At 35.9% G+C, this 72,089-nt stretch overlaps 2 protein-coding genes across 3 annotated transcripts in view; both read left to right on the forward strand.

The window, feature by feature from the left end:
- The first annotated feature begins 7,400 nt into the window (after nt 1–7,400).
- LOC117031190 (Putative N-acetylated-alpha-linked acidic dipeptidase) lies at nt 7,401–54,079 on the forward strand. 2 transcript variants are annotated; one of them, XM_033121605.1, is made up of 19 exons: nt 7,401–7,630; nt 9,881–9,989; nt 14,077–14,263; nt 17,549–17,650; nt 24,559–24,684; nt 25,507–25,693; nt 28,095–28,188; nt 30,974–31,069; nt 31,366–31,451; nt 32,776–32,895; nt 35,103–35,185; nt 36,604–36,667; nt 39,650–39,717; nt 42,235–42,326; nt 45,151–45,241; nt 48,178–48,442; nt 48,716–48,797; nt 51,662–51,754; nt 53,087–54,079. In XM_033121605.1, exons 1-19 carry the CDS (start codon nt 7,513–7,515, stop codon nt 53,274–53,276), a joined length of 2,253 nt encoding a protein of 750 aa, XP_032977496.1. In that variant the 5' UTR covers nt 7,401–7,512; the 3' UTR covers nt 53,277–54,079. The 2 variants fall into 2 exon arrangements, with proteins under 2 accessions (XP_032977496.1, XP_032977497.1); XM_033121606.1 differs by lacking the exons at nt 7,401–7,630; nt 14,077–14,263.
- A 14,015-nt stretch (nt 54,080–68,094) lies between these two features.
- LOC117030906 (putative tripartite motif-containing protein 64B) overlaps nt 68,095–72,089 on the forward strand; it is a 5,767-nt gene continuing 1,772 nt past the window's right edge. The window contains 6 exon segments of the mRNA XM_033121154.1: nt 68,095–68,140; nt 68,143–68,196; nt 68,199–68,245; nt 68,247–68,504; nt 69,075–69,170; nt 70,255–70,535. Coding sequence (XP_032977045.1) covers nt 68,095–68,140; nt 68,143–68,196; nt 68,199–68,245; nt 68,247–68,504; nt 69,075–69,170; nt 70,255–70,535 — 782 coding nt within the window.

Here is a 72,089-nt window from a genome sequence, read left to right on the forward strand (position 1 = left end):
CTGAGTACCATTTGCTTGGAGTGTCAATTTCTACGCTTTCATTTTGAGTCTATGCTTGTCCTTGTAGCTGAGATGTGTCTCTTGGAGACAGCATGTGGTTGGGTTTAGTTTTTTGATCCAATCTGCTACTCTTTGCCCTTTTATTGGTGAGTTCAGTCCATTTACATTTAGGGTGATTATTGATATGTGAGGATTTCCTGTCATTCTATCTTTAGTTTTCTGGTAAGGCTGTCTCCATTGTTTCTTTGCCTTTTTGTTGTTGTCTATTACTTCTGTGTGGTGGTATTCTATGATTTCCCCCTCTGTTTCTTCTTTAATTATGTTGTATATTTCAGTTCTGGATTTTTTTTTTTTTTTGAGTTTTTACCATTAAGTTTTTGTAAAAGAAAGTTTGATATTTAGAATATTCCATTTTCTTCAGTATGCTTACTTTCTCCATTCCCATATTCTGGTTCAGGTCTTTACTCTCCCTCCTTTTATGTTTTGGTGGCCACAAATTATCCCTACTGATGCTGGCTGAATAGCCTCCTTCAGTATTTCTTGTAGTGCATGTCGTGTGTTAGAAAATTCCCTCAGCTTCTGTATGTCTGGAAAAGTCTTTATTCCTCCTTCATATCTAAAGGATATCTTTGCTGGATGTATTATTCTTGGCTCATAATTTCTCTCTTTCAATAGTTTGAATATTTGATTCCACTCCCTCCTGGCTTGTAGAGTTTCTGCTGAAAAATCTGCTGATATTCTAATGGGCTTTCCATTGTAGGTTACCATCTACTTTTCCCTGGGTGCCTTGAGGATTCTTTCTTTGTCATTGATTTTTGACAGCTTCAATACAATGTGCCTTGGAGAAGGCCTTTTGGGGTTGAGGTAATTAGGTGTTCTATTTGCTTCTTGGATTTGAGGATACAGTTCTTTCCACAAGTATGGGAAGTTCTCATCGACTATTTGTTTGAATATACTCTCTGTCCCCTTCTCTCTTTCTCTCCTTTTGGTATACCCATTATTCTTATATTGTTCTTTCTGGTGGAGTCAGAAAGTTCTTGTAGAGTTCTTTCATTTCTTTTAAGTCTCAAGTCTCTCTCTTCTTCCATTCGTGTCATTTCCAGATTTCTATCTTCGATGTCACTGATTCTTTCCTCTGGCCAACTCTACTACCTAAGCTGGCTATTTCATTCTTCATTTCTTTTATTGAGTTCTGAATGTCCAGAAATTCCATTTGGTTCTTTTCTAAAATTTCAATCTCTTTGGCAAAGTGTTCATTTTTTTTCTGTGATTGTCTTTCTGAGTTCATTAAATCGCCTGTCTGTGTTTTCTTGCATCTCATTGAATATTTTTCAGAACTGCAATCTTGAATTCTCTGTCATTTAAGTTACACATTTCCATATCTTTAAGTTCATTTTCTGGAGACTTTTCATTTTCTTTCTGAGCTGTCTTTTTGTCTTGGTTATTCATGGAAATTAATGATTTATTATTTCTCTTCCTAGACATTTATAGGAGTGGGTTCTGCAACAGGTTGATAGAAAGAAGTCTTTCTTTTGTTTTCCAGTAGGTGTTGGTAGAATGTTTTATTTTCTCTCTGACTGCAGCCTTTTATTTTCTCTCACACTATAGTGTTATGTTTTCTCTGCACTATTCTGGCTTCTCACACAATGGGGATATTCCATGGAAGGCAGGCTTCTCCTCTGTGAACAGTTCACCTTGGTCATATGGTACCTCCTCTGTGTGGGGATGCAGAGAGCTTCTGAAGTTCCAAAGCTCTTCCTCTACCAGATTCAGAGCCCGTGAGTCTTAGCAGCTCTATTTACTCCTGCAGGGATCCACCCACATAGCTGGGGACAGGGCCAGGGTGGGTTGTGAGAGGTGGCCCAGAATAATGGTGGTGACCACCACCACAGCCAGTCCTGATTCCACGGCTCCCTCCCCTTTGTGGGAACTAGTTGGGCTGTGAGTTCATGTCTGCGGACCACAGTACTCAGGACTGGAAATATTCTGTTCTTTTGATCTGACACTGCTACTGTTATGCTTAGAGCACTGGGCAAGTGGGAGTGGGGCGAGCTCTGGGAGGGGGCAGCTAGGGTCAGTGCCTAAGGTTTCCATTCTCTGCAGCAGTGAGGGCTTAAACCATCATTTTCAGCTTTTTTCCCTCAGTCTTTGCTCCGTGGTCTCTACCGTGAGTGTTAGGCTCAGCCATGTTATTTACTGTCCCCTCAGCCCTGTGTGCCATAAGCGGAGCCCTAGCAGTTTGAGTTCTTCCCTCTCCCACAGGTACGGTAGTTCCGGGATGCAGCGAGCTTGGAGCACCAAGCTAGGTCTCCGTCCTGCGTCGGAGTGGCCCTGTCTCCGCACTTCTCCCTCCCCCCCTCCCCTGCTCACGCAATTTGCCCACCATTAGATGATTTCAGTAGTGTGCCTCTTAGTCTTGCCTGTCTGCTGAGCAGGGAGTCCTTTGTGGAGTTATAGTTGTTCAATTTGTTGTAAATTCCAGGAGAGATTTCAAGAGGGTCACCTCACGCCGCCATTTTTATGACATTCGAAAGAGTAGAATTTAATGAATCATTAAGAAATATTCTCTATGCCCCTATCTTATTGTTTAAATCAATTATCTTGATTTATAATTTATATACAATAAAATGAACAGATTTTAAATGTGTAGTCCAAAGAGTTTGAAAGATGTATGCTCATACAACCACCCTCCAACTTAAAAAATATATATAAAATCACTTGGAGAAGTTAGAATTCTTGTCTTCCTGAGTTGTACCCTTTAGTGTTTAATTGATAGTTCAAGAATGCTGTATTTATACTTTAAGTAGATGTCAAGGAATATTATTTTTTTCTTGAGGAAGTTAAAAAACAATTGAAAATTAAATATGTATTAGAGGCTGGGGATAAAAAATAACTAAAATACGACCGGCCCGGTGGCTCAGGTGGTTGGAGCGCTGTGCTCTTAACTCTGAGGTTGCCAGTTCAATTCCCACATGGACCAGTGAGCTGTGCCCTTTACAGCTAAGATTGTGAGCAATGGCTCTCCCTGGAGCTGGGCTGCCGTGAGCAGCTGGAGGTCAGAGGGGGCTGCTGAGTGCTGCCACCGGCTACCGTGTGCTTCCAGGAGTGGCCAGTGGCTAGTATGAGTGGCCGGCAGCCACAAGCGCTGGCATGAGCTACTGTGAATGGCTGAATGACGACTGGTGACCGACTGCCTCAGCTGGGCAGCTCAAGGCTCATAATACCAGCATGGGCCAGGGAGATGTGTCCTACACAACTAGACTAAGAAACAATGGCTTGAACCAGAGTGGCAGGGAGGGGAGGCGGAAGAAGGGGAAAAAAAATAACTAAAATAAATGTAATTGTTTTCTTTTGAGCAAATCCCAGGGATGAGTGTAACACTCTCTGATTTAGTTCATGTCTGTACAAAGAAAGATTCATCTTGTCCCCATTGTTATTTTGAGTGACATAATCTCTTTCAATTTGTGAAAGAAATCTTAGTATTGTGCATAGAATATCTCATTTTACTCTTTGGAATGTATTTACTTACTGTTTTTATAAGAGTGGGTTTCCCTTAATTTTAGGTTTCCATAATGATAATGTATCAGTTTTAAAACAGGAGATTGCTGAGTATATATATGTGGTTCTACTTAAAATGATCTGATCAACTATGATAGAGATTTTATATCATTTTTTTTTGAAATTTGTAATGACTTCATTTGTCACTCATTCACAATTATCTAAGTGCCAGATTTCATTGCTAACACTTTTTAACCACTATGAGCAAAAGGAACTTTTATTATTTCTATTTTATGGATGAGTAAAATGAGGAATAGGAAGATTAAATAAATTACATAAAAGTGTATGACAAGGAAATTAATGAAGGATGCTGGTAGAAAAAGTTGAAAATGTAGACGGCCTACAGTGCTTTGTTAAAGAATTTAGAATCATTATATAGTTCATTGGAATCAATGTATAGTTTAAGTTGGGAAATTAAAAACAGAATGGAGACCTTGGAAAATTAATCTGACAAGTGTCTGTTTGAGCTCTCAAGCTTTCTTCCATCTGAATTCACAGGAAAATTTCAAGATTTGTTGGTCAAGACTGTTTTAAATCATTTCAGCCTAGCAAGGATAGATTATACACACTCTCTCCAAAGCTGTTTAGCCAATACTATCATTTTCTGATTTATATATATAGTAGCTCCCCTTATCTGCAGGGTATACCTTCCAATATCCCTCAGTGGGTGCCTGAAACTGCAATTAATACCAAACCCTGTATATACTGTTTTTCCTATATATACATACCTATAATAAAGTTTAATTTCTAAATTAGGCACAGTAAAGGAGTAACACCTAATAATAAAAGAGAACAATTATAACAATATACCATAATAAAAGTTATGTGAATATGTATGTCTCTCTCTCAAAATATCTTATTGTAATATACTCACATTTCTTGTGATGATGTAAGATGATACAACTCTGACGTAGGCATTGTGACATAGCGTTAGGCGACTATTGGCTGTCTGAAGATTCGTCAGAAGGAAAATCATTGAGCCATGACAATGTCATGTCTTCTACCCACAAATTTAATGTGTTTTCTATCTTAACTAAGTACTTATCATGTACCGTGGCTGTTAGTTTTGCAGTTTGAGGTGCGACAGCTAGCATGAATTTCTTTTTCCTTCTTCACAATTTCACAGGTAGAAGATCTGTTCTTTCTGCATATCTTAGCAACCTCAGCATAGGATTGTTTTTCTTTCCTTATTCAGTCAAGAACTATCACATTTTTTTTCTTAAAGGAAGCACTTTATAGCTTCTCTTTGGCATACTTGAATTCCCAGCATCACTATACATAGCCGGCTACAGTGTGGATACACTGAATAAAGGGATGATTCATGTCCCAGGAGGGATGGAACAGGATGTCATGAGATTTCATCACTACTCAAAATGGCACTCAATTTAAATTTATAAATTATTTATTTCTGGAATTTTCCATTTAATATTTTCAGACTGTGGTCGACCTCTGGTAACTGAAACTGCAGAAAGCAAAACATAGAAAGCCAAATCATGAATAAGGGGGAGGGAGCTACTGTACTCAATTCTAGTCAGGAATAAGTGGGGATCATAATGGCTACTACCTATTGAACATCTTCTCACCAAGTGAATGTTTCTCACCAAACATTACAGTTCCAAAAGTCAGAAATGCCAGCTTAAGCAGAAAAAGATACTTTTTTTGGTGTTTCTGTGATGCAGCCCACTTCTTGGCCATAGTGATAATTAAGAAATGCTTTTCAGACTGGATGAAATATTTTCATGAATACATATTTGTAAAGGACAACAATACTTTCTCTCATTACTGAACTAAAGTTAAATATTTTTGTTTTGTACCATACTATTGTTTAAAAGAGTTTTGTAACTAGGTAATAATTTTTCATCATCTAATAGTTGCTATACAATTCATTCATTCATTTAAAAGTATTTATTGTATAGCTATTATGGGTCAAGTGCTGTACAAGGCACAATCCTTCTTCTATGGGACCTTTCAATCTAGAGATTCTATAAGAGCTGATGGCTAGTAACAGATGCAAGTATATTACCTTTCTTTTATTTAATATTTCTATTCTGAATCTACAATTTCCTGCACTCAAAGAGGAAGAGGATGGTCAGGTCATATTTTAACTTATTCACCTACCCACAAAGTCGTGTCACACTTTTTTGTGTATGAATCTGCATATGGCACTATGAAATATTTCAGGTTGTTCTTCCAGCAAGAGCTATTGAGGTTATTAAGAATCATTAGGTATATGTAAGGAGCCCATAATGCTCTCCTGAACACAAGCTGTTGCTGTTCTTTTTGGCTCATAATCTCTGCTTTCTGGTATTGTTAATTATCTTTTTATTTAGGCCCTGTCTTCCCACTTTGACTAAAGTTCTTAAGAAACAGTAATCATTTCTTAAACCTCATAACTGCTTCATCGCTTAGCATGATATAATCTACTTGTTCAAAAGGATGTTTCTACATGCTAAGAATTATGTAACTCTGGAAAAACAGAAACAAGATATGGTCCCTTGTGACAAGGAGCTTAAAATCTGAAAGGAAATAAAACAATAAAAATTGTAACAAAAGGTTAACAACTAAAATGAAAGAAAAAGAGAGATCAGTGTAATAGTATCAGAGAATGAATGAACATTTTCAGATGTTATAGAAAGGATTCCTCTTCGCCTCATGGAGCTTACAGTCTAGTGGCGAAGACATACCTTTTATAACTAATATTATAAACACATTCCACATGGTAGGCACTGTGTTATGTGCTTTACATGAATTATTTCATATACTTTTCAGGACTTTCCTCCAAAGAATTTAAAATCTCTAGGTGGTTATGCAAGCCACACTAGGTTTTTCTGTTGTCACTTTTATTATGATTTCGCTTTTACAGATGAGGAAACTCAGATTCAGTGTAGTTGTTTAACTGCCCCTCAAAAAACTGGCACATATTTGCTTTGAAAACCATTAGATCACATTATATGTCCTTCTTCAACTACGGAGGAAAGATGGGAGATGACTTGTCATATAAGGACTCGTGGAAGAAGAATAATGCCGAACATAGTTGGATACTGTTTCTCTTGATTATAATATTTATTATACTACACTGTAACTGCATTCACTTATATATCTTCCCAGATATTGTGATCTTGTTTGACGTCAGGGACTCTATTTTACATACATTTGTACTCATAATTCCTGGAACAGAATATCTATTTAATAAATACACTTTCAATGAATGAATGATTGAACTGAAGAACTGGCCTTCAGAAAGTTCCAGCATTACTTCTTTCGTAATGGTTTTGGTATGTAAAGGGGGAATGATTCCCTGAAAGTTTATTAATGTCAGTGACATTCGTTAGGAGAAAGGGCACAGTGGTAATTCACACTGACACCATCTTGACTATCCGACACAATGCCAGAACTGAACACCACCTTTTTCTACTTGACCTTACAGATTATAGTGCTATAAGGTATTTAATAGGAATTCAGAGCTGAAAAACAGTTCTTGAGGGATAATTTAGTCTAGTCTAGCAACTAGCCCAGAGCCAGGTCCGTAGGTATTTTCCTAGGCAGACAAAAGAGGATCATTCTATTGTGTTACAGGGGCAATCCTTAACTCTCTCTTTGCGAAATCAGATTTTGGTCTGGGAGTGAAGAAGGCAGAACAGCTTCTAGCTCCCTCCCTCCTTTTTTTTCTTTCTTTCTCCTTTCATTTTTAAATAAACAAGATCTCCTAGAACGTTTCGAGATAAACTTTTCTTGAGCGCCCCTCCAAAGGGGCCGGGTTTTCTTCTTAGGGGACTGCTATTGCCTCCCTCTCGCTGGGATTGGTTGAGAGAAAACTAGAAACAGTTTTAGGGCGGAGAAAGTAGGCGTCGGAGCTGTGAGCGGATTCTAGCTCTCTGGGCAGAAGCATCTAGCCCGCAGCAGGACCGCAGCCTAGGCACAGGTCCCGGGAGGGCCCCGCCGCCCGGAGCCGAGATGTGGAATCCCCTTCACGAAACCGACTCGATCTTTGTCGCTTGGCGTCGCCCACGCTGGCTCTGCGCTGGGGCTCTGGGGCTGGCCACCGGCCTCTTCTTCGTCGGCTTCCTTCTCGGTAGGGGCGCGCTGGCCACACACACACCCGCAACCTCCCGGGCAGTTCCGCGCTTGGCAGGACTCGCGGGCCCACTGCCACGTGGGGTCCCGGGAGCGGTGGTTTGTGTAGGGGGTAGGTAGGGATCCGGCGAGGTAGGTGAGGGTTGCTGGGGGGCAGTGCACGGCAAGGTTCTGGACAAGCCATTGCAGGACAGTCACCCAGGATAAGGGGTAGAAAGAAGGGACCTTGAAACTGGACTTTGGAAGGTCCACCCGCTTGAACCCTTGGAAAAAGTCGTAGGTTTTAGGGCGAGCGGTGGGTCCCCGGTGCAATTAAACCAGGTCGTGCAGGGTGCTTTGCAGGAAAAGACGATTCCGTATTTGGGGCTGTATCTGGTCCTGTGCTTGGGCTGCTTCACGTATGCACTCAAGGTAGACTTCTGGGCATTTACTACTGCAAGGGAGCCCTTTTCTCTCCTCCTCCTTTCGACCTTGGGAGTCAATAATAGACGAACACTTGGGACTTGTCTGATATTGTCAGCCCTCTGAACAGATCTTTATCAGCAGTTCTTTTCCATTGTCTCCTGTGTACTGATTTGCAGACTTCACCTAACTCTTTAAGAAAACCAGGGGTGGCACAGACAAACTTAGACTCTTACATTCTAATTTTGACTCTGCCATTTCGTGACCTTCGACAAGTTACCCAGTCTCTCTTAGCCTCAGTTTGCCAATCTTTATGATGGCGATAATATCTGCAATTTATTGGGACTAGTAAGTGAAGTAGCATCTAAAGTTCCTAGCGCACTATTGGGGGTATTGGCACTTTTCTTTGTTTCTTCTTGATGAGGAGATGCTTCTATTTATAACCTAAGGTACTGCCAGGTAGTTTGCCAGTGCTTTGAATTCTAGATTGCCTTTCTGGGATTTAGAAGACCAGGGCATAGACCTCTCTCCTCTTGCTTGCTGTGTGATCTTGGAGTCAGTAAAAAAAAACTTCTGAGCCACACTCTGCTCATAACGAACATGTGGGTATTAGTTACTACTTAGAGTTGTTGTGGGGCTGACATGATAAGTGCTCAATAAGGACACACTTCAAATTGGTTTTCAATTTTATCAACTGTAAGAATGGGAACTAGCTGGCATGGGGATTAAAATGTTATGTGTCTCTTAAAAGGGCGTTTTGTTATTCCTAATATTGCCCTCAGCCCCATCCTTCTATTCACTGCTCAGGGGCTGACACAGAATTGGTTCTTTATTAGTGTTTATTTTTCACTAGGATCTTTGCTCTCCCTTCCCCCATATGCCTCCCGTCTCTTCATTCTGTTCCTTCTCTTGATCTCAGTTCAAGCATTTCATCTTCAATGTGTTCTTCCTGGACCCACAGGCTAATCCTTAGTTTTATGTACACGTCAAACTGTATTACCATTTGCTGCCAAACGTTTATTTCAATATGCCTATGTGTATGTATGCATGTGATTAATAACTAGAAGGCTCCATGAAAGCTGGCTGGGTGCTGATTTTGGTAACCATTTTATGCCCAGATTATATTTCTTTAAATAAACCCTGTAATGATGCCCTCCTTGCCTCCGTGTAAAAGCCTAACCTCTCTGAGTCATCTGGCTACCCCTTGCTCCTGGCCTGTGTGCACTGTGTGTCGTCCAGAGATGTTGGGCCGATTGTACTTTCATAGTAGTTTTCTTAAGTTGAACGTCTCAAGCCTACCTGAAATGGAAACGTAAAATCTCAGCATATTTTGTTTTAGTTTCAGAACCAGAACAAATTATAAATCTGAGTTTCCTTCAACTCTTTGAAATAATTTATGTACTTGAAATGTATTCATAATTAATTCATTATAAAAATTGACTACAAATGCTTATTCAGCAGAGAGCAGTCACTGGGGATGGAAGCTTTCAGGAGAAAGATGGTGGATCTCCTTTTGCCTTAATTTTCAAGAGATCTTGTTCATCCCCATTAGTTGAAACATGTTTTAGTGCTGATTTCCTCATAAAACATTTCTTAGAATCACAACAATTTTATCATTGAAGTTGGAGAAGAATATATTGTGATTGATTCGTAATTTAAAACTCTGTGTGTAAGATTTTTTTTTCCCGGTGGAAGTATGCAAGATAAATTAAATTTCAGAAAATTTCAGTTAATGCCAGAGGCCATTGGAAATGTATGTTTTTTATATGATAGATACAGCACAATGGAAAAATAGATCCTGTCTACGAGCTCACTTCTGATTCGTATATTTGTATGTATTCTACAGGATGGTTTATAAAATCCTCCAACGAAGCTACTAACATTGTGCCACAGCATAAGATGAAGAAGGCATTTTTGGATGAATTGAAAGCTGAGAACATCAGGAAGTTCTTATAGTAAGCATAAACTTGAAAGCTTATATGGACAATTGGTTGGAAACTCATTACTCTGTTCAGAAGTTTTGATTCAATATTTTATATACAGGAACTGACTTTGATTTATTTTTTAATTTTATTTGTTGAAGATTTTGTATTACATTTCATCTGGAGAGATTATGTATTTCAGCTGAACTTTGTTGTTCTAGATGTTTTAAAGCAGGAGTCAGGAAGCTTTCTGAAAAGGGTTTGCCTTTTTGATCAGGCTGATCACTGTCACAACTACACGGCTCTGCTATTATAGTAGAAAAGAAGCCATAGAAAATACATAAATGAAGAAGCGTGGCAGTTCTGGTAAAACTTTATTTATGGGCACTAAAAGTTGAATTTCATGTAACTGATATGTCACAAAATATTATTCCTCTATATTTTTTTCACCTATTGAAAATGTAATAACCATTCTTAGCGGTGGGATGTACAAAACCAGGAAGTGAGCTGGATTTGGTCAGTGGAACATTGTTTGCTGACTCCTGTTTTAGAGGAAGATAGTATATTCTAGTCAAAAGAGTAAACCTGGACTTCAGAGTCAGACATACTTGAGTTTAAATTCTATCATCTTTGCCTATTGAGAGCAAAGTGTGAATACTTAACTTTCTTGAGCCCTCCTTTCCACATCTGTAAAATAGAGATAATTACATGTTTGTGTTGAGGATGAAATTAGCATATATCTGGACATAGTTTAAAATCTAGCTCTTTGTTATCACTTTGTGAGGCATGTTAATGTCTAACGAGTATGTTGCTTTGTACACCTGAAGCTAATAATAAAATAAAATAAAAATCTAGCTCCCTATTTCCTGAAATAGTTAATTCTAGTGTAGAGCTAAAGAGGTAAATGAGTCAATTTAAAAGTTATTTGCAAAGCAACTAAAAATAGAACACTTGTATAGAATGATTATATATAATTGATTAGACTTTTTAGCTTTTCAAAGCATAAAGTCCTTTTTTTTTAACTAATTGGCTTAATGTATGTGTCCAAATATACTTGAAATCCCATATAGTGATTGAAGGATTCTTTAGTGAATACAGGTGTAACTGTATATAAAAGACAGTTTTACATAAACATAAATATATATGCATAGATGTGCACACACATCATCACATAAACATGTCTATTAATTATGATATAATTAAAATTATGAATAAACATGTGCTAGTGCTCCTCCCACGTCTTTGGAAGAGCCATTTCAAGTGAGAGACTCTTAAGGTTAAACTTTGTGGAAATCCTTCCTCTGCCTCTTGCACTTATTATTTCACTATAATTATGTATAATCGAAATAATGAAAAGGGAGATCTGGCAAGATTTTATATTTACTCCTAGACAGAGCTGCCATCTCTACTTCCTTCTTCCTTTCCTAACCTGTGGCATGGACTAACCAGCAAAGAAGAAAAAGGAATGCCTTTATTTCTCTTTTTGGACGCTTGAGCAAGATCAAAGCAGTCAGCTTCTTGCTCATTCTCCATGGCCCTGACCAAATTCCTCTTAACTCTTCAGAATCCCAGGATGTTCATCATTAACACACAAAAGAAAGAGATTAAGAGAACCCATATTCATTCCTCCAAGGACCGCAGAATCTCCAGGAGCCTTCTGGACTCTCCAGATTTCCACTTTGCCATTTGTCCATCAGAAAGCTTTCAAGTTAATTATACCCATAGGTCGGGAATCATTAAAGACTTGGATCTCATCTTTTATAACCCTTTGGTCTGCTACTAACGATCGCCACTACTTCTAAATTACCTGCTTCTCAGTTGTACCTAGGAGGATTAAGTAGTGGCTGTCTTTTCAGTTTCCCTTAGGGTACAGTGTTCTGTTTCCCTTCAGTTTTGTAAACACCTGGTTGGTCCTCAGATCTGTTTACTATTTGGCATCTCTTTATGAGAGCTGCCCTTTTCCATTCTGTTCTGGAGAACAAGATTATTTTAGGAGAGTGATCTGTATTTGAATACCAGTTCCACCTTTTATTAGCTCCCTTTAATTCATCTAACTTTTAAGATCTGGTCCATCATTTGTAGACCAGATTAAATGTATTAAAGTAGGAATACCAACAGCTCCCTTTATTAATTGAGATAATGTGATGATACGTGGACAATATTGAAACTTCTCTAACCAGGCAGAGATATATAAGCCAATTGTTTTTAATACAACTTGTTGGCTATTTTGGACAAGTTCTAAATTATTACTACTTTTTTTTAAAAAACTTGGTATTCTAGTAGGATCAACAAATCACTGATATATTTCTCAATTGATTAAAACAACAAATGATTTCAGAAATACTGTTTAATATCAGTTATCTAATTGAGCCTCAAATTGTAAAGTAGTGAGATAGCAATAGTCTCCCCATGTACAGATGAGAAATTTGAGACATGGCCAGGATCACACAACAAATTAGTGACCTTATATCATTTTATGCCTATTAATTTATTTATCCTTGGAAACAGATTTATTTATCTTTTTCAGGATCACCTTCGCTCCAAATGAGTGGTGAGTGGGTTCAACCTTGATAGCACATGCGTGTATCCTAGCTGGTAATAACACAACTGTTATAGGGAATCACTCATAATAACAAAGTCCGACAATGAATTTATTTATTTATTTATTTATTTATTTATTTGAGCAGATTCAAGACTCCCCATAGCAATCCTTCAGGAAATACCAATAATCTGCGTCCCCTTTAGTAATGTCACAGTTTGTGATCTGTATAATAGAATAGCAACACATTAGCTAGTTCTCTGCTTCCTTTGCAGGTATACATTGATGAAGGGATAGACTTCTCAGCTACCTTTTAAAAATTGTGTTCTTTTGTTACTATATTTTGCAAATACATATTATAAAACCTATGTAAGGTTTTAATCCCTTAAAAATTTACTGAATGAGGCTTTTAATACTATTTTTGTAAATGCAATTTAAATTACTTTATAAATATAAAAATCAATCATAGAAATTGTGGGTTTTCTCTTTTTTTCTTCTTTTTTCAAATTGAGAGTCATTTTCCTTGGCAGTTGATTCTCCAAATCAAAAATTCAATACACAGAATAAAACATTTGAAATTGGGATCATCATAGCCTTGTTGCCTATTAGTTTTTGTTTGTTTGTTTTTTTGTTTTAATCGCTATAAAGCTGGAAGTGTGTTAATTTTAGTAAAACTTACATATTTAGAACCAGAAATTCATGAAGTTCAAGAAGTTCATGGGCTAGAAATAAAGGTCTTTACATGGTATGTGATGCTTTGTCATTTGGAATTTTCTTCCCCTCCTCCTCCCCCTTAAGAGGTTTAAGTTGAAAATACCAATGAGCTGAATCTTCTGGGAAATAACAAATTTCCAGGAGGAAAAAGTTTTTTAAAAGCACCAATATTTAGACATATTAAATGAAAAATTAGTCTACTCATGAAAATATTTCTAGCAGCCAAAATTTTGGCCTAATTTATTTGTTAAAGATATTTCTGATCAAACTAATTCTCATCATTGATTTTTATGTGTATTACAATGCATGATAGATGGAGTTCAAAACATTCCATCTGAGCTTGTATAAATATGTTCAGATTTCTTCCTTAATGAAGACACTTTATAAATGGTTGCTAATCAAAAAGTTTCTTACTTGATAACTTTCACTATTTAAAAATAAATTATCAGTAACTCTTGGCATGTCACAGCTTGGTATTTTGTGTGAAAATATTTTTTTATATCTTAAATATTTTATATAGTGAAGTAAACAGTAATTCCATAAAAGTTCTAAGAGGCATGGGTCTTAAGGAAAGAATACGACACATCCCTCATATTCTATCCAGAGATACGTCCGTAGGGTTGCATATAACAATTCTCTATAAAGATCCATTTCTCCAGTTTTTCTCTTGAATGAGTACAACTGAGAACATGAAAACTTCAAAATATACTTTGAAAATCTATTTGATGCAACAATCCTACCATGTTGCTTTTTCCACGTATCACATTTCAAAGTATTTTTATGTTAATATGTCTTATTTGGTTGTTGATTTGGGATAAAGGCTGACTAAACATTAATTTCTAACCACTTTCAATTTTTGTTCGCCAGTAATTTTACACGGATTCCACATTTAGCAGGAACAGAAGAAAACTTTCAGCTTGCAAAACAAATTCAATCCCAGTGGAAAGAATTTGGCCTGGATTCTGTTGAGTTAGCCCATTATGATGTCCTGTTGTCCTATCCAAATAAGACTCATCCCAACTACATTTCAATAATTGATGAAGATGGAAATGAGGTAAAAAAAAAAAAAATAGAAAAGAAACTCACCCCTCTATAGTTTTCAGATACCTTTTTATGAAAGAATGTCTGATATATCTCCAATTATTGATATAAATTAGTATTATTGAATCTCATTATCAGTATCAATTTTCTTAGAATGGCTTTAATGTGATGTTGGAAAGAGTCTGAGAAATTAATGCTTGAAACAGTTGCTATTTTTTATTTTTATTATTGTATACTAAACTAAAACATATTAGAGACTTCCAAGCAACTGAAATGGATACATTTTTGATAGGTTCAGACTCTAAAAGATACTGCATAGCTTTGGAGTTGCTAAGAAATTCAGAGATCCAGTGTGCTGTTTGAGCCAGAAGTTTTTTATTGGTACTTAATGATTATATCTCATATGATCACGTGTTCAGCTCTATGCCCAGAACTTGGATATGGGCATTTGCAGAGGAAGAGAATTTGGGAAGAAAGTCTATAGAAATGATACCAACTCTAAAGAATTGACAATCTTGTTTGCAAGTTAGGGCACATGAGAAAGAGAAGACAATACAAGTAATTGAGGTATTTCTTACCATGAAATATATTCAGTATGAAAGCTCATAAAATATAACATATATTTAGTCCTGGTTAGCATACCTTTGTTTTAGAGCTACCATACCTAACTAACATATCCCCTTTCAATCTAGATAGCTTCTATCAGTCCTTTTCTTAGCTGGGGCTTCTAAATTATATATAGCTTCAAATATATCCATCTTGATCAGTGACCAAGCTTGATCAATATTGATAATGTTAAAAATGTACATATACTTAAACATCTATCTTGAGCTATCAGATTTGGAGATTATCTATGTACAATGAGGAAAATAGCAAACTTTTATGTCTGTTTTCCTATTTCACCTCCAAATTTTGACTGTACTTTTGCTTTTATTATTTCATTTCATTATTTTTGCCATTACAAGCATTTATGCAATTCCTAAAGGCTGTCACATAATATAAGCATATCATGTAGAGTGTCATTTTGGAGATTTTCCTGAATGGTGTTAGCTGCCTAAAGCTTCTTAATATTTATAAGTTGTATCATTAGTTCACTTTCATTTTTGTTTTTATCCAAATTATACCTGTACATAATCACAATTCTCCACAAGGTGACTTGTTTCCCCCTATTTCCTTCTTCCCTGAGACACACACACTATTTAACCATGAGTTGATTCTTTTGCTATTTACCTCTATTTCCTTAAATCTCGTGCTTACATTAGTCGTGTTTCAGATTCAGGCATTATCTTTTGACATTGTGATAGTTCAGCTCTATTTTCATTTTTCTATCCCAACTACAAGCACTCTCTTACTCTGTCCTCATCTTCCAGTGCAGTTTAATTATTGTGACTATTCACAGCTGACGTATGTTGTAAACTAAACTGCTGCTCTCCTGCACAACACACACAAGCTCTCCCTGGCACAGACAACAGGTATGATTAGGGTTTTGTAGCTTCTACCAGAAATATTTTAAATATATCCAGACACATTATTTTACCTTTGTTGATGTAGAGATAACATACCATAGAGATTGAACTGTAAATTGTCTTTTTTGTCATAACAAGGAAATAAAAATTTGCAAGCCGGAATTGTTTTAGCTGTGCTCAGAATACCTAATTTGAGGCTATATTAGTGAATTTTGGAAAGGAAACAATGCTCACTCGTATAATAGTCTACCTTTGATAAAGCCGCCCCCCAAAGAGTTATTTCCTTGACCTTGAAAAACTTTTGCTAGTTCTTAGAATAACTCATAAATTTGCTTTAAAATCCACTTGCTCGGTAGTGCTGTAAAATTGAAGATTATTGTAAAGGCAAACCAAGTGAGACAAACTTGAATACTCCTTTTGCTGAAAGACTTGCTGATATAATGACTTTGTTTCTAGATGGATTTTTATTGCAATTTCGTATAGTTTCTCTCATAATCTTTCCCAGTGATTTAGATAAGTTTGTACTCTATGTGGATCAGAGAAAAATGGGAAATATGGGATATGTGAGTGTTTTTGGAGGGTAGTAGTTGATTTGGTTTTATTGTAGGTTCTGTCAGCCTCAGGAGAGGTAGCAAACTAGTGCTCTTGTTAGGACAATAACATGCCAGCCCATATTCACTCCTCAACTTCCAATAATCTTTGTACTACTGCACTGGCCAGCACCTATAGCATAATGTTGAAAAGAAGTGGCAATAGCAGATATCTTTGACTTGATGGGAATGTTTTTAATGTTTCACCATTCATTTTGATATTTGCTCTAACTATATTAGTCAGGAATTGGATCTTTCAATTTCCAAACTACTAAAAGAAATAAAACATTTAAAATTAACCATCCCTCAAAAAAGGGGGACAGGGACGGAGCAAACGAAGCATTAGGGAAAGAAAAGGAAGAGTAAAAATCATATAATAAGAAGGTAGAAATGATCTGAGTACTGTGTATCAGTAGTTACATAATTATAGAATTATGAATTCCCTGGGGCAATTTTTTCCCTCTCCCACTAGCCATCACTTTCTGTGGGACAGGTTTACTTCTAGCTTATCCTTAACCCTAAGGGAGGTTGGTCTTTGAAGACCCCACTTTGATGCAGGTGTCTCCTGTCAGACTCCATCATTTGGACCAGGTCTGCACTTGTCTTTTAACTCCTGGGCCCCTCCCAGGGAGTCCTAGGCTTTGAAAGACCCAGCTAAGGCAAAAGCACACCTTAGTGCTAATCTCAGAATTCCTGCTTTCATGTCATTTTCTTTTCTTTTTTTTTTTTTTTTGGCTCCTGATTTCCTTGCTTTTTCCCTCCCCACCCCCAATTCAGTGATGCACTTAAAAATATAACATTTTATATTTGGCTCAGTGTTTTTAGTTCTTTTCAGAGTGAATGTTGTTCAGTGTGTCTAGGTACTATCAGTTGTGGATCCCCCTAAAATGTAATTTTTATTGAAGTGAATTTAATATTTAATTTGTCCCGAAGGAATTATCTTAGCATTGTTATAAGTGGGTAAGATTACTATACAATGTTACTTTTCATTTGGGGAATAAAATTTTCATCCTAAATCAAAAGCTGGTGCTTATAGATCCCCTCAGGGTCTGTAGTTTATTCATCTCACGGAAGCCTCAAAGCTTCTAGTGAAGTGCTAGGTATTTGATATGTATTCTCGAAATACTGAAGGATTGCTTAACCTTCTACTGACAAAAAAGGTCATACACACTTTTTTTTATTTGATGGTAGTAATCAAACTTTACCTGATTTACTTCTGATTATTGCATTTTGTTTCTCTAGATTTCAAATTCATCATTATTTGAACCACCTCCTCCAGGATATGAAAATGTTTCAGATGTTGTGCCACCTTTTAGTGCTTTCTCTCCACAAGGAATGCCAGAGGTAAAAATCCAATACAATAAAATAAGAATAACAATCAGAACTGCCTCATACATACAGGCAAAAATGAAATGGATATTGATATAAGCCAAATTCACCTTTTTTCCACACTTATGAAATTACGATTTATTAGTAAGAAAAAAATGTATTATTTTGTGTTCATAACATTTTAAAGACAAAATTTATTACAATGAGATGCAGAAATCCAAAATGTACATTTATTGACTTTTGAGAAATGTATGTACCTGTGTAATCCAAACCCCATCAACATATACAATGTTACCATCACTTCAGAAGGAACATTTATGCCCCTTCTCAATTAATTCCACACTCCCCAAGACAACAATTCTCCTGATTCTTTTTTTTTTTTGCCACCATTGATTAGTTTTGTCTATTCTAGAAATTCATATAAATGGAATTGTATATCATGTATCATTTGTGTCTGGTTCCTTTCACTAAGTGTAGAGACTGTGAAATTCACGTTTTAGCGTTTGTTTCTTTTCACTTTACTAAGTAATTTCCATTTTACAAAAATACTATATATCTTACTGTTGTTGTAGAGCACTGATTTGTTTTCAAAGTATTTGAATAAGAAGTGCATTATTGCCATTTTCAGATGAAGAACATGAATGTCCAGCCTAGAAAATGTTATGTGGTTTACTCAGTAAAGCACTATGCATCACTGTCCCTAGATTCTTACACAACACTTCAGTTTTTTAATAAGAAAGCTAAATTTGAAATAGTTGAATATAATTTATTAATGTCTTTTTAAAAAATTATCTCTCCTACTGTAATATTTCACATTGAGTAAATTGAATTTCAGATGTATTGAATGTAGGTGTCTAGGATATAGTCACAACAAATTGCTATTTGACAGTTGGGTATATTGAAGTATCACTTAAAAGAGAGGTAAGGGCTTGGGCGATCATTGAAAACATCCTAAGTAAAAAATTTGCATTTAAATTTGAACTGATATTTAAAAATCTATCTTCACCAATCAAGATGTATAAGGATGTTGTAAAATCAGGCAATATCACATATTTTAATAAGTAAGGTAAAAAATCATGTTATTTTTACTATTTTTCAAAAGTATTTGATTTATTTATTTATAATTTAAAAACTTCACAAATTTAGAATAGAAGAATATTTTCTGTTGGTTGTATGAAATTTACTCCAAATGAATAACATTATACTTGACATAATATTAGAAAAAATCTCCCTAAAAATTAGCACATAAACAGAATGCTTGCAATTATTTAATAATTTCATAATTGACATGAGATAGAAATAAGGAGTATAACAATTGGAAATGAAGAGATAGTATATTTTAGATCTCAGGTGCTCAGGCACATAACCATCATGGGTCCATGTAAAATCCCTAATTTAATTTCTTTCCTTTCCTTTTATCTCTCATCCTTCTCTCAGTCTCATTCCTCTTTTCCCACTCTTTCTCAACCCTTCCCCCATTTATGTCCTCAGCAATGTATGAGGTATGACAATTAAATTCGCGAACTTGTTGCAGCGCTGTTGCTAACCTTTTTAGATATCAGAAGGATTACTCATTATGAATTTGTACCAACTGGACAAACAGTTAACCAAGTTTACTATTTGGAAGTGCTGAAAAGACTGCGTGAAAAAGTTAGACGACCTGAACTATTCGCCAACAATTCATGGCTCTTGCATCACGACAATGCACCAGCTCACAGGGCACTGTCTGTGAGGGAGTTTTTAGCCAGTAAACAAATAACTGTATTGGAACACCCTCCCTACTCACCTGATCTGGCCCCCAATGACTTCTGTCTTCACCCGAAGATAAAGGAAATATGAAAAGGAAGACATTTTGATGACATTCAGGATATCAAGGGTAATACGACAACAGCTCTGATGGCCATTCCAGAAAGAGTTCCAAAATTGCTTTGAAGGGCGGACTAGGTGTTTGTGCTGGTGCATAGCTTCCCAAGGAGAGTCCTTGGAAGGTGACTGTAGTGACATTCAGCAATGAGGTATGTACTACTTCTTCTAGGATGAGTTCGCGAACTTAATTGTCATACCTTATATGTATTCTTGAAAATACATGGCTTTATTTTGTGTTTGATGTATTTTAGACTTACATAAATAGTATTGTATTTTAGCTCTTATTTGATCTCTTACTCTTTTTAATCAAAAGTCTTTTAAAAATCTATCCGTATTTCTTTAGGTCAAGGTAGTTCATTACTTTTCACATCGTCCAATGTTATGTGCTCACCGCATGTAACTTAACCTTTCTCTCAGTGACAAACACATGGTTTGCCTCCAAATCTGAATTACCACAGTGTTGGAGTGAATATGCTCTTACATGTTTCCATATAGACTTACAAGGGTTTCTCTGTGTACAATAAGCCAGGCGTGGGACTGCTGGTTTGTAGGGAATACTTAATTTCACAATGTCCAGACTGTAGCTGTTTATCACTCCCACTGACACTATATGTGTTACTTTTTCCTCATATTTTTATAAACAGTGCAAATTATATAACTTTATAATTTTTGCCCATCTATATGTTTCATCGTTGTTTCAATTATTTAATTTAATTTTTTTATAACAAACAAGGTGCTCATCTCTAAACATATTTATTAGCTTTCTGTTTCTTTTCCATCTGTGAAATGATTAATTACAGCTTTTTCTTTTTCCTGTTGAATGTCCAGCCTTTTTCTTATTAACTTTAGGGTTTTCTTAAATATTTTATTCATCCTATGTAGGTTTAAATATTGAAAATACCTTCTCCTAATTTTCACCTATTTATTTACATTACCTATGTTGTCCTTTATTGAAAATAAATCTTTAATTTTGATACTGTCTAATTGATCTCTATGTTGTTATACTTTGGATCTTCTTGATTAATTCCTTCCTTCATTATTTAAAGTGATATGTCTGTATAACCAGAATATACAAAAATACTAACTAATCCATCTTTATTTTTAAAATAGCATTGATATTACCAGATGAAAGTTAGATATATATGTGGACACATAGTATATAATAGCAGAAAATATAACAAATAAATTTAAATTTAAATAGCCATAAAATATAAAATACACTTTAAAAATCTTAAATTTAAATAAGTATGGACTAATTAAAGAACACTGAAACTTATTGATCAGTGAAAATATTATGTACAAAGAAACAAATTATATTTCTGGATGGGAAGACAGAATGTTATAAGGAGAAACTTTTACCCACATTAGTTTGTGGGTTTACTATATAATTTGTTAAATCCCTAAAATAATTTTTGAACTTTGACAGAATTTTTCCACTCATAAGAGAGTCGTAGAGATTATTAACTCACATCTTTCAAGTAGGCTTACACTATTCCAGATTCGTGGGAAGATAGCAGGGGCATGTGATTCTGCAAGGGATTGTTGTTTGTGTTCAAATATTAGATGAGATTTTCTGGCTGGTGTGCTTCATTTGATTACCTGTAACCCAGCCAGTGGAGTGTTAATTCTTTTTAAAATTATGTATTTCTGTATGTATCTTTAAGATATTTCGGTGTAAATTATCTTTGGATCTACATCTGAATCCTCTGGAGTGTGAAATACTGGGTTTTGCTTTAGCCTATTTGAAATTACTGATTTGACAATGTCCATAAAATATAGACTGATCTAGGGGTCTCAAATTTCAACATGTATCATAATAATCCAGAGGGTTTGTAAACCTCAGATTCGGTTCCTACTCCCTGAGTATCAGTAGGTCCTGGGTAAAGCCTTAGAGTTTGTTCCAACAAGGTCCGAAGTGATGTTGATTCTGAGGGTGTAAGAACCAGTTCTTTGAGAACCACGGGTCTTGCTTCTCATTCTGTCTATTAAAAAGATCAGGAAAAGAGAAGCTTGAAAGAAACAGAAAATTCTAGGCTAACAGTATAAGATTGTATTTATTCCCAGTCATGGAACAATGATACAGTGTAAATTTTACAAGAAGGTCATTGTCTGAAAACAAAGCTTTTTTCTAACTCACAGTGACAACTTGCATATCTATCACACTTGTTTTAATTTTCAAAGTCTATTGCCATTTTTAAACTAATGTTTTCTCCAATCCCTTCTCTGCCGTAATTTGTTTTGTATGGATTGCAGATTATTTAAAAGATAACTATAATTTACAGATATTTGAAAAAGGAGTCTTCCCATAGTTGGTGATATTAAGTAGGGATAAATTTCCAGTAGAACACTCTCCCTAAAATAAAATTCACTGAAATCAAATTGGTTAATTACTCTGTATTCACAGTTAGAATAAGAGTGAACTCCAGAGGGTACTAACAGTGATAAATCAGACATACAGTGCTGTTATTAATAGTGCATTAATATTGATTGGTTTTTGGAAGAAATACAAGAACTAAAAGTAATCCTTTTACTGAAGCAAAGATTCAAATGTCACCTTCTCAACAGACTTCCTCTTTTTATTTAAAATCGCACCCACCTGAGCACCAGTTCCCTGCCTACTCTATTTAACCTTTTTTGAATTTTTCTACAGCACTTATTAATTTAGTTATTAACTTTACTCTTTATTATCTTCATGTGAATCTAAGTTCCATGAAGGACAGGGATATCCCTAATTCATAAAACACTGCTGGACACATAATGATATATCTTCAGTAAATTTGTCAAATGAATCCTAGAATCAGCTTGGAAACAACTTTATTTTAGTATCTGTTATAAATTTGTCGTGCACATGCTATGAGAAATGTAGTAAAAGAGGAAAACAATAAAAAAAATAAAATTGTAGGATATTAGAAATTGTCCAGAGAAGGGGCTTCAAACTAGGGTGTATGAAGACTTTCCAAAGGCAGGCGTGGGATTATTTTAAGGATATGAGTTGCACCATCAATTTCTCAGTGTACTCTTTCATGAAATTGAGAACTAACTTGTGGTGAGGTCCTGCTGGTACTCTGTCCCCACCTTCCTATTTATAGGGATTTTTCTCCTGTTTTACGAATGGAAGACATCATCCACCCATCCTAACACAATATAAAGGGCACCTCTGAGTTGTAAAATATCTCTGGGGCTCTAAACAAATACGAATAGCTGGGTAACAAATGATTTGGAAAGTCAAATGGTTTGCAGTTGAACAAAGTTAAAGATGAGCCTAATTAAGTTTCCAGCCAATATCATTACAATTAACTTGGATAATAGATCAGCATATGATTTTGGGGTTCTAACTTTGAAAGAATTTAAATAATTTAGTGAAGATTTCATAACAAAACTTTTCATTCTTATCCCAAGATTTCTCAGAATTTATGTCTAAAAACAAGAAATGTGAATCAAACTAATGCTGAGTGCTGTCTCATTCTAAAAATAGTCTATTCATTTATAGATCCAAGACCTAATATTTTAACATCCCATAGCATTAAGAGGTATATTTTAAGTAAAATTGTATGCTAAAGTATTCTTTATAAAAGTTTGTACTGATGTTATTAGATTCAATTTGATACTACTAATAATAACAATAACTTACTCCTGAAAATTTTTCTTAACACATACAGCCATATTAAAAACATAAGTATTTATAAAAATTTAATGTATATATGAGATCAGACAATTAAATTCACGAACTTGTTGCAACGAAGTTGCAAATCTTTTTTAATATCAGAGGGATTATTTATTATGAATTTGTATCAACTGGACAAACAGTTAACCAAATTTACTATTTGGAAGTGCTGAAAAGACTTCGTGAAAAAGTTAGATAAAAACAATGTGAACTTTTCACCAACAATTCATGGCTCTTGCATCACGACAATGTACCAGCTCACACAGCACTGTCTGTGAGGGAGTTTTCACCCAGTAAACAAAGAACTATTGCAATACTCCCCCCCACCACCACTCACCTGATCTGGCCCCCAATGACTTCTTTCTTTACCCAAAGATAAAGGAAATACTGAAAGGAAGACATTTTGATGACATTCAGGACATCAAGGGTAATAAGACGACAGCTCTGATGGCCATTCCAGAAAAAGAGTTCCAAAGTTGCTTTGAAGGGTAGACTAGGTGCTGGCGTCAGTGCATAGCTTTCCAAGGGGAGTACTTCGAAGGTGACCATAGTGATATATTCAGCAATGAGGTATGTAGCACTTTTTCTAGGATGAGTACACGAACTTAATTGTCAGACCTTATATATGTGTTCTTAATTAAGGGATGTCTAATAGTCATTAATAAAAGATTTTCAAGCATACTCAGATCCTAGATAACAGAAACTGAAATGGAATTTAGAGGGCTAGAGGTTAATTAAGGAGTGTTCTCTTCGGATCAATGTTTGTGGCAAGGAGAGGAAGGAAGCTGGATTAAGCAGAAGGAGAAGTTTCACCTCACTGCCAGCTCAAGGACACCCTCAGCTGACCCAGTGGGTTGTTATGCGGCTATGACTGTATTGAAACTTGGAGATATTATAAGACTTGCATATAGTCATAGTAATGATATAAAACTAGACCTGTAAACTAGTGATGTTATCTGACCTTTTTTCCTTACCTCGTGGTTGTAAAGACCTACTAAGATACTATTTCTGAATGTACTTCAAAGAGAATAACACTCTCAGCAAGGGCTTCTTAACCTAGGGGACCTGGACAATTTCAATTGCATGCAGCAATGTGGATATTCATATACTTCCTCCCCGCCCCCGGGGAACGCTTCTATAGCTTTATAGCAACTGTAGAGGAGACAGATATAAACAAAACTTACTCTTAAATTCCTATGTCTCTAACCCGGCTAATTGCCTTCTCAATTCAAGTCCATGTGTCCTTCGAATCTCTTATCTGAGGTTAATGCTTTTTCTGACCCTCTTGCATGCTCTTGTCTCTTCCCTCTTTCAAAGATGTAAAATAGTCATCCTGCAGAAAAACCTCTTGTATTTCATCTTACTTGTACTAAATCATTTATGATCTCAACAGGGTGATCTAGTGTATGCTAACTATGCACGGACTGAAGACTTCTTTAAACTAGAGCGGGACATGAAAATCAATTGCTCTGGCAAGATTGTGATTGCCAGATATGGGAAAATTTTCAGAGGAAATAAGGTAAAAATCGTTTTTTATCATTCTCCACAAATATAAAGTTATATTGTATCTTATTTGTGTAGAACCATATCCTTGAAACTTTCTGAGGACCGGTGATCCTCTCATATTTTGTAACATTCTCACCTTACAGGGAGGACACATCTACCAGGCTAGAAACTGGGGTTCCAAATTGGCTCATTGGACTATGGCCAGGCAGAAGTTCAGGGAGAATAGAGCAGATGTCTTTCCATACCTACAAATTATGCCTATGGTCTAAAAAGAAGCATGCATTGGATTTGTAGTTAACCTTCAGTAGCTTTGTTTTAAATATTATCTTTGAAAATCCTTGTGTAGCTAAATTTTAATATAAATTGTTATTATAGGCAATAAAAGAAACCAATTTATACCTACATTGCAGTTTTTAAAGTTAGTATCCCTTGATTTGTTTATATATATATATTTCTTTTTTTTTTTCCCTTGTGAAATTAAATTTCAAAAATATTCCCTTTCAACCACAGAAGAAATTGGAGTCTGGCCTGTGGAGTCTGCTTGCTTATTGTGCTTCTAGACTAGTGGAAGGAACCAGCAAGTGAGCGCTACAACCAATGTGTACATTCTCTAAATACCGCTGCTCTGAGGGCTGAACCAGCCCTGGAAATTCTTTAGAGCTTATAGTAGGAAAAAGAAAAAGCCAGTTCTCTGTGAGATGTCCTTTGTTGTAGGTCTAATAATAAAAGATTGAAGATACAAAGTTTGGTTATTTATTTAAGTGCAATTTTGAAAATTGACATGTACAAATTTGGAACAAGCAACCTAAAATAAGAAAGACACTGTGTTTTTCAGGTTAAAAACGCCCAGCTAGCGGGAGCCAAAGGAGTCATTCTGTACTCAGATCCTGCTGATTACTTTGCTCCTGGGGTGGAATCCTATCCAGATGGTTGGAATCTTCCTGGAGGCGGTGTCCAGCGAGGAAATATTTTAAATCTTAATGGTGCAGGGGACCCTCTCACACCTGGTTACCCAGCAAATGGTGAGTGATTTAGTCTTAATTATTGCAGGAAACTTAACATTTTTAAGTGATTTTATTAAAGGACTTCCTTTGACAACGAAGTTTGTCTTTTTCTTATTATCTTTGCATCTAAGAAACAAATTCAAAAGTTTTGAACTCTAAAAATTATGGGTTCGGGTCCCTTATTTGGAACCCTTGAGCCTGGTAAATGGAATTCAGACATCTTCCGATATTTAAAAGTAATATGGTACATATACCATATATTGTATAATACACAGGAGGTGAGATAGAATACAGGAAGCAAGCATATAAATGTTTTTACAGCAAAATGTATGAATAATCATACTAAGCTGAGATAAAGAAGTAATATAAATAGCTTTGTGTCAGTTTAAGTCGAGATTTTGCTGTCAAAATGAATTTACGTCAGATTAAGTTTTGTTGCCAATTAAATTCCCTCCAAACTTATGTTTTTCACAGTTCTTAGATTTCCCAGTTGTGGATAAGGGACAGTAGAATAGAAGTTCTATAAATCCCTGAAATAGCACATTTAGAATAGAGCCCTGAAAATGCTTATTGCATCTTTGCTATATAAAGACAATAGTGATAACTTTCAAGTATTATTTCCTAAATGCCAGCTCCTCAATGCATTAACTATTATTATCTGTATTTGATTGAAGCGATGTCAGGTTAGGAGAAGGAAGCAATCTGTCTCAGAATATCACGCCACTAACTGAGGAGTTGGGCTTCAAATTCACTTAGTCTGTCTCCAGAGTCCACATGCTTGTCTTGTGCTGAAATACTCCCTTGTAAAACGGTAGATAATTAACAAAGGGAGTTAATTTATTGTGAATGTGCTCAGCTATTTGATGACATTTACAAAACTCTGTGATCATTTGGTTTGTGTGGTTTAAAACTAACTGAGATGTGTAACTTGGACAAAATAGGTTGCCAAAGTATTTGTGGCGTTTCTATAATTATTCTTCGTCTTTTTTTTTTTAAATCAAATTGTAGATTCTGCTAAAGTTTATGTACTTTGGCTTTGTAAAAATTTTTGGAACATAGTACATAGTCATAGATTATTTGTGTAAGCAATACATACTATCCTATAATAAAAATCCCATAAATATACTTGAACTTTACTTACTTCACCTTTTTATTTCCAAGTTAAAAAAAATACAACTTCTCCCCTAGCTCTGTTAGTTATTCAAAGCTAAAATTATGAACATAAAATGAGGGGGAAAAGTCATGTTATCCCTATGGGGTTTGCATTTATTGAATTCCCTTTTATACCTTATTATTTTTTCTTTCTTTTAAATTTGCTTTCTATCATGAAATAATTCTAACATAAACAATATATTCTATATAATACATAACATATAATACATAATAGAGGTAATTATCAACATTTTGACCATCTTGTTTCATCCCTCCATCTACCTATTTATTTATTTATTGTTATTACTCTAGAGAATTTTAAAAGAAATTACACACAACATATTACTGTTATTTTACCCATAAAAAGAAAAAACTTCTGTAATCATATAAAAAAAAGTTCTCAGTAGATAATTTAAAAATTTGGAGAAAAATGGAAAAATCACCTTTATTCTTAAATCTGAAGAAATGACAGAATACATGTTTTTATTCTGAGATAGAGTTTACATGCAATGAAATGCACAGCTCTTAAGAGTTCAGTTCAATAAATTTTTTAAATTCCGTACATCTGTGTCACTCAAAATAAGACACAGGTCATTTCCAGGAGTCCAGAAAGTTCTTTTGTGATCCTTTCTGATCCATTTTCACTGCACTCCTCAGAAGCAACCACTTTCTGATGTCTGTCACCACTGATTAGTTTGCCTTGTTTTGAACTGCATACAAATGCAATGAGACAGTCTGTATTCTTTTGTGCTTTGCTGCATTCACACAGTATAATGGATTGAGATTTATCCATGTTATTGTGTTTATTAGTAATTTGTTCCTTTTAATTCCTGAGTAGCATTCTATTGTGGGACTATACTACAGATCATTTATTCAGTCTCCCGATGACAGACACCTGGACCATGTCCAGTATTTGGCTAATACAAATAGGCTGTCATGAGGAATTTTGTACAGGTCTCTGTGGTCATATGGTAAGTTTTCATCTTTTTTGGGTAAAACCTACGAGTGGAATTGCTCTGCCACAGTGCGCATGTCTGTTTAGCATTGCTTTTCAGAAGTTATCCAAAGTGACTATATAATCTTACACTATCACAAGCCATGTATTAGTGTTCTACTTCCTCCACATTCTCACTAACATTTGAAATTGTCTATCTTTTTATTTTAAGAATTCTAGTTGATGCGATATGAGAATATGTTTAACATGACTTACAGAGAACCTTTTGAAAAGGACTGAATTTTTATTAGAAGTATGTTCAACTTTTTTCAGAATATGCTTATAGACGTGAAATCCCAGAGGCTGTTGGTCTTCCAAGTATTCCCGTTCACCCAATTGGATACTTTGATGCACAGAAGCTCCTGGAGTAAGTTTGTAAGAAACAAATAGATGGCATTATTCTCTTTTTTAACAATCTTCAACTTTTATGCTTTTATCTCCAATATTTGATACTGAAAATCTCCTGAGATGGGAGAAGCATCCTATTTTATCACCATTTTATAGAATAGTGGTTCTGTTTGGAATTTACTTTATATATTGGTATCTAGTGTGTGATAGTCATGAAAATGAGTCTTTCAGATCTCCAACTGCAGGGAGCATAATCGATCAATTGGTCCAGCCACTTTGATTTGAAATGCATCACCCTATTTGTGTGAAGGCCACACTTCCCACAAATGCTCCCAATCAGTGATGGAATGTGTTAGAGATACTAAACCAGGCCTGTTACTGGGAGGCATAGGACTCGTCTGATGGGACATTTTGGCTCAGGATTTCCTGATAGCCTTGTTCAACTAGATGCTGCCACCCAATGCTCTTTTCTTGCTTCCCTTTCTCTGCCCCATATATCAGACCTGCATTGCAGTCTGGTGCCTTTCTCAGCCTTTGCTACCTCCCTTACTATTTTCCTCACAGGCCTTTCTACTAATTAGTCTCTTACTCCTCTAATCCTTTTACTGTCCACTTCTTGGAAGAGCTGGAATAACACACTGAGAGAGCAACTTCCATGTTGTTTTCATTTCTATTCCTCTGCCTGCTCTGCTTTCATTATTGAAACCTCTCCAAACGTGTTATTGCTTTACCTGACATTGGAACCCTTCCCCCTTTCCTGCCCTGCTTTCTGCCATCTTCATGCCCTTTCTTCTCCGTTATCCCCTAGGAGGGGAGAGAACACTGCCTTCTCTGAAAAAATTGCTAGAGACCACAGTGTTTGGCCAGCTAGTCCCTTCTTTTCTTGAATTCAAGACATTCTCGATCGTTTTATTTTAGTATCTACAAGAAAACTTTTTATAACCTAGTGCAGTGCCCTCAGTTTTACACGTGAGGAGACTGACATCAGAGTTGGAGGGATCTCTCCAACTTAAGGGCAGATTAAGGAACGGTACTCTGGTCTTTTTTTAGGGGGTTGAGGGCTCTTAGCTTTACCACATGGGTTAGGATTCGGTTTTGAGGCATCATAGATTACACATTTGTCTAAACATGTTCATAAAGAAAGTCTAAACATTCATGATATTTAAAAGATGAAAGCGATTTTAGTATTACTTCTAACAGTGGAAAACTATAAACTACACAAATCTTCAATAATTGATAAGTAGTCAAATATATAACCAGTTATGATAGTGGTTGAAGCCATTAGAATACCTGTTATACAAAAATATTTAATGATATGAAAACATGCATCTGCTGTACTATTAAGTGAAAAGAAGATTTCAAAACAATATATAGTGTAATTACAATTACGTGAAAGGAAATACACCTATACAGTTCAAAATTCAAAGGGTATTACAGTAGAAACTTTCCCTCTTACTCATTTCCACCCCAAAGGCATTCAGTTATTAGTGTATATTATAGAATTATTTTATGTATAATCTAGCATATGTAGATTCTTCTTCACTTGCCTTTTGTAACTTTTTTTACATACTTAATTCATTGCTGTTTTGACTATTGATCATGCTTTTTTTACATGTAAAATGCCCATTCATGTTACTTGATCCTTTTTGTGCGAAATGTTATTGTGAGTAGATAAATAAATGTGATGCTGTAGTACTTGAAATCACGTTTATTAGGCAAACTCCCCAGTGAGATAAGAAAAGGGAAAGTCAGCATTTACTCTATGATAGAACATTTAAAAACAGAATATTATTTATAATTCATTTTTTCATGAGAAGATAATCTTCTCAATTGTTTTAGTACTGGGTTTGCAGTAGATTATAGGTCAAGTTGAGCTATTCACATTTCCTCTAATATGTAGGCAGGGAACAAGCACTTGTGAGCTGGCACAGAAAAAGGAAGAAACTGCAGAGTGTGCTACACTGCAAACCCTAGTATGTGACCAGAGATAATTCTATAAAAGACAAATTGATGTTTTCCACTTCCTTAGGTTTGTCTTGAACCACATTCCTTTATCTGCTGGTATTTAGCAAAAGTACCTTTGGTTTCCATGCACAAATCAAGAAAAAAAATCAATCCATGTTCTTAATATAGTACAGTAGGACTGCAAGAACCCTGCCATTCCATTATCAAATTTCTTTCTCAGTCCTCTGATGAGAGATAAGCAGGGCTGGTGGCATGTACTTGCTGGTCTGCCTGAAACTTTCTACCTTTCTGACTTTAAACATCAAAAGAGCATGAAGCTTTTGGGGCTGCTGAATGAAATGAAATCTTTCCTTTCTCCCTAATCTATGAGTGTGAAAGTACTTTGTAAAGGATTACCATATACATATTTTGAATACATTTATCAGTGGGAGAAATAACATAACGGAAAGTCCCAAAGAGTTTGACATCAAGCTCTCTTCAGAGCATGCGCTAGAGAGCACGTTTCACATGGTTTACTATCGGAAACTGGTAACATAGAGTCTGAATTCTTAACAAATATTTGAATCTCAGCTATACCACTTATTGGCTACATGACTTTGCTATGTTATCTAATCTCTCTAAGCCTCACGCACCTCATCTGTGATGTGGGGATGATAGATCTGACTTCGTAAGAATTGTAGTAAGGATTTAAATGGCATGTCATAACGCAAAGCACTTTGCACGATCCCTGACTCATAGAAGCTCTTATGAACAGACACCCAAGAAAGCAAGTTCATTGACATTTGAACTTATAACTTCAAAGTTTTCCTTCAGCTAATAATACTTTTTGTGTTCAACAGAAAAATGGGTGGATCAGCACCACCAGATAGCTGGAAAGGAAGTCTCAAAGTGCCCTACAATATCGGACCTGGCTTTACCGGAAACTTTTCTACACAGTTAAGACTTGATTATTTTTATTTTAACTCTTTCTACAGGGAATAAACTTCTTTTTAATAAAAAAGCAATTACAGAGGTTGACTGAAAAAGTAAAACCTACCTAGGACCAACAGGAAACAAAATCACAGCCTGAAGAGGGGATTACACTTACATCATTATATTCGGATAGTTGGCCAATGTAATTTTTGCCTGCGTACCTTTAGAAATATTTTAAACAATGACATAAGATTTAAAAAGTGTGGGTGGTGATCTGTTAAGCAGTGTTTTTCAAATGTGTCCTTTATGTTTGTGTTAGAAAAGTCAAGATGCACATCCATTCTAACAATAAAGTGACAAGAATTTACAATGTGATCGGAACTCTCAGAGGAGCAGTGGAACCAGGTAAATTAATCATTTGCTCAGCAAATACCGAATGAGCAACTTTTCTGTTCCAGGTCCTGCTCTGAGCTCTGGAACTATCAAAGCAAAGCAACTTTCCCCCCTAGTGGAACTTACATAATACAAAAAACATAAATATGAGGTAATTTTGTATTATGATATGTGTAGTGAAGAAAAAAGAAGTAAATGGTGGGATTAGGTGGGTCAGATAACCAAGGTTAGTAATAAACTGCACGTTTTACTTAGAGGATCAAGGGAAAAAGGGCAGGGAGAGATGGATTTTAGGTGTTCTGTGTTGTCTGGATGTGTTTATCACATATTTTGCATGGGGAAATATCTTCATGATAACTACAAATATACGTAAAAAATAGTACTCTTAGAAAATTGAAGTAACCTTGAATTAATGAATTTTTTACACAGCTTTCTTTTCCATTGAAGTTGTTGAAATAGTATATAGACACACGATTCCCGTAGGATTTCAGATGACCTGAGGATTAATATATTTTATAGAGTCTTATTTACTTCATTATGTTCCAGTTCCTTAGAAATTATTTGGTTATATATTTCTGACTAAAACAGATCCAGTTTAATTACATATTTTTCTTACAAGCAGCCACTGATTTTGTTCTGCAATGAAGAATGTTGATATGCTTCCAATGAATACTAAATGATATATAACTGGCTATTTATTGAATCTTATTGGATATTATTATGCCAGCTCTGGGCTAAGCATGGGGGATAGAGGGGTAAAAAAAGATACAGACCAGGGGCAAGGAGTTCACAGTTTGGGAGGAAAGCCACACATGTAAGTATTTGGTAAATGCTTTATCAGATATGAAAAGATTGCCCTGAGAGCTGGGTGGAGTAGCAATTCCCTTTCTCTATAGAAAATAGGAACGGTTCATAGAAGGAAAAATCTTTGACCTGTGTCTTGATAATTGAATAGAAGTAGAAAGTGGAAAATTTATTATATGGCCACTGTGTTCTCTTACTCTAAAAATACTGAAAACAAAGTAGTAAGTCGGTACAAGAGGAGTAATAAAGAGTTATATAAAGATGTGAATAAGGATAATTTTATACTTATCATTACATATATATACTTATAATTACTGCAATACACTGAAGTTTACATTTGCTTATCACATTCATATTTTCTTTGTACATCAACATTAGAACAAAGTATGTAATGTATTTCCACAAGTCTATAGGAGCTTTGCTATCTTTCTTTGCGTTGTGAGTGCTCTGTATTTAGATGCTATTGAGTCATTTGCAATTTGCCATGTTACTGACCTGAAATGACAAGTAATTTTGCAACGATGCCTTCTAGACAGATACGTCATTCTTGGAGGTCACCGTGACTCATGGGTGTTTGGTGGCATTGACCCTCAGAGTGGAGCAGCTGTTGTTCATGAAATTGTGAGGAGTTTTGGAATGCTGAAAAAAGAAGGTAATTCAAACAGAGAGTAAGAAGCCTCTCTAAGTCTCAGTTCAATCCTCTATAAAATGAGTGTAAAAATGCCACCTCCTAGGTTTATGTAGGGTGCCCTGAGAGGGTACATACAGACTATATTGTACTTAGCAGTAGCACAGAGTAGCTTTCAATAACAAAAAAAAAAACAGTGGCTGTACAACTTCTGTGATTAGTTAATTATGTCACTTATTCATTTTTGCATTTATTTATATAATAATATTTATATTATTGATATTTATATATTAAACTATAATCTGAAATAAAGGAATTATTCTGTGAGTGGTTGCACTCAGCAACCAAGAAGGTGGAGACGGATTTCTTCACTAGAAAGTACACTCCAGGATTAGGTCATAAGCCAAAGCTTCCTTGTCTGAAAACTGAGCAGAAGTTCCTCAAGTTCTCCCAGCCTCATACCTCAGGTCAAGTGTACTAAGTAGCTGAGGAGATCAAAGCTTATTCAGAAATCTAGTAGTTTGCTTGCCTAATAGGATACTGCCTAAAATTCAGTATCTGCAGTCTCACACCCCCAGCTTTGATTTGCTCTCCAGAATTTAGGTTTATACTCTTAGCACGATTACTTCAGTTAATTTTAGAATCTTCATATAAAAACCAAAATAAAATTTAGTTGAAATGGTTGCTTTTTAAAATAATTACACTTTCTTCCGAGAGAAGAAAGTTTACTCTGTTTATGGCTCTGTAAACATGGTGTCTGGGGGCTGTGTAATGTTCCATATTTTTTTAGCAATAATAAAAATGGGTAAAAATATGTAAGTTTGCATGGTACTTATTTTCTCATAGAAACAGTTTTCACATGTGCTCTCTATTTTGAACTCATAGAAACCAGGGAGAAGTTTACCTAGTTATTTCTGTTCTCATTTTACAAATAAGCTAACCAAGGTTTACATAATCAAGTAATTGATTATGTAAGGTTATATAACTAGGTTGTATAACTAGCGTGTGTGGCAGAGTCAGAGAACCAGAGCTTAAACTCAAATTTCTGACACCAGCCCACAAAACCATGATGTCTCTTTATAAAATAAAATGTAAAGCTGCTCTATTCTTTTTTTTTCATTACAGCTATCTTATATTTTAAGAAAATAGAACTATGGAAACCTGAATTTACATAGTGCATGAATTAGATAGTGTTTAATATTATTACAAACATTTTCATGATTTTTGTAAGCAGATTCCCTGTGGTAAATACAAAAACATATTGTGACAGTTCTAGAGCATGCCAAAAGAATGCAATGATGAGGAGTAATAATAGGAAATTTGAATAATACTGTTAACAAACTTGACAAAAATGAAACACTGGACTCAGCATAGGAGTACACATTCATAACAAATGCAAATGAAATAGTGACTAAAATAACGGCAACTTACAATTTTTGGAGCACTTATTAGATACTATACTCGTATATATAAATATCATTCCATTTAATCCTTCTAGCAATTAAGTGGTATCTTCATCTTTACTCTTTTATTCCTGGTGTATAGATGAAGAAATGCAGACTTAGTAAATTTGGATGACTTTCCCTTAGTCATACTGCTAGTAAGTGAAAACACCAGGGTTTGATATAAGATCTGTCTTTAACTCCAAGGTCAGTGTTTAGGACTCCCAGCCATAAGACCTCCCTATTTAATTATGTAGTTTTCAGCAGCAGCAGATATTGGCATTGCTAACTGAGCTTCTGTTGACTAATTCTGGCAGAGAGTAGAGCAAAATCATCAAACAGCTGACATGGCACAGTCATGTGATGCCAGAAAAACATGACAAGAGTTGTTAAGGATTTTCTTTCAGTTTTATCTCCTCAGAACTAGACCACATCTAGCACTTTTCTTTTTCTACTTTAAGCAGCTGCAGACCACATTTCATTTCTTATGCATAGCCAATCATTATAAACCTAGGATATTATTAGGATATTTTATGACCTCACAGGATTTTTACTTATGTCTACATTTTCCCTTTTCAATACAAATGTGCTATTTGGCATTAACAGATCAGCTTTAAAATCTTACAAAAGGAAATTATATAAGTAAAGAATCTCACCACATTTCACACTTCCTAAAAAAAAAAAAAAAATCAATGAATTTGTTTTTGTTGTTTTTCCTGTTTGGCTTGGCAGTGTCTTGGATATATTATGCACTTTCCCAGCATTCATATGTATGCACATATATTTTAGGATGGAGGCCTAGAAGAACAATTTTGTTTGCAAGCTGGGATGCAGAAGAATTTGGTCTACTTGGTTCTACTGAGTGGGCAGAGGTTAGTTGGTAATTTGCTACAATATATAGTTTCATAATAATAAAGCAGTTCATATTCAATTCTCAAGGATATAAAAATAACAAGTGAATTCAGTGAGAAAATATTCAAACTTTTCCCCAGACAATCTGAAGCAACATATCCTTGTTCAAAAATCAGAAGTAAAAATGCCTTCGACACAAAAGAACCAAATTCCATTTGAAATTTTTAGAGCCAGTTAGTGTCAATTGTCAAAATAATTTTTCTTCATTTTCTGGGAGTGTGATAGTAAGTAAATAAATTCACTAGAAATGAAATATCAAAATAAGATACCAAGTTTCTGTTACCCTTTCCAGATTATCTCCTAAATTAGCTAACCACATTTAAATACCCCTTGAGCTTGTGCAGTAAGGTATATTTTTCACAATTATCTTCTTATATCATAATGACCTACTCTAAATTAAATTACACTAAAAGTGAGACAGAAAGTCCCACCGCAGAATATTTACTACGTCCCTTGGAAAGTAATTCTACCTGCATGAATCGTTGGCTTTGTGTAATAGAGGCATTAGCTAGCTGTAAATATATACGAAGTTAACATTTATACCATTAACTGCCAGCCATGCTGTAAATATTTATTTGACTCCTATTATACTCCAGAAATTATGAGAAGCTTGTAAACTTCAATTTTCTTGGAGGTGGGGTGGGGGAAGTAGTGCTTCTGTAGACAGGAAAGATGTATGCTGGCATCAGGAAGAGCCTAAATATGTTAAGGTTGTGATTTTGTCTTTTTCCAACTATTTTCATCACCTAAAGTTGCATTTTCTTTCTTACAGTCAGAATGCTTAGGAAATTGCACGTTTGGGAGATTCAGAGTCCACTTGATTATCTCAAATTTTTGTTCCACTTCCTTTTTAGTTTTAAAACTGCAATGATCAATGTTGACCAGTAGGTGGTGCCATCCTACAGAGGAACTTAATTTCATGTTTTCAGGATATAGACATGATTGAAATTCCCATTATTTTTAACCTGTAAATTTGAGATAACTCATTCCCTGTGAATCAGGCAAGATTCTCTACTTAAATAATGAGATATTCATGGGAAGATTATCACTGAAAGGATATCAGCTCGTTCATGTTTGCTAAGTGAATTTCTTGAAGGATAAACTATAATTTGGTTAAGAAATCAACTCCTTTTCCATTTACCAGATTAAGAATGTAGACAGTTGTATTTTAAATTTTGATCTTAAAAGTGTTTTGATTGCTATTCCTACCAATGATCTTTACTGAACTTCTTTCAAATTCTTTTGAGAATCTTATTTGTCAAATTTGTGGTAAACTTGGGCCAGCTTAATTCAGAAATCTACAGTTAATGTAGATATGCATTTTTTCAGGGGGAGGTTACGGCTACATGTTTATGGTTTTCTTCCTTTCATATGATAGGATAATTCCAGACTCCTTCAAGAGCGTGGTGTGGCCTATGTTAATGCTGATTCTTCTATAGAAGGTGAGTATCATTGGTCTTATAGGAAAAGATGTGATCATGGTAGTAGTAGCAGACTTAGTTAATAAATTATGTACTAACAAGGAAGGCGGATTCATTAACATGTGGTTAGGAAATCTGCTGCCGCTTTGCCAGACTGCTGCTCCTAGCTGACAGCAGCTGTGAGCCCTAGAGTGTTAATTTGGAAAAGCAGCACTCTATGAGTCATTTCATCTGGCAGATTACCTTGTATATGGTAGGAATTCAGTAAATACCCGTTAAATGAAGAAGTACCATGTTTCCCCGAAAATAAGACCTAGCGAGACCATCAGCTCTAATGCGTCTTTTGGAGCAAAAATTAATACAAGACCCAGTATTATTATATCATATTATATTATGTTATATTATATTATACCCAGTATTATATTATATTATATTACATTACATTATTATATTATACCTGGTCCTATGGTAAAATAAGACTGAGTCTTATATTAATTTTTGCTCCAAAAGACGCATTATAGCTGATGATCCAGCTAGGTCTTATTTTCGGGGAAACACAGTAAATCATGGAACTAAAGATTTCAGTGATTTTAGAATGGGGGTAGCAAAAAAAGCATAATTTAAATTTCACCCCAGTTTCATCATCATATCATATGTAGAAATTTTGAAAAAATGCCGATATCCAAGATTCGTCTTTCACCAAGTGTTTTTGTTCTTGAATTCTTTTTTTCAATTCAACAAATAGGTGTTTACTGAGCACCTCTCTATGTAGTATACTTTCCAGGATTTCAAAGAAATCAGGTTAGTAAGAAGTCTTGTAGAGATGAAAAAAATAAATCAGTCTAGGGTCTGACTGAGTACGTTCAGGTACTATAAGAAGGATATAGTTAGACTGGGTCTGAGAATTCAGAGAAGAGAATAATAGCAACTTCAGGAAATGCTTGAGAGATGAGATAGACATTTGAGACAGGCCTTTAAGAATAGATTTCCTTTTGGTAACCAGAGATGTGAACGAAAGGACATTCTCAGGTTTATTTGCAAGAAGATCAAACAGTACATTATCACTACGCTGCACACCTACAAATCTTTCTATTCCTGACCATGTGCAACTTCCCAGCCATTGCAGCTCATCTTCTCTATACTTGGATTACTGTTCAGCACCCTCTCTACCTGTTTAATTCGTCTCCTCACATTGTCTCCTGAAAGGTTGTTTTTTCAGGGGAGCCATATTTTTGTAGCACTCATCACTGCCATTAAAAAATTATTTGTTTTAAAAAATTGCCTCCCTTACTAGACTATCTTCCTCTGCAAAGAACAAACAGGATCTTGCTTGATAACTCCTGGATTCCTAATGTCTCATTAAGCTAAATATTTGTTGCATAGTGCTACAAATGAGTGAATAAATGACCGAAGGGTGGAATTTTAGAATCTTGTCGTTAGTGTATTAGCAAATTTGCCATGTTAACAATAATTGAGACATTGCCTTTGGATGGTGACATGTTGACGTTTACATTTTCATTTTTGTCCACGTGTCTGAACTACATCATCCCCTAAGTTAGTTTATGCAGTGCATTTCAGTTATCCTTTTCTCCTTAGGTTTGTGGCTAAGGGCCTGGCCTTCTTCCTGTTACTGCCACTTCTTGTTGTGTGACTTCAGATTGGTACTTTCCGTGTCTCAGTTTTCTCACCTCTAAATAGAATTACTAAGACCACATATCTCAAAGACTCTTGTAAGGGCAAAAATAGATAATATTAGCAAAACTCCCAGACCTATGCTTTGCACAGAATAAATGTTCAAAAAAGTCAGCTTGGATTATTATTACCCTTCCTTAAAAACACTTAATACGATGAAACACTTTGCCACACAGAATAAAACTCCATATATTCTTCAAAAGTAGAATAATGTTCTCTTTCTTGCTAGTTTTTTTAAGATTTGGTTTTTAATGTATGTTTTTAAAATTGTTTTTTATCATCATCCCATTTGTCCTTTTTTAATGGATGTTTCTGAATCATTGGATTTTGCTGATCATGTCATTTCCCTGCCTTAAAATGTTCCATTGTCTTCCCATTGTTTTCGAGATCAAAAATAAATGATACAAACATTACTCTAAGATTGGGACACCACTTATCTCACTTTGTTGTATAGTTAAAATTTTGTTAAATGTTCATTTCTCAAATAATACAATAAATGAAAACTGGCTTTCTCACGTTAAAATGCAAAATTTACCAATAAAACAAAACTCCCTACTAATACCATTCTCAAATTTAGCCCTCTCTTCAAAGGTACTATTGCCCTCGGTTTGGGTTTTTTCCATCATGTTGACATTCATACATAGAATTTAGCTCATACAAATCACCAACAGTGTAGCTGTCTTAGGTGCTTTACATATAAAAATTTACTTAATATTCACAATAACACTGTGTGGTAAGTGTTATATCTCTCCTGTGTAGAAGAGGGAACTGAGATTGAGAGGGATTAAGTAACTTTCCCAAGGTTTTAAAGGATTGAGCTGAGACTTAACTCAGACTGGCCTCTTTCAACTTTATCCTTCTAACCACTGCGTTCTACCGCTTCTCAGTACCTTATGCATGTTCCTGGTATCATATTACAGAGAAAAGGTTCTGCACCTTGCCTTTTTCATTCAGGGAAAACCTCTCAGAAAACATGACATTAGGCCAGAGGTCTAAGTGAAGTGAGGGAGTTTGTCATGCAGATATAATGCAGAACCCTGTGCTAGGCTGGGGGAGCGCTATGTACAGAGACCCTGAGAAGGATTCTGGGGGGCAGAGTGGGAGGTGAAGATTTGGAGAGGTGACCTGAGGTGGTTTCGTGTATGGCACTGGAGGCCATGGTGAGGATGACGGATTTTATTGAGTGATGAGTTTATGGGACTTAGCTTTTCAAAGGATCATTTTGGCTAAGGAGTTAGGAACGGTCTTTGAATGAAAGAATAAAATAAAGAAATGAAATAAAAAATAACCTATCCTCTCTTTATCTTTCAGGAAACTACACTCTGAGAGTTGACTGTACTCCACTGATGTACGGCTTGGTATACAACCTAACAAAGGAGGTAAAAGTAATGACATATAATTGTAGAAAACCTGAGTTCTACAAGTGATGTTATCTTGAGGTACCATTATTATGTTAAGCATCTGGGTTGTTTTATAACTTGTCTTTTTTCTTCAGATAGCAGATATTCGCTCCACAGAACATTATATCTAATAAACTGTTGACACACATTACCCCATTTTCCCCCACACAACCCTGTGGCAGCCTTTGGGTGGCATGTATCTACTATCCCCATTTGTAAATGAGAAAACTGAGCTTAAAAAACAGTAGCCACCAAAGTCACACAACGTGTACAGTAGCTGAACCTGGACTTGCTCTTGTGGTTTAACACCTTAATCTTAAAACTGGTTTATACTCCTGAATATAATGATACCAATCAAGGATTCAGGAAGAGTTACAGTTCCTAACTGATTGAGAAAGAGTATGAGTGAAAACACACCAAGGACTGATTGCTAGGGGCAAATCAATTTGGGGAAGAGCCTACGTGAAACCATCTCCCTGTCTTCCTGACTGCTTGCTTTGGGCTCCAATCTGCTGAGCGCCACTGCTCTGGGCTGACAGCTAAAGTTATCTTAATTTTGACAGCAGCACAAGATACTGAACTTGGCAGACAGATGGTGCCTGAATTCTTATAGGACTGACAGGCAATTCTTCACTGTAGTTCTCCTGCCCCATAAATCCACTGTGCCTCAAGTTCATCATAATGAACACATTTTTGGCCTGGCAGATTTTTGTTGTTACTACTAATTACCTGGTTTCTATTGGAAAAGAAAAAAAGACTTGTCTATTTAATAGAATTACCGATTCAAATGCAATTACCAAGAAAAATATAATATTTCAGTTCAGATAAGGATTTTAAATAGGATTTAAACAGCACTAAGCTTTGGTTTCAAAAGCATGGAATTTAATCTTGTAATTTCTATAGGAATAGAAAAAATTAATTTGAAAAAAATCTATTCATGTCATTACCTAAGTATGCCATCATTTGCCTGCTGTTTTATCAATTTCCATGAAATGCATAAAAATTTAAACATCTGAAACACGGTATTTCAGAGAATTCCCACCATACATGTACTTTAAGGTAAATGCTAAGGAAGGTTGGCTGTTATTTTTGTTTACTAACTGGGTTGCTGACATCCTGGAACATTTGCGAAAACACTACTTACTCTCTAGGTCAGATTTGAAATTATGTGATGCTTACCAGTTTTTGGTTTGTTTTATTCTATTTTGGGAGAGTAATTTGTAGCATTTCAACTTTTATTGATAAACTGAGAATTTAGTAATATATTGCTGTACTATTCAAAATTTGCATTTCTTAGAATTAATGTAGTGGTACTATCCCATCTAGGAAAGTTTTGTATAAATTTATAAGCTTAAGTGAAATTTCTTTGTTGCTGTATTTATTCATATTTTGCAACTTAAGATGTTGGCATAAATCCTCTCTCCCCATGCTTATGCAAACACAGAGGGTGCCAAAAAAATGTATACACATTTTAAGAAAGGAAAAAACTGTATTAAAATTGTAATACTTAATATATACTGATAACAAAAGATGAATACAAGTCATGTGTATACATTTTTTGGCACCCCAGTATATTTGTGTCCCCATATACCTTTGCATATACCTCTGTTATAGCACCGAGCACATTGAATTCCACATTTTTTATTTATAGTTCCCACTAGTGGAGAGTGTAAAGTGTGTCTTACTGAGCTTTGTATCCCTGGCATTCGCAAGAAGTCATGAACAGCATAGGTACTCTATAAAGTTTTAAAAATTGAATTTGTTGAAAAATAAAACATAGGATTCTTATTAAATATAAAATTTTTAAAAATGTATACCATTCAATAACCTGTGAATAACTGTGGAACATTAATTAAAGCTTGTTTGCTAAATGTTTTTGGCATAACATCTAATGCTCTGAATTCAATAATAGGTCATATTTTACTCCTTTAGTTTTCACATCTGTAACGCCAGAAAATGTAGTTAAAGTACAATGTTTAATGCAATCACAGTGAGTACTCAATTAATTAAATAAAATATTAATGCATTACTTTTATTATGTAGTATTTAATGATTTTAGCAACCTTACTGGCAAGAATATTAAAAGGAATATCTTCCTTAACCAGCTTGCTTCCTTTCAATTTCTTTTTTATAAGAGAAGAAATATGTGTTTTTGAGAGTAGCCGCCCTTAATTCAGAAAAATAGACCCAAAAAAAATTATGATATGACCATTCCTTCAAATACAATATCTTGGTATAATTTGGTGTAACCTTCTTTTCCATGCATTCCATGTATTTCTTTATAGTACTTGCACTTATACATAACATGAGCATTTTGCCACATTGTCAGAAACTCATTATTATAATTCTTAATGATTGCTGGTGTATGAATTGCACCCCTTGTTTGCTGAATATAGTTTAGCTTTTTTTCCCCGATTAATGGAAATTTTGATTTTTAAAACATCTGATTTGTAAGTATTCTCTTTTTTGGTTGTTTTTTTCTTTTAATTTGTGTAGCTCCAAAGTCCTGATGAAGGCTTTGAAGGCAGATCTCTCTATGAGAGCTGGAGTGAAAAAAATCCTTCACCAGAGTTCATCGGCATGCCCAGGTAAACAGACAAACAAGCAAACAGACAAAACTCTACTGAATTCAGTGTGGGCTTGTGTTGAAAATAAAAGGGTATTTTCTTTCAATCATAATAATAACAAATTAATTTTTCAAAATTCTCTAACATTTGACAAAGGAAAAGCAATGCTGAGGTTAACAAATAAAATATTACCATGTATTTGAAGTTCAATCTGTAGGCCATAAAAAAAATGCTTATCTTCTGAATAGGTAATATATACACATGGTACACAAATCAAAGGCTATAGTGGTGGAAATTAATTTCCTTTCACATTTCTGTCCCCTAGTCACTCTATAAATTTTCTCTTTTCTGAACATCATACAATCAATAGATAAGGGAGTTATACCACTATATTCTCTCTGGCGGCCGGGTGAGACACACACAGTAGTTGCCACATGATCCCCAGTCCACCATTCACTTCTCTGCCTGCCAACCAACCAACCATTCAACGCAACCCCACAGTTACATAAGTAGCCAGTTGGCTAACCGGTTACAGCTGACGGCCAACCAATCACAGTTGATGGTCATTCACTACCCGAGCCAGCACCTCACCACGCGAGGCCGAGAGCCTGGAAACTGCTCTCTGGGACTCTGTCCTCACAGCATTATTTCAGTTTTTGGTTGTGTAAACAAAAATTAATTTTAGGCTGTAATAGAGAATAAAAAGCATTTATTTGAGCAAAAAGGAGATGCAGCCCAGAAAACACAGATTTAGGTAGCAACCTAAATTGTGTTCCCCCGAGAAAAAGGGCAGGCCACCTTTTGCAGTGAAAGTTCCCACCTAGGTTCACAGTTAGGTCTGTTTTATGTAAATGAAGTATCCAAATTGTGCAGTTCTAATTGGACAGAGCAAGTCTCAGTCATTAGGAGAAAGAGGAACCAGAGTTTCCCTACAATGATTGACTCAGAAGGAGTAAACAAGTGGTGTGTAATGCAGGAAGCAAAAGTTCAGCCTTGAGGTTCTTCCCATTATACAGGGTACGTGAGAAGTCACTGTCAGTAAGTGGCCACTAGGCTCTTTAATAATTTTTATAAAATGTGCACCCTTGGTTGACCATGGGGAGTCCATCTCAGCAGATAAATTCCTTCTTAGGGTTCACATCAAATTAATCTGTCTTCTCAGGGTCCACAGTTGTATGTTCACAAGCAAGGGAAGAGGAATAAATGTCTTAGTAGTTTAAGATTATAGATATCAACAAATAGGAATAATTTAAAATTATAAGGGTAGGATTTACATCTGAATTACCTGAAAAATCTATGCTTCTTTTAACTGCATCATGTACAACAAATATAGCTGAAGGAAAATATTTTCCAACTTCATGAATCTTTTTAAAAAGGTGACCTATACAATTGTGATTTATGATAATATATATTTATTCTTTGTCCCAATTTCTAGCACTGAGCTCCTAAAACCCTCGGCATTTCGAGAGTGACAAAGGTGTTTCTTGTTATGTTAATGATTTCCCTTTGGAAAGCACCTAAGAATGGGGGCTGGTTGCCAAGAGAACCACCCCCAACTTTCTTTTCTCCCTCTTTCTTCTGCCTCCCTGCCCTTCCCCACTCCGGTTCAAGCCGTTGTTTCTCAGTCTAGTTGTGTAGGACCCAGCTCCTTGGTCCATGCTGGTATTATGAGCCTTGTGCTGCCCCAGGCTCAAGCATGCAGCTCACAGCAGCTCATGGCAGCTCTCGCCGGCTTGCCGGCCACTCACAATGGCTGCCGGCCACTCACGCTGGCTGCTGGCCACTCATGACGGCACACGGTAGCCCATGGCAGGACACAGTAACCCATGGCAGCACACAGCAGCCCGTGACAGCACCCCGTGACAGCTAAAGCCAACCTCCGGCTGCTCACAGCAGCCCAGCTCCGTGGAGAGCAGTTCACAATCTTAGCTGTAGAGGGCGCAGCTCACTGGCCTATGTGGGAATTGAACCGGTGATCTTGGCATTAGGAGAATGGCGCTCCAACCACCTGAGCCACCAGGCTGGCCTCCAACTTTCAATCCCACCCCCAACCTTGAGGGAGGGGAGAGTGGCTGGAGGTTGAATTAATCACCAGTGGCCAATAATTTAATTAATTATGCCTATGTAATGAAGCCTCCACAAAAACCCAAAGGATGAGGTTCACAGAGCTTCAGGTTGGTAAATATGTGGAGTTTCAGGGAGAGAGGTATAAATGGAAAGGGCATAGAACTTCTGTGTGGTATCCCCAAACCTTGCCTTATGCACTTCTTCCCTGTGGCTGTTCCTGAGTTATATCCTTTTATAATACACCAGTGATCTCATAAATAAAATGTTTCTCTGAGTTCTGTGAGCCACTTCAGCAAATTAGTGTAAGCCAAGGAGACGGTCATGGGAACCTCCAATTTGTAGCGCATTGGTGAAGCACAGGGAGGGAGGAGGGCAGCCTTGTGGGATTGATCCCTTAACCTGTGAAATCTAGTGCCATCTCCAGGTAGATAGTGTCAGAATTGAGTTGAATTGTAAGACACCCAGCTGGTTTCCCCAGAATTGCTTGTTGTTGCTATTGGGAAAACACCCCTCTTCCTCCACTCCACAAGGTGGAATTGGGTCCAGGAACCCAAAGGAACAATAGTCACCATACAAAGAATACATAGAATAGCCTTATAGTAGCTATTTTGTGATCAGAACTGATAGCTCTCATATGTTTTGTTGTTGTTGCTTGTCTAAGACAATACATCTAAATATTATATTCATAATAATAAGAATGGAGCTTAATTTAATTAACCTTTTAATCTGTATTTGGTGAAGAAATTAATCAAATAATCCTGAACTTTATTCCTAAAAGGATTAGCAAATTGGGATCCGGTAATGATTTTGAGGTGTTCTTCCAAAGACTTGGAATTGCTTCAGGCAGAGCCCGGTATACTAAAAATTGGGTAAGTCTATTGATAAGTACTTCAAGATTATTTAAAAATACATTTTAACTAAATAAATTACTTTGAATTAAAAAAGTGATTTAAGTATTAGAGCAATAGAGGAATTTGAAGTAGAAGGAAAAAGAAGTCTCAATGGTTTAGATGGTGCTACTGCTACAAAGGATAGTCCCTGCATGTGGTATCCTGAGCCTTGTAACGAGAACTTCCATGTACTCCCTTAAACATATTTTCTGTTTCATATGGTGGCATTGTTTTTACCCAGTTCTTCAAGCTAGAAATATAGGAATTGTTTTGGACTCCTTTTTATCCATTGTCATTCAAAACTAATCAGTATCATGACTTGCAAATATTTGGATTTTTATCTCATTATATCTCCAGTCATTAAACATGAACATTATAATAACAAATGACATAATAAACAATGAACACATATACAAGTCATAACATAACAAACAATGAACACATATACACGTCATGATTCTTTCCTATTATTTTTGCTGATGATGATAGACAATTTTATAGTTCTTTACTTTTATCAAAGTAACAGGTACATAGTTCACAAAATATCATATAGTACTAGAAGAGTTTATAAAGAAAAAGATGGTTCCTTATCCCACTTTCATACTTGTCCCACTTTTGATTCTGTTTAGCAGATTAAAGTTCTTTCAACTTTTTTGTTGGCTTCTTCCGATAGCTATCTGCATGTTTATAAATAATATGCTTATGCTGCTATTTCTTTACTAATTAGTTTTATGTATTGTCCATTTATTTCTTACTAGGGAAGATAAGCATTCAATTCTATTATATTGCTTCTTCTCCCAACCCTCAAATACTTTTTTCATCACATTTTTCCAGTGTATAGTTGCACTACACATGTTGATTAGAACACTTTTTTTTCTCTCCATGTATCCACAATTAATTCACCACACACTCTTAGTCTATGCAAACATATCAGTTGATCTGGTAGATTTAATTTTCCCCCATGGGGCTCTTCTCTGATTCCTCTGGTTTCTCTGGTTGTTCTTTTCCTGCAGCACACTTCTTGCCTGTGAAATTTCTTCACTGAGAAATCTGAGAGTACCTTTATTTCTCTCCTGTTTTGGATCTTCTATTTCCTGGATTTTGTGTCTTCCTTTTTCTTGCTTACTCTCTGCTTTTTTTTGGAGCATATCCTTCAGGAACTCCTTGAAAAAGGTGTATGAAAGCTAAAGACCTTGCATATCTGAAAATGTCATTTATTCCACACATAATTCTTTTGATCGTTTGGCTGGGCACAAAACTTTTGGTTGAAAATCCTGTATCCTCAGAATTTTGATGTCATGGCCTCATTGTTTTCCAGCCTTCAGGATTGCTTTTGAGAAATTTGGTACCATTTGATCCCAGTTCCTTTCTCTGATTTTTTTTTTTTAAAGTTTAGTATCTTCTCTTTAAGACTCAATTGTCCTTGGTATACACATGTGCCTTGGTTATGCCATTTTTCCATACACTAGGATGTATGACAAACTGGGCCCTTTACTCTGGAAACCTATCTTGCAGTTGAAGGAAATGTTTCTCTCATTGATTATTTCTTCCCTCCTTCCTCTTTTTTGAACTATTATTTAGCGTTTGGAAATTAGTTTTGTATTTTCTTTTCTATCTTTTCTCTTTTGTTTCTCTCTGTCTTTTTTCTACTTTCTGGAATATTTTTTCTCAACTCTGTGATTCATTTTTTTATTGAAATCTTATTTGTTAAGTGTCCCTCTATTCCCGGAAGTACCTCCTTACTCTGAGTTGATTTTATTTTTAGTCTGTGTGCTTGATCAATATGTTTGAAGTTAATGGGTTCCTTTAAATGCCTGGTCATCTTAAGCAATATGTGTCATTTAGGAGTGAGACCCTAAAAAGATGATTGAAGCCCTGTGTGCAAGAGTGGCCCCTGGCGAATGGGAAGCTTCCCAGGAGAATGACCCAGAATGCCTGTTCTGGTTGCTTCATTGGGAGACAACCAGCATTGAGAATCTATAGGTCATTTCTTGGGCTAATTATTCACCCCAAACAGGAAATCTTTAATCTCCTATCATTGGGGTAGAAATTCAGGCAAGGTTAGATGGAGTTTGGTGATGAGAGTAGATGCTAATATTATCTCCATTTTACTGAAGAGAAAATTATAGCAAAAAATGGTTAATAAACTTTGGGTTAATAACCACCCAAATTTATTTGGTAGTAAGTCCTGAGCCTGGATTCATACTCTGTCAGGCTCGTTCCAGTGTCCTAGTCTCTTCAGCATATTGCTGTTTAAAGTGTTTTTTTATATCAGTAAAAACATAAGCAGCTAAAAAATTGTCAGAAGGCATCAATCAATAATTCACCGTTTGAAAAGTCCTTTGCTCTTGCCTTTTGTGTATGTTCTTGGTTTTTTACACCTGTCTGAGAACTCCTTCTCTCTTCTTACTGAGATTTTGGATCCACTGCTAAACCCTTCACTTCTCAGACTCTTCACTCTTCAGCACACTGCTTGTCAGAGAATTATTAATTCATGGAATTTCAGTCATTTAAACACTTTGCAGCGTTACCCTATGTAATACTGTATAATGCTTATGTACTTGCCTATAAAGGAGGTTCTGTCTTCTTAAGTTTTTATTGAAATGCCCATTATCTTTTCCTTGTTTCAAAAACATTTCCACATCTCCTGTATTCTTAAAGGCAAAATGGTTAGGTCTTTCCAAGATAATTTTTATAATACCATTTATGTTAGATATACATATGTTTTCATTAGTGAAAACCTGGAATGGGTTTTAATAGTTTATTAACCCTTTAGTAAGTGATACTCAAGTACTTTCCTTTATTCATTTCTGACCAAAATAGTCTCATTAATATTAATAGTAAACATGGCACTTATGTATTGTATTATAAGCTGTCTTGCAAGATATATATATTTTTTCTTTTTTCTTTTGTAGGCAATAAACAAACTCAGCAGCTATCCACTGTATCACAGTGTCTATGAAACATATGAGTTGGTGGAAAAGTTTTATGATCCAACTTTTAAGTATCACCATGCTGTGGCCCAGGTTCGAGGAGGGATGATATTTGAACTAGCCACTTCCATTGTGCTCCCTTTTGACTGTCGAGATTATGCTGTGGTGTTAAGAAAGTATGCTGACAAAATCTACAATATTTCAATGAAACATCCACAAGAAATGGAAAGATACGGTGTGTCATTTGGTATGCTACACTTCTTTCAAAATTCATTATCTGTATGTTTCTATTAATCTCTAAAATATAATGACCTACCTTACGTTCATTTATTATTTATTGCGGTTCCATATGATCAAATATTTTGTTTACATCTACAAATGTATTTTCCATTTCAATGATGCTTATCCCGTAATATACAAAGTACAAATATCTTGTAAAATACAAAGGAGATCAGTTTTCTATATTGTTCCCCTTACTAAGCTATAGAGCAATACCATTAGCTCCTGATTTCTCTTTCAGATTCACTGTTTTCTGCAGTGAAGAATTTTACAGAAATTGCTTCTAAGTTCAATGAGAGGCTCCAAGACTTGGACAAAAACAAGTATGGTATACACATATAAATTATGCATATAATAGATGTAATTAAAAAGAGATACTAATTGATATCTTTCCTGCTGAAATATCTTTGGCATGTTTTTTGCTGCTTCTGTCTCTCCACTCTAACACATATGATGTAGAGCTGCCATATCTCTCAAAGACCGATTTCTGACATTCTGAGTGGCAGCAGTGCTGCTGAGAAATGCTGGTGCCTACTTTACTACCACCTCATTAGTACAAAACCCCACCTTGGCATTGAAGGTCCTCCACTGTGTGACCGAAGCTTTCTCCAGCTCGCTCTTGCTCTTTCTGTGTCTGTCCATTGTACTTCAACCAAACTCTCCTATTCCCAGAGCACACCTTCTTTCTCCCAAATGTTAAGCATTTAGAATTAATTCTGTGTAAAATCACAAAAGTAAAACATAATTCAAACAAAATTTTTAGATGGAAGAAAAATAATGTGAGGAAATTTATTAAGAAAATTTTTTTAAAAGTGAAATTTTAAGGGCTAACATCTACTGTATATTAATCATATTATGATGAACAAATAGCAAATCCTTGGGTATTGATGCAAGAATCCACAGAAAGATCAGAGCAGTCAAAAATTAGACTAGTGATATATATGGATATATTTGTAATGAAGGATATATCAAAAATCAATGGGGAAAGAAAGATGTATTCAAAAATAATGTTGTATAAGCTCTTTTAGCTTATACAAATGAGTTCAGAATTTCACTTCACACTGTATGCAAATAAGCAGTGGATATAAAAAAAAATTCTTTACTAAAAATTGGAATTTCTTGGAAGTGAAATTCCAAGTTTAGAAGCAACAAGGAAATGACAATGCAATCACAATTGAGAACAGTGCAATGGTTAATAACATATAATCATCAAAAGTAAAGATAAAAGACTGGGAAACCTCTTGTGAGGTCATGAAGGGATGGCCTGTCTCCTCATTAGTGCTGAGAGGACCCAGAGCGAGAGCTCTTGGCACCCTCCCTAGAACTTTTTTCCAAAAAAAAAAAAAAAGATTCAGAAACTATTGTTTCAGCAAATTTGGAAAAGGGTAATATAGACATTATAAAAATATTTTTTTGAAAATTGGTAAGAAAATCCAAAAGAACAAAATTGGAAATATTGGCAATGGACAAGATAAACAAATCTAAAAAAGGATACCATGAGTACAGAATGGATATAAAAATATTCAAATTCATTAATAGTTCAAAACTACAAATGAAAATAATACTATTTTCATATCAAATTAGTAACAAATTAAAACTTGGTTGTACCTATTGCTATAGGCTGTGTGCTGAAGCAGACGCTCTCTTGCTTTTTTGATAGCACTGTGAAATGTTTTAACCTTTTGAAAAACATCAGTACATATTGCTAACGTTTTAAGAACCATTACGTAGTTCTTACACTTTTCTGTAGTATTTCTGTTTCTTGAATCTTTTTCTTAAGGAAAGAGTCTCCAGTTTAAAAGAATAAAAAAGTCTTCTTAGAGAAAAATATGAATTAGAATCCAAATAATTAAAAATAATCTTAATACCTAAGAGGAGAGAAATTACTAACAAATTAGATGTCCTCCTATTTCAACATTTTGTAAGCATTAAAACTGATGATTATAAAGGAAATATAAGATATTTATTTAAAAAAATGGAAAGTAAACAAGAAATATATAAAATTGTAAATATAGTTGATTACATTTTTATTGAACAAACATAGAGAAAAAGTAAACCAATTTGTTTAACTGTGTTATCCTGGGCTGAATATGGAGATTTTTCTTATACTTTATAATCCTTTCCAAAATTTTTATGTTCAAAAAGAAAAATCAGCAATGAGAAATAAATTTTAAGGAGATCCCAAATACCATATGCTCTATGAAGCTGATTTTCTATCCTTATGAAACCATTAGTTATTCCTATTTTCATTTTGTCTACATAGTGCAGTTGAAAGAACAGTATTGAGCTTCTATTTCACTCTATAACTTTCTAAAACTCACTAACCTGGGCAAGTTATTTAATACTGAGTCTGAGTAATCTCGTCTCTGGAATGGGGCTAATATCCTGCCTAACTCGTAGGTTGTTCTGAAGTAAAAATAACATATTTACAAACATTCAGAACAGTAATTAGTGTATAGGAACCAATCAGTAAATATCTGTTATTATTAAAACTAAATTATAACAAACTTAAGAGATAAATTATTAAAGTGTTTATTATTCCCTATTGTAATGATTATTTCTTTCATTAATTAAATTATTTGATTAATATGTTGAATTTAAGAACTCATTGTTAAACTATTCAAGGCTTATTGATACATTTTCAGTGATATCAATCCCCCCCATCGCTATGGAATGTGAGCTCTGTGAAAGCAGGAAGTGTCTTATACATAGCAGGCATTCAAATATTGTTGAAAGGATAAAATAAATACTATCTCTTTTGTTCACTATAGGTTTTTTTTAATAACAATAAAGAAACTATTAGCTGTCATTTGATAAGTATGTATAATTTTCCAGGCACCCTACTAAACATAGACTATCCCTTTTCAATATTGAAATTACTTCTATGGGTAGATTAATAAGATACTTAAGATGAAACAAGTCTTTTGTATATTTAAATACCTAGGTTTATTATTGTTTCAATATAAATGAATATTACCATTTTTTCCATTGTCACATATAACTTTCTGTGGTTTTATAAGTCTCAGTAGAATAGTATTTTAAAAGTGTAACTATGTATGTTTTGTTCTTAATTTTCATAGTATTGGGATTTAAAACATATTAGCATTGTTTAGTTTTGTTCTAAATTTTTATTTTGCTCAGTAGTGCATACATTTTCATGATGTTATAACTGTATTTCCCTTTTTAGCCCAATATTGTTGAGAATTATGAATGATCAACTAATGTTTCTGGAACGAGCATTTATTGATCCTTTAGGGTTACCAGACAGGCCTTTCTATAGGTAAGGAAAAAAAAAGACTCCTTATTATAATATTTCTATTTCTTTCACTGTGGAAAAAATATCATGATTGAATTCTTGAAAGCAAGTAGAAAATTTCAAAATATATGTTGTAAATGATAAATATTTTGTTTCTTCATAAAATGTAATATGATTGCCACATATCATTCTTGTTTCTGATTATAAAAGAACATATTTCCATTGAAGGAAATCTAGAGGATCCAAAGAGTCACAAGTAGAAAATAAAAATCTCCCCAATTTCATTAATTATTTACAAATCATGTTTATATTTTAATGTATATAATTTTAGTCCCATTCTCATTTTAAATATATTTGTGTTTATGTATATACATAGATATATATTTATACATATATAATATGTAATAATTTACTCACTCTCCTGATGTAATTTAGTTTTTTTGTTTGTTTGTTTTTTCTAATTTAGTTGTAATTATTTCTGATAAACACCAACTGTCCCCAGGTTGGTCTAAGTATTGCAGAAAGAATTAGATCACTGACTGGCCAGAAATTGCCCCATCTTTCTGTTTGGGGACTATTAAAGGATCAGAGTTGGAAGGAAGGGCATCATCCAAACAGGGTGACTGGTTTGCCAATGGTGGCATGATTGTGCCTCTTCTTTACCTTTTTACGTTGGAACTTGTTCTTCCCTACCGGGGCTATTACAGAAACAGGCATAGCTCTTTCAATAAAACATCATCTTCTGCCTAGGTCAGACAGAACATGACAGAACTGCTTTAAATGATTCTTCATGCTTTCAGCGGGACATTGTAACGTGTTTGCGGGGGCTTCTTTTTTAAAGTAGAGAAAACCAAAATAGGTTGTCTGGTCACAGACAAAGCTTAAGTCATCACAATTTTTCTACATTTCTGGATAGCGTATTATCGTGAAAAGTCAGCACTTACTTGCAGTGTGCATGAGACTGATCACTTAAACACTTAATCTCTCAGACCTTAATTTCCTCCTCTTTGAAATACCGATAGCAGCTTTGTTGAGTTTATTTTTAAGGATTAGAAAAAGTGTAGGTAAATTCTTTAATACCAAGCATGATCCATAGTAGGTGACAAGTTATTGCTATCATTGTTATTTCTGTTACTCTGAACATTGTCATCTGTTTAAAGTCAAAAACTAATTAACTTATACAAATTTCATAGATTAGTCTTTGTAGATGATTGAACTCGGAAATTTAGTTGTCAAAGGGCTTATTCAAATGATACAATTATAATTATGCAATGCAGGAATTGTAGTGTGCTCCTTTTTTTTCTCTTGTATATATCATTGGGCGACTAATAAACAGCAAACTATTTTTATCAACAGGCATGTCATCTATGCTCCAAGCAGCCACAACAAGTACGTGGGGGAGTCATTTCCAGGAATTTATGATGCTCTATTTGATATTGAAAGCAAAGAGGATCCTTCCAAGGCCTGGAGAGAAGTGAAGAGACAGATTTCTATCGCAGCCTTCACGGTGCAGGCTGCAGCAGGGACTCTGAGAGAAGTAGCATAAGGCGTTTTTGTAGAGAACCCATGTTGAGTTGGTGATTCTTTCTGAGTCATCAGAAATCATCGTGGGTGTATTGATAAACTAAAAATTAAAGTTGTGTGTATCTTACTATTTTTTTCTTCTCAAAAAACAGAGAGTTGATTTCTATTCTATAATTACAGAAGGTTATTCTGAAGTTGAACTACATGTTAAAATTAAAGACAGCCTAATATATTAAAACTCTTATGTGGCATTACCAGGGAATCGAGTTTAATTCAGCATTTCCAAACCTACTCCTGTCATTTCACACAAAGAAAACGTCAGTGTGTGACAGAGCACATGAGAAAATTCACAGGGCTGCTGCAAGCCAGGGGCCTCAAGCCCTGCCTGGCCCCCAAGGCTGAGAGGATACTATCTTAGGACACTACTTGGACAACTCTGGTCTGAGCAAACTGCTAGTACATATAGTCCCTCTGTGCCATAGAGATAATTACTTCTTTTAAATTAGCAAATATTTATACCAAAGGGTATATATAACATGTATGTACAGTGAAAAATAATGAAGAAATGAACATTTATAATTCCCCCACCCCTACACACACACACCAACAACCAGATGGAGAAAAGAAATGTGACCGATATCTTTGGATCCTCCAGGAACTGTTGACCAGTGTGCCTTTCTTGTCTGCCAGACATACTCACTTTCTTGAATTTTATGTCAATCTTGCCTAGTATTTATAATTTTACCACACATGGCTAGATCCCTGGCATGTTTTGGCTCTGTGTACTTTGTGAACTTTTTTATAAATAAAATCATACCATGTGTATTTTTCTAGGACTGGATATTTGTCACTCACCTTTGAAGGTTGATCCATGCATCACTGTAGCTGGAGTTTACTAGATTTCATTGATATAAAGCATTCACTTGCATGAATATAATATTTATGAGTCAGGGTCCAGTCAAGGCAGAGAAACCACACAGAAACTGGAATAGGGAAAGTTCATATAATGACTGATTATTGGAGCAATGAGATGCTATCTAGAAAAAGGTAAACAGAACTCAAAAGAATAGCAAATAGAAGGGGTGGTCACTGTCCCTAGGGCTGACCACAAAGAGTGTCCCCCTTCTCCGCCCCCAACCCCACCATGGACCTCACTGAATGGTGGAGAAGTCCCTGTGGTGCTGCACTAGCAGAAGTTGCTGCAAACCTACACTTTAGAACTCCCCAGAAACCTGCACTCTAGACCATTGTGGGAAGCTGTGTTCATAGGGAAGTGTCTTGCCAGAGGCACTCAACTACAAAGCCAGCCAAGGGCAGCTTTGGAAAAGGCTTCTGGCTGCTGGTTCTGCTGGCCACCATGAACTACAAGAACCAGGTTCTATAGCAGCAGCCTGTGCTACCGGATGGGGGCATTGTGAAGCCTTGTGTGCTCCAGGGGCTAGAGGCTGGAGCTATCATTTGCATGCAGGAGCCTGCTAAGTGAGCCCCTGGAAACAAGGAAGGAAAACACCTTGCAATGTTTTTCCAATGCCTTTTACAAAGTTTAGCATCATGCCTTTTGGCAAGGAAAACATATTTAAAGTATCCAGATCCATTTATAAAGAAGAGTCAATCAATAGTAAATGGAACTAATCAGATGGATACCAGGCACATAACAATGTATGTGTTCATTTTTCTGCTGGTGGACGTTTGAATGTTTTCTGTATTTTGATCCTGTGAACATGTCTCCCAATATAAATATTAAAGATATTCTCTTTTCTGACAGTCCAACTATAAATGGAATATCATAAATATATATCTACAATAATGAAGTATCTAAGAATTGTATATAAAGAAAAGTACATATATATATTAAATTTACTTTTCTATCTCAGGGACAGTACTGTATGCCTCATAGGAAAGTTTATAGAACAGACCTATTTGAAAAACTGGAACGGTTATAGAGACCAATAGAGATGGAATTTAATCTGGTTATTAGGGCTAATCATTATTTCTCCTATTTCAATTTATACATTGTTTACTACAATTATTTGAGTAAATCAGATTCTTCTGGGTTTTCAATAAATTGTTTAGGGGTTTTTGTAAAGAAATCAAATCCAAATGCCAAATAGTAAAATTTTCAAATAATTTAAATTTATATTCATTCCAAAATACATATTTATATTTTAATCAAATAAATATACTTTAATCAGATAATTTGAATTTAATTCAATTTATATTCAATCCAGATTATTCAAATCTCAAAATAAATTTCACATGGAATAAACAGTTAAATGTGAAGGATACCACCATAAAAATCACAGGAAAATGACAGTGTGCTTTAATTAGGCTAGATCAATTAGGACCTACTAAACCTAAAAATTGGAAAGATCACAAAGTAAATGATTTGTAAACAGAAGAAAACAGCATGCTGGGAAAAATATTTGCAATGAACATAACAAAGTGTTACCATAACTAACATAAAGGCTTTTTTAAATCAATAAGTTCAATATTAATAATTAAGCTCCACCTCCCTCTTTTAGAGGTGTGTGTGTGTGTGTGTGTGTGTGTGTTCAAGTTAGGAGGAAAAAATAAAAGGAATAGAGACAAAAAATAAAGCCACAAAGAAATATAGTATGAAAATGCATACTGGTAAGACCACTATACTTCTTGAAGTACAGCCACAACCTTAGGATGGAAATAAATCTATTTGGGAGAGGCAAAAAAAGGGCGGGGGTATTATGATAAGCTTAGGTGCCGAGTCAAGAGGATTATCGAACAAAAATAAATTAGGAGGACATGAGGAGCAGGTCACAGAAAACATTAATCTCTATAATGTATTGACCCAGAGTTTAAAGGGCCCCTATGCCAAGCAGACACATCTCAGTCTGACCCAGTTCATCAAAAATGTTTTGATTCTTTCTTGTTTTTCATAGGTGTAGGAGGTTTAGACTATGCTTCAGAGTTCATTGACCCATTCCAAACTTTTGATCTATAAATTCGTTATGCTCTGTGATTTGGAAAATTTTCTAAGTCACTGTAACTAATTTTTGCTTCAGAATACTGATTCAATGATCCACATGTTTTCCTAGTTTCATACCTATAACTCAGTCTCCAAAGATGGTGCCACTGTTGAATAGTAAATTTATCTTCAAAGTCATTCAAACTCTTTTTCGTAAAATATTTTGAACTTTCAAAAGTTCAGAAACCGAAAAAGTAGTTCTTATAATAAAACATATACATACCAGTGCCTATAAAACACCTCAACATAAAGGACAGTTTTCTGACAGAACTCAGGTTTTTATTTATATCAGAAAATATGTATTTGTAATTGTCTTATAAGAGAAATGTTCTCCACCAAAAAAAGAAAAAAAATATATGAGCAGTGTCATGCAGGGTGGCATGCGGGGTCTCTGGTCCCGCTCCCCACATAAGAACACAGGATATGGTGAGGCCAAAAAGGAACAGCCATGGAGCCATAGGTAGGGGAGTCATACCACTATATTCTCACTGCATCAACCTCTATGCAGTCCGCAATCCACACTCCGCCATGCTAACTGCAATCCGCGCTTGCTGGCTCAGCCACCATCTTCTTGCTAGCCCCCATTTGCTGCTAGCGTAGCCACGGCAGTTAAACTAGTGGCCAATGGCTCCCTGGTTACAGCTGACAGCCAACTAGCCACAGCTGATGGCCATCCAATCACAGTTGATGGCCATTTACTACCTGAGCCAGCACCTTTCTATGTGAGGCCGAGAGCCTGGAAACTGCTCTCTGGGATTCTGTCCCCACAGTATAACACAGTGATTAGACATTTATATAACCTACAAAGTGATCACCCTGATAAATCTAGTACCCATCTGACACCACACTTAGTTATTACAATACTACTGACTGTATTCCCCATGCTATATTTTACATCCCAAGTAATATTTTGTAACTACCAATTTGTAAGTAAAGTCTATTTTAAGAAAAGATTCATGCAAAATCCTATTGTAGTTAAGATATTTTAGTTTTAGAATGAAAGGTTACTGAAAGGCATATATGAAGGCAACTTATGTGAGAGTAAAAATGTAAGATTAAATGATGGCATCAGGCAAACTGATCTAATTATCTACCACCAGCAGGTTTTCGTTTCCTTAAATAGATTAGCGATTGTGTAAATCAAATCAAAATGACTTGAACTTGTATTTACAGTTACAATAACATAATCTTCCATTAGAGTGTGGTACAATATTTTAAGTCTTTGGAAGTCTATCTACAAAAGGGCTAAAGAATAAAATCAGTTCTCCACATTATCCAGAAAATAAAGACCCTCATTGGTGGTCATTATTATGCCAAGTTACCAGTGAATCCTGTTCTATAAAGCAACCAACTAACTTTGACAATTTTTCCTCTAAAACTATCATCATAAGACCATTTATAAAGGTCATCTGTTGGTATGTAATTTAGAGAATGTGGGTTCCTATCCAGCCTCTCTGACAGAATATTTGAAATTGTTCTGTCAGCTAAGGATTTGAAAACCAAGTGTGTCCCATGTAGAAGGGTGGTTTGTCTATTTTTTTTTATTTTCTAATCAGATAGTCACATGCAGATACTGAGTACTTGAAATCTGACTAGTCAGAGTTGAGCAGTGTTGTAAGTAAATGCGTGCACAATGTCAAAAATTTAGTACAAAAAAAGGATGTAAAATATCTCATTAATATTTTTAATATTAATTATATGTTGAAACAATGTTTTGGATATATTGGGTTAAACATTAAAATTTATTTCAACTATTTTTATTATGTGGCCACTACAAAGTTAAAAACTACATATGGGGCTCAGATTAGATTTCTGTAAAGAATTTTATTATTGAAGTATTTTTATGAATTAAGCATTAAATTGTTAACTAATTAGGTATGTCTCCCAAATTGTTTTGAGTTTGCTTTTTCTTCCTAATTATATAATAAACTTCCTGGGGGAGAGGGCTCACTTCTGTTGTTTTGGTTCACCCAAGACACCTGAAATTATGCTAAGGTGAAAGTAAGTGTTTCATATAGATTGGATGATTGTGTGGAATCAATTGGAAACATAGATAGTGAAATTTAAAACTTTATATATCTTTAAAGCCTTTAGTTTGTAGATGTAGCTTAAAAAAACGCTATTTCAAACTTGTTGACAGCATAGTTATGTGTGAATAAAAAATATGTGACCAAACGAAAGAGGAAAAAGATTGCGTTCTCTCAGAAACACAAATAGGGCAACTTTAGTCCACTTTAGAACAGATTACTGTATTTATTTCATTTTTTAAAGTATTTTCTGTTATCTGGTGATGATTCTCATTATAACTTGTGGTCTTGAGGCTTTAAAAATATGAAAGAGAGCTAGATCTGTAAGAATCTAAACAAGAAAATTGAAATCACTCTAGGCATTTAAAACAGAGGATGTAATGCAAGGAATTGGTTATACTGAGGAAGAGCTGAAAAGCCAAACAAGAGACAGTGAAACAACCAGAGGTTAGCATCAGCAGGCAGCCTCTACCACCCTAGACCATGGAGTTAGGGAGCCTGTGGTATTACCAACCCTCAGAGTCAAAGTCATGGAGGGAGGCTGGTACCATGAAGGAGATGGTGCCCCAGGTAGAGAAGGAGAAATATGGTGACTTCTACCTTCTTCTCACCCTCTAATGTCCTTCCAGTACCTGCTAGAAGCCAGTTTGTCCAAAAGCTTGGAGACCTCAGCCTGCAGTGTCAGGCTACCTGTGATAGAACAAAGTCTGGGGCAGAAGGTGAGGAAAGAGGCTGAGCACCTCCAAGTCCCAGCCTGGCACAGCCCATCCTTTCTGGCACTCAGCATCTGTTCTCCTGTGTGCTTCTCGTGCAGCTACATGGATTTAAAATAAAATAATGGAAATACATATCTTTTTTGTTTTTTGTTTCTCAGGTCACAATTTTAGTAAGGTCAGAGATATCATTCAAATGGACAGAAATATACCAAGAGTCTTAACTGGCTATGAGAAAGGGAAAGGTTTTCTGTTTATAATTACCAGAATTACATGGAATTTTATAATAATCATGAGTGAGTGTGAGCTTTAAAGGGGATGCTCTTCTTGTCGAGTGGAGAAGACAGATGCATTGACCAAACCCTCCTGGGCTAATCAGAGGCACGATTTGAGGTTTCCCATAAGGACTCCTCTTGACTCTCCTTAGATAGCTGTCTCCTGGTTACCTAGTGACAAAGGAGCCTATAGTGGCTGCCTCTGAATAGTGGAAGGGTATGGATGGGGAACATTAGGAAGGTGGTTCTTTACCTTACAAAGTAAATTACACAGAATTCTAGGGGTTATAAAAGAGGCAACTTTCAAGCAGTATGGAAATATTTTTAATTGAATAATATTAAGGATGCATCCAAAAAAAAAAAACACCTTTGAGATGCAATTCAAGCACTGCTTTGAGGAAAATTTGTAGCATTAAATGAATATATTATAAAAGAAGAAAAGCCCATCTCAAAGAGATAGACAAAGAAAAGCAAACCCATGCCAAATAAACTAGGAATAAAATAATAATAACCACAGAAAATGCAGATATTGAAAAAATACAATAGATAAAATCAACAACATCAAAAAGTGGCTCTTTGAATAGATTGATTCGATTGAGAAACCTCTAGTAAGACTCAACCCAAAAAAGGTGGGTGGTATTCAAATCAAGACTATAAGATCAAGAATCAAAAGGCATGTATACCCATGCCTTGGACATTAATTACTAAGGCAATATGAGGATTTTATGAACAGTTTTATGCCTGTGCATTTGACAATTTAGATGATATGAACAAATTCCTTGAAAAACATATCTTACCAAAGCTGGCAGAAGGAGAAATAAAAAATCTGAGAGATACAATTTATAAATAAATTAAACTATATATTAAAAAAACAAAATCTCAAAGTAAATTCATGTTCTCTTTCAGTGAAATCTTCCAAAAGTTTAGAAAAGAAGTAACACAAATTTAGACAAACTCTTCCAGAGAACAGAAAAAGATTTCCTAATTCATAATTTTGATATCCAAACCTGACAAAGGTATTACCAAAAAAAAAAAATGAGAATTACCGTACAGACTCTCACACAAACATAGACACAACAATTCTAAATAAGATATTGACTAATCAAATCCAGTGAGAGATAAAAGCATAACATATTATGTCCAAGGGGGAGGGGGCATTTTTCTATAGAGTATTTTAACATCGGAAATCAGAATAAATGCAAATGACCATATCATATATATATATGATCATTCTTATAGATATAGGATAAAGGCATTTGATATCATTTAATGCCCATTCACTATTTTTATTTTTTATTTTTATTATTTTTTTGTATTGGGATACAGGCAATGGGTTGAGAAATATTACTGTGGGTGGTTATAGCCCACCAGGGAATTGCCCATTCTAATCTTCCTGGGAGAGCTTTTGGAGCTTTTTCTTTTTCTTGGAGCTGCTGCTCTTATTGCCAGCAACCTCTTCACATCCACTCTGGGTGGCTTCTCTTCAAGAATTTCCTCTTTTCTTTGAAATATTTGTTTCATGCCTCGTCAGTGTCACTAACTGGTTTCTTTGCAAAAACAGATTTCTTCTTCTTGGGAAGACTTCCACTGCCCCCTGTTTCCTCAAGATCACTAATAATCAGTTCCTTCTGGGAAAAATATATCTTTTTCTTGAGTTTGGATAAAGAGACAGGTGGGTGTTCCATTCCATTTCCTGAGGAGCCTCCTGGAGCTTTTGTTTTTTCTTCTTTTGGGGTCTTTCACTTGTCTCCTCACGCTGTTCGGTGTACTACTGCTGTTTTCTGAAGATGTGAGAACAATTGCGGCCAGCCACTTCTTTTCCTTCTTCAAGTGTTTTTCTCCTGTTTCTCCAGCTTCCTACTAATCTCAGCAGCCACTTCCTCAGCCTGAACCATTGCCTCCTTCATGACTTCCAGATTCTTTCATGGAATCTCTCCAGTCTCACAGAAGGACAGCCGCTGCTCAGTTTGTTCTTGAAGCTTCTCCCCAAATACACCTGTCAGCACCTCAAAGAAGCAATCATTTTGTGAAGCAATACTGTTATTGTTGCCAGGTATCGGAAGATGTGGCCTTTGTTCTTGGCCCTTGAAGGTAGAGTGAAAAATGAGTCCATATTTTGAGCTGTAACCTCTTGTCTTCGGGGTTCTGGAAACTTGGTCTCTTGGATGGGCACTGGGAATCACTCAGACACCAGGATTGGCCATCATCATTCATTATTTTAAAATATTTATTAACAAACAAAAAAAGGAGTTGCATTCATAATCTTATAAAAATTATCTAAAAAAACATATATAGCAAATATTATAGTCAATGGAAAGCTTTGCCCGAGGAATAAGGAATGAAATGAGAATGTCTGCTATTACCACTTCTATATGCAACACTATTATGGATGTCCTATTCAATGCAATTAGACAAGAAAAAGAAAAACATCTTCTAAGAGTTGGGAAAAAATTAAGCTATCATAATTTGCACGATAAGCATAACATGATGGTATGTTTAGAAAATTTCCCCAAATCTATAATTACTTAGGAAGAAATGTAACCAAGTGTATTTCTATAAACAACAATAAAAAGTTGAAAATTCAAGGGAAAGGAAATTCAAAATGTATTTAATATTATCACAAACATCAAATAACTAAATATAAATCTAATGAAAAATCTTCAATTCTATGTATATTAACTAATGACTGTTGAAAGAAATTAAAGAACTATGAGTACTGTAACTGAAGATATCCAATATTTGTGGATTGGAAGACATAATATGGTAAATATGTCCATTCTCCCCAAATAGATCTATAGAGTAAATACCATTCAAATAAGTAGTCAACAAGTGGGGTGTGTGTGTGTGTGTGTATGTGTGTGTGTGTGTGTGTGTATCTGTGTGAGTGTGTGATTGAGAAGTTTATTTTTAAATGTGTGGCTGGGGATCTTAGATGTTTTATGCTCCAGAAAATAAGGGACAGACAGACCACACTAAAGACGTATTAGTATTATGGGCTTTATCACCTCAATTCTTTCCATACCTAAATAGCACAAATAAAACTGCTTCCATATTGTGGGGGACAACATTTGTGAAAAAGAGATACATTGTAGTAGGAACAGAGTATAAAGATCTCTTTAAAAAGGTCCACGTCAGCTTTTCTCTCCTTCAGGCAGTGAGCTTGAGCTGATTAAAGATCTGGTAACCCAGGCAGCTGCCGTGGACTTATATTGTCAATAACTTACAATTTTATTTATTATTTGTTACCTACTGCATGAAACTGTTTATAGATTCAAAGGGTGATGAGGTCCTTTTTAATCTCAGAGAAAACTTAAAACTTAAAGACAACTACCCACATTCCTTATGTCACAAAGGATCTTTCCCTCCCCCTTGTTTTGAGTTAGGATTCAGAAGTACCTCTGAAAGACTAACTCTTTAAACTGAATTATTTTAAATTGGATCCCTAGTGTGCTGGCGAGCAGGACTTGCATTCCAGACATATTAGGAATACACCAGGATGCACAATGTTCCGAGGATACAGAAAATAGCATCTAAAGATGTTTTAAAACTTTCCAATGTTCATTTGAAATGCAGTTCTGAGAGAGCTTGGAGCTGCTGCTTTCAGGCTCTTGCTATCCAGCATATCGAGAATGCCAGGGTGGTAACTGGCTTTAGGTTCGGAGTCAGTTCCAAATCTTCCCATCAAAAGTGGCTCATATTAGGGTATAAGTGATAAATGTCTAACTATTACATGTTTTGTACACCTGAACTAATAAAACAAACAAACCCCCCAACAAACAACAACAACATAGGCTCATACAGGGGGGAAAAAAGAAGTAGAAACGTCCAGCTATAAAATAAATAAGCCACAGGAATGTAGTGTATAGTACAGGAGTATAGTATAGTCAATAATGTCGTAATAACTTTGTACGATGACAGTTAATAGACGTGTTGTGGTTGATCAGGTTGTGTGGTATATAAATATCGAATCACAATGTTGAATACTAGAAACTAATATAATACTGTATGACAACTGTACTTTAAATTTTTTTCAAAAAAATAAAATAACAGTTGACTTGAAAACAAAAGTGGCTCACCTTAGCTCAAAAGCAGCTGCCCAGGTGCGCGGCCTTGAGCTGTGTTTCCTCACGTCAGTGTTCCCCGCTCTTTCTAGTTGGCCAGGGAGTCCTGAAAGTAGTTTTTATAATTTGTTCAACTTCTGCTCAAAAGACTAACACTCTTCCCACCAACCCACACTGATGTCAACCTGGAATTCAGCAGTGGTTTCTAGTAGCAAATCTGACAGCACTTCTCAGGATGTTCAGGTGCCGGAATGTGGGGGATCCTGGCACGGTCGTGTTAAAACCCATGTTGCACTTCAGATGGATGTGTTGCTGTTTCTGCCCTGGCTTTTGACGGCACCCCCACCCTCACTCTCCATCCCGCCCTGTCATGTGAGATGAACTGAAGGTCTGTTTTAACCCACTGGTGTGACTCATCTTCCAAGAGATTCTCTAGGCATATAGATTATTAGTGTTCTTTTAAAAATATTTTATTTGGTCCATCTGTTTTTATTTCCAAAGTGTCTGACATTCGTGTTATAAGTATTTCCTTGGCCTAACAAAAGATACCTTTTTTCAACATTCCACTTTCAGATTTAGGTTCATATTATGGTTTTTTTTTTTTGTTTTGTTTTTCGTTTTCAATTAAAGTTTATTGGGGAGACAAGTGTTAGTCAAGTTACATAGATTTCAGGTGTACAATTCTGTATTACATCATCTATAAATCCCATTGTGTGTTCACCACCCAGAGTCAGTTCTCCTTCCATCACCATATATTTGATCCCCTTTACCCTCAGCTACCACTCCCCTCCCCGCCTTACCCTCTGGGAACCACTAAAACTATTGTCTGTATCTATGAGTTTTTGTTTCTCATTTGTTTGTCTTGTTCTTTTTGTCGTTTTTGGTTTATATACCCACCTGTCAGTAAAATCATATGGTTCTCTGCTTTTCTGTCTGACTTGTTTCGCCTCAGCGTTATAATCTCAAGATCCATCCATGTTGTCACAAATGGTCCTATTTCATCTTTTCTTACCGCCGAATAGTATTCCATTGTGTATATATACCACAACTTCTTTATCCATTCATCTATCGAAGGACATTTTGGTTGCTTCCATGTCTTGGCCACCGTAAATAAAGCCGCAATGAACATTGGAGCACACATGTCTTTATGGATAAATGCTTTCAGGTTTTTTGGGTAGATACCCAGGAGAGGGATTGCTGGGTCATATGGTAATTCTATTCGTAATTTTTTGAGGAACCTCCACACTACCTTCCATAGCGGCTGCACCAGTCTGCATTCCCACCAACAGTGTATGAGGGTTCCTTTTTCTCCACAGCCTCTCCAACACTTGTTACTATTTGTCTTGTTGATGTTAGCCATTCTAAATGGGGTGAGGTGATATCTCATTGTGGATTTTATATGCATTTCTCTGATGATTAGTGATTCAAAATGGATCAAAGACTTAAGCATAAGACCTGAAACAATAAACTGCATAGAAGAAAACATAGGTACTAAACTTATGGACCTTGGGTTCAAAGAGCATTTTATGAATTTGACTGCAAAGGCAAGGGAAGTAAAAGCTAAAATAAATGAATGGGACTATATCAAACTTAAAGCTTCTGCACAGCAAAAGAAACCATCGACAAAATAAAGAGGTAACCAACTGAATGGGAAAAGATATTTGCAAACAGTGTCTCCAATAAGGGACTAATATCCAAAATATACAAGGAACTCATGCAACTCAACAACTAAAAACCAAACAACCCAACTGAAAAATGGGCAGAGGATCTGAAGGGACATTTCTCCAAAGAGGACATACAAATGGCAAATATGAAAAAATGCTCAACAAACCTAACCATCAGAGAAAAGCAAATACTATGTTTTTATCAAGCTAAACTCATAAGCCTTGATGAATTCACATCTGGCAAATGTTCTGGGCAGCACAGGGTACAGGAGTAGATATGTCATGTTTTTATGGCAGGCCCAGTGTTGGCCATAGCAGGGACTCAATCTTTTTTAATCTGTGTTTTTCGGGAGCTTTTTCCCGTGGAAGATGTCGGTGAAAGAATCTCAGGTTCGACCACCTGGCTTGTTTTCTTCTTCAGTTATAACAGCAGAATCTTTTTCCTTATTTTAGATGTTATGAACTTTTCATTTCTCTATGTATGTATTTATCTTTCCTAATGACCTATAATCTCCAGATTCTAGGGGTTTTGTCTTACCTTTGAAGACTGGGTTTCAGGGAGGGAAATCAAGAAGTCACTAGTACTTAGTAAAGCATAGTAAGAATAACAGCGTCTAATTATTCTATTTATTTTTTTGAGGGAGAGGTGAGATCAAAGAGCCTGGTATAGGACTTTGAAATGCTGTGTGAAGTAATTGCAAATCCAGGAAATAATAGTGTAAGTAAGTGCTGGACAAGACACAATAAGAGAGAACACCATTTAGTAGCACTCACTATAGGGGGGCATGCTAAACACAGAACCACATAATTTTTACTAAAACATGAGAACACTAGAACCTTCTTCCTCTAGATGCTTATGAAGATGACATGTAACATGTTGACAAATGTTTGAGGCAATTTTCCGGAATTAATTTTTCAAAAAGTCCAGTACACATACTATATCCTTAATCTCCTTATGATCCATTTTTTGAAGTATCACTACTGGTCAAATGACACTTCTGAAGCTTATGTTAATTTACAATCTATACATTGAGTAAGAGGACCGCTACTTTACCTCTTTCTAGGATAGGCTGGCTTTTATCATTGGTTTTCCAATTTTTGATAATTTTTAAATGGACAATTTTATTTAGATTTTCACGTTTTGAATGTTTCGCAAGGTTAGATTATCTTCGTATGTTTATAGAAAAGGGACTAAATCCCAAACGTTAGATAATATAGTGAAACATCTTATATGGAAACATCGGTGATTTGCTAAACAGTGACAGTGTCAAAACAATACAAGTAGCATCACACCTCCGGTAAAAATAATTTTCTATAGCATGTGTAAGATGGTGAATATAGTGAATCATACTGTGCTGCATATTTGAAAGTTTATTGCATCTTACCCAAAACATATCTACATTCTGTTAGTCAGCCCCCACATATTGTTTTCTATTGGTAGTAAACCTAATTGGCCATTTTGACATCTTTCTGTGTAATCTAATCAGCCATTTTCAAATCCTTTGAAGGCTTTAGCCAATCACAGGAAGAGGCTGTGGCCTTTAGTGAATGGAATCCCATAAAAGGTACATTTCTCCAGAGACTACTTCTTCTTCAGGGTAGTCTGACTGAGTTTGCAGCTCCCAGCAGAATGGAGAGCTCTTGCTGACCCTGATATCAGCTGGTCTTCCAGAACGTCCAGAGGTGAGACCACTCAGAATAGACTCTGGTGAGTTTGGAATTTAGAGCAAATATCTTCATGTCTACTTTCTCTTATACAGACACATACTTTCAATTTATCTGTTAGCATGCTTGGGTCTTGTCCAAGCAAACAAGTGGCTTTCCTAGTTAATTAATACGTAAATATTGATAACTCCTAGTTATCAATACTTAAATTATCTGTGACTAGAACATTGGTAATATATTGATATTTGTTAAGTGTTTGATTATTTTTATGTTATTACATTATGTTTTGCTAGATTTGTTAGATTTTAAAAGAGATTTCCATAGTTTTTATGCAATTATCAAAATCATAAACCACCTAGAATGTTCAACATCATGTAGGTATGTAATAATAGTCTTTACACACATCAACATAAAAGTAAAATGTGTTGCATTAATTAGAAAACGCTTATAAAGTACCTATTTGCTAGGCCTTTAAAACCTTCAGTTTGCAGACTTGATTTGAAAACTGTACAAAATAGATGAGACCAATGGTAAGGACTCCCTAGATGTGGCACTGGTCACAATGGGGGGAATATCAAAATAAAGATGAACCAGTTGTGCTACCGTGAACTGCATGTCTGGACTTTCTAGTGGAGAGAGGACACCCAGTATTCTCATATTTTCCTTTCTTTCTTTTTTTTTAAACAATTGAATACTTGTTGCTGATTATAATTGTAGCTTGAACATTCACCCAAAATATGAAGGTGCTGTGATAATCTGAACTGATTTGGAAAAAAATTGATTTCCTGAACTAGAAATAACAGATGATCTTTATAATTTATTGTTTGAAAGGAGTTTTGCTATTAAAGTTAGAATCATAAATTCAACTGTTTCTAGTTTTAGTTTTAGGAGTTGAAAGATAAAGTTGACACGGCTTAAATTAAATGAGCCTAAATTAACCTAATCAGTTTTACGGTTTGATTTGTCAGTTCAGAGGCAAAAAACAGAGACCATTCACATAGATATGGTGTGTGTGTGTGGGCGAGTGCGTGCACGTGCCTGTTACAGTCACAGAGTCCTGGAGAGAGAGAGAGATCAATCAGTTAATAAAAGTAATTCTGGAATCATCCTAGCTTTTACCCTCTTCTCCAGTCATTCTTCTCATCTAAGTCAGTCAGGTTTGATTTGTTTATCTTAACCAAAAAAGATGCCGAGGGCTCTGTTGTCTCATTTTCTCATTTCTACCATAGCCTAAACCCAACCCGTCCTGATTTACCAAGTGTAGGTTTGTACGGGGGTCAGCTAATAAGTAGATTACGTACCTACTTACTAGGTAGGTAGAGCTCAAGAAGACATGCCAAAGATGTTCTTCCCTCATCTGGAAAGAATAGCATTCTTTTTCTTCCTCCCTCATTTCTCTCTCTCTCTTTTTTTTTTTTTTTAATTTTCAGAAACATGGATTCAGACACCTTGCAAGCCTTCCAGAAAGAACTCACCTGCTCCATTGCTTGGACTTCTTCCTAGACCCCGTCACCATAGACTGTGGGCACAGCTTTTGCCGCCCTGCCTGTGCCTGTGCTGGGAGGAAGGCCAAACTCCAATGTTGCTGCCCTGAGTGCAGGAGAGGATCAGAGAAGTCAGATTTCAAGACCAACATCGTACTCAAGAACCTGGCTTCCCTTGCCAGACGGACCAGAGCTTCCTACGTCAACAGCTCTGAGGAGCACATCTGTGTGGCACACAAAGAAGCCAAGGGGGTCTTCTGTGACGTTGAAAACAGCCTGCTCTGTGGGCTCTGCTCTCAATCCCCAGAGCATGTGGCTCACAGCCACAGCCCAATGCAATGGGCTGCTGAGCAATGCAGGGTAGGTGACGCCTCCAACGAACTGGGAAAGCCTCAGGCCCCTAAGTCAGAGAGAGATGAGGATGATGATAAGGAAGCTGATGAGAATGGAGATGGTGGAGGTGGTGATTTTTCCATGTAAATGCCAAGATATAAGTGTATCCTCACAACGCTGTCGACCCATTGGGACACTATTACCGGAGCTGTGATGAGCCGTTACTAAGGGAGGTTTCCTTAGAAACATTGTCCAAATATGTAGAATCGGTGTGATTGTGGGGCAGGTGCTCAGCACCAGGAACTCCGACTTCTGATGCAAGTTTGACTTCTTCGTAGTCAGTTATGTAAAAATCTGGGTATAAATTTCTCAGGAAATGGATGATACGATCCATAAGGTCCCCCTAAATGTTCTACTGATGTTTCTGTCACCTAATGTACCAAATATTAGAATCAAACTATGTTAATGTGAAAAAATCAGACCTCTTCATTTTAACTCAAGGTGGCTTTTTTCAATGACTGCCTCTTACCATAAAATAAGGGGATGAAATTTACAAAATCATCTTCTGTGTCGCAGAAGCTCATGGTTATTTTGCAGGAGAATCTTCTAAAGAGAATGGACTCCTTATGGAATATGACTCAAGAAATGCAAACCAGTCTGAAGCAGGAAACAAGCAAAACCCTGTCATTAGAGGTAAGAAGCAACATGTTCTGTTTATTTTTATGCAGATTGATGTATGCTGGCTTAGATTTTTCGCTAAATTCAAGTTGCTGATTAAAGGATAATGGTTTCTGTCTAGGAAAATGTAGTGGTTTCAGGTGATGTATCAGTAATCACAAATACACCGGCCAATAGAAGTTAGTGCAAGGAAAGCTGATCCAGCTGACCCTTGAACAACGAGGGGAATTAGGGTCCCACAGGCTTGCAGTCAAATGTCCAGTTATAACTGGCTCTCTCCAAACGTCCTCATCCCTTGGTACCTGCAGGGCATTGGCTCCAATACCCCAATGCAACCCAAATCAAGGGATGTTCAAGTCCCGTGTATAAAATAGTATAGGACAAATGCATACATCGACTCTCTGCATGTGGGATCCTTAACCTCGGATCAAAATTACTGTCTTTGATATGCCATTGGTTGAATCATGGATAGGAATCCCTCAGGTACAGAGGGCTGACTGTATATTTATATTGAAAAAAACGAAGTATTAGTGGACTCTCGTAGTTCAACAAACCCATGTTGTTCAAGGGACAACTGTGTGTGGCATAACCCAGGCTTGGTACATGTTCCTAGTTCTACTTTCAGGGTTTGGAAACACCTTTTCAGAAACTGAGTAAAAGACAATATTGCACTAAGTTTGGCTGTGAAGGAAAGGAGAAAAATATAGTAGTACCCAGAGGAAAACTAGAGAATGTTTCAAAAATCTGTGTAATATGGTGTATACATAAATACTTTTAAATATGTAGAAAAATCAGGCAAAGGAACAAAACAAAAAGAAGATTACAGTAACAGAAAATAATTGAAAGTGTAAGAACCCCAAAGAAGCATCACAGATAGAGAGAGCCTGGGACCCCTTAGGGGGCTCAGTTTAACATGAGAACACACCAGGAACATAGAGAAAGCATGGACAGAAGGGCCAGCACACACTCAAGACATTTTGAGGGTTGAGGTAGAAGTTTTTTCCAGTAAGTTCTTGACGAAGCTAAGGAAATATTTGATGTTTGAAGATTTCTGCTGAGAGTGAGGATATGTAACCCCGTTCATCCCCTACTTCTGCAGGAGTATGTGGCCTTAAGGAAGGTGATGATCAAAGCTGAATATCAGAAGATGCATCTGTTTCTCTGTGAGGACCAGCACTTCCACCTGGACACAATGGAGAGAGAAGCCAAGGAGATTTTCCAACAACTCAAGGAAAGTGAACTCAGGATGATCCAACAGAAAGAAAGCCTGAAAGACATGTACAGAGAGCTGACTGAGAGGTGCCACAAGCCTGACATGGAGCTTCTCCAGGTGAGAACGGAGAGTCCATCCTCACAGACAGGCATCCTTTTGGGAGCAAGGTGGCCATGGCATTAAAATGTTACCTGCACACAGCATTACTCTCAGCTGTGATGATGCCCCTTGACTCATATCATTACGTTGGTCCAATGACTTATTTCCTAGTGTCCTGGTAATCTTTGGGAGATTTTTGTCCTCGGTAGCTAAGACAGGACATAATTATTTCAGTGTCATCAGGAGTACCATCTACACAGACAGATTACTCAAAATCAGGAAATCTCTGTGGCCATGGGAACGTTAATTTTGTGGGGGTCATTCTCAGTTTATGTTCCTCTGATCCACTGTCCCAGTCTGTTATCTCCAGCAAAGCAACTTGCTGCAGACACATTGGGGTTTTGCCCACTGCATAGGCAAGATTTGTGCACTCTTTAATTATTTTTATATGATTTCCTGTTTTGCTTTAATTGTATCATAAATGGTCAGGTCTCTCCCTGGGAATACGATGGAACAAGGAGTGACACTGGAAACCTAGATCTTGTTGCATCACTTCCCATCCCTGCCTGACATCCTTCCTTCCACAATATACCCTGAGGAGACGCCCCTCGTGTTTCAGTGTCAGTTCTGTTATTAAGATAGCCTGTGATTATTCTTTAAAGAGAATAGGAAAAAAAAACACATTATCAAAACCAATTCTAACATGTAACATGACAGAACAATCATGATTACTCTTTTTTTGTTTGTTTTTTGCAGGACTTGGGAAACTTATTGGAAAGGTGAGTTTACACTAATGATTTCTGACTTCTGAGCCAGTCATTGTCTGTCGATGAGGAATGTTTTGAGCTATTAACATTGTCATCTGTGGCTATTTTCCATTTTCTTTCAAAAAAGGCCCCGAGGCCTTCTCCTTGGTCTCAGAAGTTTCCTTTTTATGTGGCTGAATACAAATATACCTAAAAGCCATCTGACATTCTGGGCTTTGTTCCAGCCAGTCAGCCCCATTGTCTCCATCCTTATCACAATAAACATTCTGAAGGGATCTTTCTAAAGTATATCAGCCGAGGCACCTACACTACAGAGTGGAAGGTGAAATAGACAGGAAAGACGGAGCTTTCCTAAGAGTGGGAAGGGAGTGTGTGCATTTGTCCCCAGGAGTAGCACTGATTCAGCCTGTTCTATCACAGCAGATCCCCGTTGTAGGCAAGATTTCAGGAGGAACGACTTCCTGGTCCGGCTTTAGAGCAGGGCCGCCAGGCTGGAGTTCGTTCCCCTTACTTGGCAGAAAAAAGCAAAGCAGTCTGGCCCTGGGACTAGACACTGAATGTATCACTGGTGACTACTTGCAGACTCAAGTCTCAGTGGCTTTGCCTGAATTTCCTGCTCTCTGTAAGACACCCAGGATTTTTGTATTCCCCGAGGTGGAGGAGATAGAAGGAATGATTCTGAATAGTTTTAGAAATGGAATAATATCTGAGAATAACGGGGAAGTTGGAATTTTGTATAACTTTAGAATAAAGGCAAGGTATCATTTCTTACATCCCCAAGAGGGTAGAATAGAATGTTTCTGTACACAATTAACCCCCAAATGGGAGAATTCTGATGAAATACCTTGGATTAAA

The sequence above is a fragment of the Rhinolophus ferrumequinum genome, chromosome 11 (assembly GCF_004115265.2).
Source record: "Rhinolophus ferrumequinum isolate MPI-CBG mRhiFer1 chromosome 11, mRhiFer1_v1.p, whole genome shotgun sequence".
NCBI classification, from domain to species: Eukaryota; Metazoa; Chordata; class Mammalia; order Chiroptera; family Rhinolophidae; genus Rhinolophus; species Rhinolophus ferrumequinum.

Excerpts from the sequence above, each read along its gene's own strand:
- LOC117031190 (XM_033121605.1), top strand. The coding sequence starts at position 7,513 with ATGTGGAATCCCCTTCACGAAACCGACTCGATCTTTGTCGCTTGGCGT. Across the intron at positions 7,631-9,880 it reads CTTCGTCGGCTTCCTTCTCG|GATGGTTTATAAAATCCTCC; the intron begins GTAGGGGCGCGC and ends TGTATTCTACAG. Across the intron at positions 35,186-36,603 it reads GTTCTACTGAGTGGGCAGAG|GATAATTCCAGACTCCTTCA; the intron begins GTTAGTTGGTAA and ends TTCATATGATAG.